This window comes from Bombina bombina, chromosome 7, assembly GCF_027579735.1.
Source record: "Bombina bombina isolate aBomBom1 chromosome 7, aBomBom1.pri, whole genome shotgun sequence".
NCBI lineage: Eukaryota > Metazoa > Chordata > Amphibia > Anura > Bombinatoridae > Bombina > Bombina bombina.
In genome coordinates this window covers 431,394,012-431,466,100 of record NC_069505.1, presented here as the reverse complement: position 1 = coordinate 431,466,100, position 72,089 = coordinate 431,394,012, and the positions used below count along the sequence as shown (strand labels likewise).

General features: G+C 43.5%; 1 protein-coding gene across 1 annotated transcript; it reads left to right on the top strand.

Annotated features, from left to right (window-relative positions):
- Positions 1-53,696: 53,696 nt before the first annotated feature.
- On the top strand, positions 53,697-68,860 carry TOMM22 (translocase of outer mitochondrial membrane 22). Its single transcript, XM_053721329.1, has 4 exons — positions 53,697-53,842; positions 56,815-56,933; positions 62,919-63,036; positions 67,275-68,860. The coding sequence occupies exons 1-4, from the start codon at positions 53,765-53,767 to the stop codon at positions 67,335-67,337; spliced, it is 378 nt and encodes a 125-aa protein (XP_053577304.1). The 5' UTR covers positions 53,697-53,764; the 3' UTR covers positions 67,338-68,860.
- Positions 68,861-72,089: the final 3,229 nt, after the last annotated feature.

Genomic DNA, 72,089 nt, shown 5'->3' with positions numbered 1-72,089 from the left:
AGTTTAACGAATAGCCAAGAAGTGGGGTGATAAGAAAAAAAGTGCGAAGCATATAAAATAAGGAATTGGAATAATTGTGCTTTATACAAAAAAATCATAACCACCCCAAAAAAGGGTGGGCCTCATGGACTCTTGTTAATATGAAAGAAATGAATTTATCAGGTAAGTTCTTACATAAATTATGTTTTCTTTCATGTAATTAACAAGAGTCCATGAGCTAGTGACGTATGGGATAATGACTACCCAAGATGTGGATCTTTCCACACAAGAGTCACTAGAGAGGGAGGGATAAAATAAAGACAGCCAATTCCTGCTGAAAATAATCCACACCCAAAATAAAGTTTAACAAAAAACATAAGCAGAAGATTCAAACTGAAACCGCTGCCTGAAGAACTTTTCTACCAAAAACTGCTTCAGAAGAAGAAAATACATCAAAATGGTAGAATTTAGTAAAAGTATGCAAAGAGGACCAAGTTGCTGCTTTGCAGATCTGGTCAACCGAAGCTTCATTCCTAAACGCCCAGGAAGTAGATACTGACCTAGTAGAATGAGCTGTAATTCTCTGAGGCGGAATTTTACCCGACTCAACATAGGCAAGATGAATTAAAGATTTCAACCAAGATGCCAAAGAAATGGCAGAAGCTTTCTGGCCTTTCCTAGAACCGGAAAAGATAACAAATAGACTAGAAGTCTTACAGAAAGATTTCGTAGCTTCAACATAATATTTCAAAGCTCTAACAACATCCAAAGAATGCAACGATTTCTCCTTAGAATTCTTAGGATTAGGACATAATGAAGGAACCACAATTTCTCTACTAATGTTGTTGGAATTCACAACTTTAGGTAAAAATTCAAAAGAAGTTCGCAACACCGCCTTATCCTGATGAAGAATCAGAAAAGGAGACTCATAAGAAAGAGCAGATAATTCAGAAACTCTTCTGGCAGAAGAGATGGCCAAAAGGAACAAAACTTTCCAAGAAAGTAATTAATATCCAATGAATGCATAGGTTCAAATGGAGGAGCTTGAAGAGCCCCCAGAACCAAATTCAAACTCCAAGGAGGAGAAATTGACTTAATGACAGGCTTTATACAAACCAAAGCTTGTACAAAACAATGAATATCAGGAAGAATAGCAATCTTTCTGTGAAAAAGAACAGAAAGAGCAGAGATTTGACCTTTCAAGGAACTTGCGGACAAACCCTTATCTAAACCATCCTGAAGAAATTGTAATATTCTCGGTATTCTAAAAGAATGCCAAGAAAAGTGATGAGAAAGACACCAAGAAATATAAGTCTTCCAGACTCTATAATATATCTCTCTGGATACAGATGTACGAGCCTGTAACATAGTATTAATCACAGAGTCAGAGAAACCTCTTTGACCAAGAATCAAGCGTTCAATCTCCATACCTTTAAATTTAAGGATTTCAGATCCTGATGGAAAAAAGGACCTTGAGACAAAAGGTCTGGTCTTAACGGAAGAGTCCACGGTTGGCAAGAGGCCATCCGGACAAGATCCGCATACCAAAACCTGTGAGGCCATGCCGGAGCTACCAGCAGAACAAACGAGCATTCGTTCAGAATCTTGGAGATTACTCTTGGAAGAAGAACTAGAGGCGGAAAGATATAGGCAGGATGATACTTCCAAGGAAGTGAAAATGCATCCACTGCCTCCGCCTGAGGATCCCGGGATCTGGACAGATACCTGGGAAGTTTCTTGTTTAGATGAGAAGCCATCAGAACTATTTCTGGAAGTTCCCACATTTGAACAATCTGAAGAAATACCTCTGGGTGAAGAGACCATTCGCCCGGATGCAACGTTTGGCGACTGAGATAATCCGCTTTCCAATTGTCCATACCTGGGATATAAACCGCAGAGATTAGACAGGAGCTGGATTCCGCCCAAACCAAAATTCGAGATACTTCTTTCATAGCCAGAGGACTGTGAGTCCCTCCTTGATGATTGATGTATGCCACAGTTGTGACAATGTCTTATCTGAAAACAATGAACAACTCTCTCTTCAGAAGAGGCCAAGACTGAAGAGCTCTGAAAATTGCACGGGGTTCCAAAATATTGATCGGAAATCTCACCTCCTGAGATTCCCAAACCCCTTGTGCCGTCAGATACCCCCACACAGCTCCCCAACCTGTAAGACTCGTATCTGTTGAGATTATAGTCCAGGTCGGAAGAACAAAGAAGCCCCCTGAACTAAACGATGGTGATCTGTCCACCATGTCAGAGAGTGTCGTAAAATCGGTTTAAAGATATTAATTGAGATATCTTTGAGTAATCCCTGCACCATTGGTTCAGCATACAGAGCTGAAGAGGTCGCATGTGAAAACGAGCAAAGGAGATCGCATCTGATGCGGCAGTCCTAAGATCCAACATTTCCATGCATAAGGCTACCAAAGGGAATGATTGTGACTGAAGGTTTTGACAAGCTGATATCAATGTTAAACTTCTCTTGTCTGACAAGGACAGAGTCATAGACACTGAATTTATCTAGAAACCTAAAAAGGTTACCCTTGTCTGAGGAATCAATAAACTGATTGGTAAATTGATCCTCCAACCATGAACTTGAAGAAACAACACAAGTCGATTCATATGAGATTCTTCGAAAATGAGAAGACTGAGCAAGTACCAAGATATCGTCCAAATAAGGAAATACCAAAACCCTATTCTCTGATTACAGAAAGAAGGGCACCGAGAACCTTTGAAAAAAATTCTTGGAACTGAGGCTAGGCCAAATAGTAGAGCCACAAAACTGGTAATGCTTGTCTAAAAAGAGAATCTCAGACAATAAAAGTGATCTGGATGAATCGGAATATGCAGATACACATCCTGTAAATCTATTGTAGACATATAATGCCCTTGCTAAACAAAAGGCAAGATAGTCCTACAGTAACCATCTTGAATGTTGGTATCCTAACATAACGATTCAATAATGATAGATCCAGAACTGGTCTGAAGGAATTGACCTTCTTTGGTACAATGAAGAGATAAAATAAAACCCCAGCCCCTGTTCCAGAACTGGAACTGGCATAAATACTCCAGCCAACTCTAGATCTGAAACACATTTCAGAAATGCTGAGCCTTGCTGTGTCAATTGGGACACGGGAAAGAAAAGAATCTCTTAGCAGGAGGCCTTAACTTGAAGCCAATTCTGTACCTTTCTGAAACAATGTTTCTGAAACCAGAGATTAAGAACGGAATTGATCCAAATTTCTTTGAAGAAAACGTAATCTGCCCCATACCAGCTGAGCTGGAATAAGGGCCGCACCTTCATAGGTACTTAGGAGCTGGCTATAGGTTTCTATAAGGCTTGGATATATTCCAAACTGGAAATAGTTTCCAAACTGATACCGCTCCTGAGGATGAAGGATCAGGCTTTTGTTCCTTGTTGTGAGGAAAGGAACGAAATGATTATTTACCCTGGAAAGAAAGGGAAAGCAAAGTTGACTTAGAAGACATGTCAGCATTCCAAGTTTAATCCATAAAGCTTTTCTAGCTAAAATAGCTAGAGACATATACCTGACATCAACTCTAATGATATCAAAAGATGGTATCACCAATAAAATTATTAGCATGTTATAGAATAATAATAATGCTATAAAATTATGATCTGTTACTTGTTGCGCTAAAGCTTCTAACCAAAAAAGTTGAAGCTGCAGCAACATCCGCTAAAAATATAGCAGGTCTAAGAAGATTACCTGAACATAAGTAAGCTTTTCTTAGAAAGGATTCAAATTTCATATCTAAAGGATCCTTAAATGAAGTACTATCTGCCATAGGAATAGTAGTACATTAGCAGGAGTAGAGACAGCCCCATAACCTTAGGGATTTTTGTCCCAACAAACTCTAATCTGTCAGATGGCACAGGATATAATTTGCTTAAACGTCTAGAAGGAGTAAATAAATTACCCAAATTATTCCATTCCCTGGAATTACTTCAGAAATAGCATCAGGGAGATAAAAAACTTCTGGAATAACTACAGAAGATTTAAAAACCTTATTTAAACGTTTACATTTAGTATCAAGAGGACCAGAATCCTCTATTTCTAATGCAAATAACACTTCTTTAAGTAAAGAACGAATAAATTCCATCTTGAACAAATACAAAGATTTATCAGCATCAACCTCTGAGACAGAAACCTCTGAACCAGAAGAACCATTATCAGTATCAGAATGATGATGTTCATTTAAAAATTCATCTGAAAAAAAGAGAAGTTTTAAAAGACTTTTATGTATACTAGAAGGAGAAATAACAGACATAGCCTTCTTAATGGATTTAAAAAATAAAATCTCTTATGTTATCAGGAACACTCTGAAAATTGGATGTTGACGGACAGCAACAGGTAATGTAACAGTACTAAAGGAAATTTTATCTGCATTAATAAGTTTGACATGACATGCAATACAAATAACAGCTGGAGAAACAGATACCAAAAGTTTATAGCAGACTTAGCTTGGTAGCTCCAGCACTGTGCAGTGATTTTCCTGTAGTAACTTCTGACTCAGTTGCAACGTGGAACATCTTGCAATATGTAAAAGAAAAAAACAACATATAAAGCAAAATTGATCAAATTCCTTAAATGACAGTTTCAGGAATGGGAAAAAAATGCCAGTGAACAAGCTTCTAGCAACCAGAAGCAATAAATAATGAGACTTAAATAATGTGGAGACAAAAATGACGCCCATATTTTTTAGCGCCAAAAAAGACGCCCACATTATTTGGCGCCTAAATGCTTTTGGCGCCAAAAATGACGCCACATCCGGAACGCCGACATTTTTGACGCAAAATAACGTCAAAAAATGACGCAACTTCCGGCGACACGTATGACGCCGGAAACGGAAAAGAATTTTTGCGCCAAAAAAGTCCGCGCCAAGAATGACGCAATAAAATGAAGCATTTTCAGCCCCCGCGAGCCTAACAGCCCACAGGGAAAAAAGTCAAATTTTTGAGGTAAGAAAAAATATGATAATTCAATGCATAATCCCAAATATGAAACTGACTGTCTGGAAATAAGGAATGTTGAACATTCTGAGTCAAGGCAAATAAATGTTTGAATACATATATTTAGAACTTTATAAATAAAGTGCCCAACCATAGCTTAGAGTGTCACAGAAAATAAGACTTACTTACCCCAGGACACTCATCTACATGTTTGTAGAAAGCCAAACCAGTACTGAAACGAGAATCAGTAGAGGAAATGGTAAATATAAGAGTATATCGTCGATCTGAAAAGGGAGGTAAGAGATGAATCTCTACGACCGATAACAGAGAACCTTATGAAATAGACCCCGTAGAAGGAGATCACTGCATTCAATAGGCAATACTCTCTTCACATCCCTCTGACATTCACTGCACGCTGAGAGGAAAACCGGGCTCCAACTTGCTGCGGAGCGCATATCAACGTAGAATCTAGCACAAACTTACTTCACCACCTCCCTTGGAGGCAAAGTTTGTAAAACTGATTTGTGGGTGTGGTGAGGGGTGTATTTATAGGCATTTTAAGGTTTGGGAAACTTTGCCCCTCCTGGTAGGAATGTATATCCCATACGTCACTAGCTCATGGACTCTTGTTAATTACATGAAAGAAAAGAGTGCTATATGAGAGTGTGTGTGTTGAGTGTATATGTATACACAGTGTATGTGTGTGTGTGTGTTGTATGAGAGTGTGGTTTGTGTTGTATGAGAGTGTGTGGTGTGTGTTGTATGAGAGTGTGGTGGGTGGGTGTTGTATGAGAGTGTGTGTTTTGTATTAGAGTGTGTGTGTTATATAAGAGTGTGTGGTGTGTGTTATTTGAGAGTGTGTGTGTGTTGTATGTGAGTGTGTGTTTTGTATTAGAGTGTGTGTGTTGTATAAGAGTGTGTGGTGTGTGTTGTATGAGAGAGAGTGTGTGTGTGTTGTATGAGAGTATGTGGTATGTGTTTTGTATTAAAGTGTGTGTGTTGTATGAGTGTGTGTGTGTTGTATGAGAGAGTGTATGTGTGTGTTGTATGAGAGAGTGTATGTGTAAAGTTTAAGAAGCCCTGATCTATAGCACATATAAGCTGGACATAGCACCTAATAATAAATAGCACTGATAGAAGAGTCCAAGCCCCGGTGTTCCTGGGAGCTCAGTTACCAACTACCATACCCCCAATGGCAGCCTGTAGATGAACTTGCATAAACAAACATATGATTTGTGAAATGGAAAATGTGATCTTTAAGCGGCACTGAAAGCTACAGTTTCCCTGAAGTACACAGAGCTAAATTACTTTTGATTTGCTCATAGGGGTCAGCAATACATAAAATCAATCTGCTTGCTAATTGCTGTCACAAATAGAACATTAGTTGTTGCATTCTGATACATTTAACACATTTGCTAAACATTTCACTAAAGCTGCTATATTTGATGATTTTTTAATTTAAATATTTTTTTCCCCTTTCATGGGCATAGAAAAAAACATTTCAAAAAATGATAGTTCAGGCACATCAATTAAATCAATTAAATGAGGTCTATTTATCAAGCTTTGTATGGACCTTGATGCCCCTTGTTTCCAAAGACCGCTGCTCCATAACTTGTCCGTCTGCTCTGAGGCCGCGGAGAGAAATCAACCCGATCAAATATGATTGGGTTAATTGACACCCCCTGCTAGCGGCCAATTGGCCGCAAATCTGCAGGGGGCGGCATTGCACCAGCAGTTTACAAGAACTGCTTGTGCAATGATAAATGCCGACAGCGTATGCTACATCATATCATGTCCGTCTGCACTATAATAAATAGACCCCAATGTCCACAACAACAAACCTTAAATAGAAAGCTATGCAGTATAGGAGACTAGTATCAATATTCTCTAGCAGTGGATAACAATGCTCTCACCGTTAGGTGGCGCTGTTAAAAATGTATAAAACTGCCCAGAAGTGACATAATAAAGAAACAATCACCTAGATTACGAGTTTTGCGTTAGGCTTAAAAAGCAGCGTTGGCCGGTCCTAACGCTGCTTTTTAACGCCCGCTGGTATTACGAGTCTTGCAGGTACAGGTGTACCGCTCACTTTTTTGGACAGACTCGGAAATACCGCAAATCCACTTACCTAAATTGCGTATCCTCTTTTTTCAATGGGACTTGCATAGCGCCGGTATTATGAGTCTGCCAAAAAGTGAGCGGCAGACCCTCTCCTGTCAAGACTGGTACCGCATTTTAAAGTCAGTAGTTAAGAGTTTTACACTACAAAGCCGTAGCATAAAACTCTTAACTAAAGTGCTAAAGAAAATATCTGCCGAACCGGACATCGCCGCCACTATAATAAACATATTAACCCCTAAACCGCCGCACACACACCTCGCAAATATTAGGTAAATATTATTAACCCCTAATCTGATGTCCCTAACATCGCCGACACCTACCTACATTTATTAACCCCTAATCTGCCGCCCCCAGCGTCCCCGCCACTATACTAAAGTTATTAACCCCAAATCTAAGTCTAACCCTAACCCCCCCCTAACTTAAATATAATTAAAAGAAATCTAAATAAAAATTACTATCATTAACTAAATTATTCATATTTAAAACTAAATACTTACCTGTAAAATAAACCCTAAAATAGCTACAATATAACTAATAGTTACATTGTAGCTAGCTTAGGGTTTATTTTTATTTTACAGGCAAGTTTGTATTTAGTGTAACAAGGTAGAATAGTTACTAAATAGTTATTAACTATTTAATAAACTACCTAGCTAAAATAAAGACAAATTGACCTGTAAAATAAAACCTAACCTAAGTTACACTAACACCTAACACACACTATAATTAAATTATTTCCCTAAATTAAATACAATTAACTACAATTAAATTAAATTATCTAAAGTACAAAAAAACCCCCACTAAATTACAGAAAATAATAAACAAATTACAAGATTACAGCTAATCTAATCCCCCTAACAGAATAAAAAAGCCCCCCAAAATAAAAAAGCCCTACCCTACACTAAATTACAAATAGCCCTTAAAAGGGCCTTTTGCTGGGCATTGCCCCAAAGTAATCAGCTCTTTTACCTGTAAAAAAAATTACAATTCCCCCCCCAACTTTAAAACCCACCACCCACACAACCAACCCTACTCTAAAACCCACCCAATACCCCCTTAAAAAAACCTAACACTAACCCCTTGAAGATTACCTTACCGGGAGAAGTCTTCATCCAAGCCAGGCGAAGTGGTCCTCCAGACGGGCAGAAGTCTTCATCCAGACGGCATCTTCTATCTTCATCCATCCGGCGCGGAGCAGGTCCATCTTCAAGACATCCGACATGGAGCATCCTCTTCATCCGACGGCTAACACTGAATGAAGGTTCCTTTAAATTACGTCATCCCAGATGGCGTCCCTTCAATTCCAATTGGCTGATAGAATTCTATCAGCCAATCGGAATTAAGGTAGAAAAAATCCTATTGGATAGGTAGAAAAAATCCTTATTGATTGGAACAGCCAATTGAATGCGAGCTCAATCCTATTGATTTTTTCTACCTTAATTCCGATTGGCTGATAGATGTCTATCAGCCAATCGGAATCTAAGGGAAGCCATCTTGGATGATGTCACTTAAAGATACCTTCATTCAGTAAGAAGACTCCGGATGAAGAGGATGCTCCGCGTCGGATGTCTTGAAAATGGACCCGCTCCACGACGGATGGATGAAGATAGAAGATGCCGCCTGGATGAAGACTTCGGCCCAGTTGGATGAAGACTTCTCCCGGTAGGTTTTTTTAAGGGGGTATTGGGTGGGTTTTAGAGTAGGGTTGGTTGTGTGGGTGGTGGGTTTTAATGTTGGGGGGGATTTGAAAAATTTTTTACAGGTAAAAGAGCTGATTACTTTGGGGCAATGCCCTGCAAAAGGCCCTTTTAAGGGCTATTTGTAATTTAGTGTAGGGTAGGGCTTTTTATTTTATTTTGGGGGGGGCTTTTTTTATTTTTTTAGGGGGATTAGATTAGATGTAATTAGTTTAAAAATCTTGTAATTTGTTTATTATTTTCTGTAATTTAGTGTTTGTTTGTTTTTGTACTTTAGATAATTTAATTTAATTGTATTTAATTGTATTTAATTTAGGGAAATAATTTAATTATAGTGTAGTGTTAGGTGTTAGTGTAACTTAGGTTAGGTTTTATTTTACAGGTCAATTTGTCTATATTTTAGCTAGGTAAGCTATTAAATAGTTAATAACTATTTAGTAACTATTCTACCTAGTTAAAATAAATACAAACTTGCCTGTAAAATAAAAATAAAACCTAAGCTAACTACAATGTAACTATTAGTTATATTGTAGCTATCACACGGCTAGATTTGGAGTTTTGTTGGTAACAACCCGAAAATCTAACGCCGGCTTTTTTCTGGCCGCACCATAAAAATAACTCTGGTATTGAGAGTCCACATAAAGGCTGCGTTAGGCTCCAAAAAAGGAGCGTAGAGCATTTTTAACGCAGCTTCAACTCTCGATACCAGAGTTGCTTACGCAAGCGGCCAGCCTCAAAAACGTGCTCATGCACGATTCCCCCATAGGATACAATGGGGCTGTTTGAGCTGAAAAAAAACCTAACACCTGCAAAAAAGCCGCGTTCAGCTCTTAACGCAGCCCCATTGTTTGCTATGCGGAAACACCTCCTAAGTCTGCACCTAACACCCTAACATGTACCCAGAGTCTAAAGACCCCTAACCTTACACTTATTAACCCCTAATCTGCCGCCCCCGCTATCGCTGACACCTGCATTTTATTTTTAACCCCTAATCTGCCGCTCCGTAAACCGCCGCTAGTTACATTATCCTTATGTACCCCTAATCTGCTGCCCCTAACACCGCCGACCCCTATATTATATTTATTAACCCCTAATCTGCCGCCCACAACGTCGCCCCCACCTGCCTACACTTATTAACCCCTAATCAGCCGAGCGGACCGCACCGCTACTATAATAAAGTTATTAACCCCTAATCCACCTCACTAACCCTATAATAAATAGTATTAACCCCTAATCTGCCCTCCCTAACATCGCCGACACCTAACTTCAATTATTAACCCCTAATCTGACGACCGGAGCTCACCGCTATTCTAATAAATGTATTAACCCCTAAAGCTAAGTCTAACCCTAACACTAACAACCCCCTAAGTTAAATATAATTTAAATCTAACGAAATAAATTAACTCTTATTAAATAAATTATTCCTATTTAAAGCTAAATACTTACCTGTAAAATAAATCCTAATATAGCTACAATATAAATTATAATTAAATTATAGCTATTTTAGGATTAATATTTATTTTACAGGTAACTTTGTATTTATTTTAACCAGGTACAATAGCTATTAAATAGTTAAGAACTATTTAATAGCTAAAATAGTTAAAATAATTACAAAATTACCTGTAAAATAAATCCTAACCTAAGTTACAATTAAACCTAACACTACACTATCAATAAATTAATCAAATAAACTACTTTCAATTACCTACAATTAACCTAACACTACACTATCAATAAATTAATTAAATACAATTCCTACAAATAAATACAATTAAATAAGCTAGCTAAAGTACAAAAAATAAAAAATAACTAAGTTACAAAAAATAAAAAAATATTTACAAACATAAGAAAAATATTACAACCATTTTAAACTAATTACACCTACTCTAAGCCCCCTAATAAAATAACAAAGCCCCCCAAAATAAAAAAATGCCCTACCCTATTCTAAATTACTAAAGTTCAAAGCTCTTTTACCTTACCAGCCCTGAACAGGGCCCTTTGCGGGGCATGCCCCAAGAAGTTCAGCTCTTTTGCCTGTAAAAAAAACATACAATACCCCCCCCCAACATTACAACCCACCACCCACATACCCCTAATCTTACCCAAACCCCCCTTAAATAAACCTAACACTAAGTCCCTGAAGATCATCCTACCTTGTCTTCACCTCACCAGGTATCACCAATCCGTCCTGGCTCCAAAATCTTCATCCAACCCAAGCGGGGGCTGGCGATCCATCATCCGGTGGCTGAAGAGGTCCAGAAGAGGCTCCAAAGTCTTCATCCTATCCGGGAAGAAGAGTAGATCCGGACCGGCAACCATCATCTTCCAAGCGGCATCTTCTATCTTCATCCGATGAGGACCGGCTCCATCCTGAAGACCTCCGACGCGTACCCATCTTCATCCGGCGACGTCCAACTGAAGAATGAAGGTTCCTTTAAGGGACGTCATCCAAGATGGCGTCCCTCGAATTCCAATTGGCTGATAGGATTCTATCAGCCAATCGGAATTAAGGTAGGAATATTCTGATTGGCTGATGGAATCAGCCAATCAGAATCAAGTTCAATCCGATTGGCTGATCCAATCAGCCATTCAGATTGATCTCGCATTCTATTGGCTGATCGGAACAGCCAATAGTATGCAAGCTCAATCTGATTGGCTGATTGGATCAGCCAATCGGATTGAACTTGATTCTGATTGGCTGATTCCATCAGCCAATCAGAATATTCCTACCTTAATTCCGATTGGCTGTTAGAATCCTATCAGCCAATCGGAATTCGAGGGACGCCATCTTGGATGACGTCCCTTAAAGGAACCTTCATTCTTCAGTTGGACGTCGCTGGATAAAGATGGGTCCGCGTCGGAGGTCTTCAGGATGGAGCCGGTCCTCATCGGATGAAGATAGAAGATGCCGCTTGGAAGATGATGGTTGCCGGTCCGGATCTACTCTTCTTCCCGGATAGGATGAAGACTTTGGAGCCTCTTCTGGACCTCTTCAGCCACCGGATGATGGATCGCCAGCCCCCGCTTGGGTTGGATGAAGATTTTGGAGCCAGGACGGATCGGTGATACCTGGTGAGGTGAAGACAAGGTAGGATGATCTTCAGGGGCTTAGTGTTAGGTTTATTTAAGGGGGTTTGGGTTAGATTAGGGGTATGTGGGTGGTAATGTTGGGGGGGGGTATTGTATGTTTTTTTTACAGGCAAAAGAGCTGAACTTCTTGGGGCATGCCCCGCAAAGGGCCCTGTTCAGGGCTGGTAAGGTAAAAGAGCTTTGAACTTTAGTAATTTAGAATAGGGTAGGGCATTTTTTATTTTGGGGGGCTTTGTTATTTTATTAGGGGGCTTAGAGTAGGTGTAATTAGTTTAAAATTGTTGTAATATTTTTCTTATGTTTGTAAATATTTTTTTATTTTTTTTAACTTAGTTATTTTTTATTTTTTGTACTTTAGCTAGTTTATTTAATTGTATTTATTATTTGTAGGAATTGTATTTAATTAATTTATTGATAGTGTAGTGTTAGGTTAATTGTAGGTAATTGTAGGTAGTTTATTTGATTAATTTATTGATAGTGTAGTGTTAGGTTTAATTGTAACTTAGGTTATGATTTATTTTACAGGTAATTTTGTAATTATTTTAACTATTTTAGCTATTAAATAGTTCTTAACTATTTAATAGCTATTGTACCTGGTTAAAATAAATACAAAGTTACCTGTAAAATAAATATTAATCCTAAAATAGCTATAATATAATTATAATTTATATTGTAGCTATATTAGGATTTATTTTACAGGTAAGTATTTAGCTTTAAATAGGAATAATTTATTTAATAAGAGTTAATTTATTTCGTTAGATTTAAATTATATTTAACTTAGGGGGGTGTTAGTGTAAGGGTTAGACTTAGCTTTAGGGGTTAATACATTTATTAGAATAGCGGTGAGCTCCGGTCGTCAGATTAGGGGTTAATAATTGAAGTTAGGTGTCGGCGATGTTAGGGAGGGCAGATTAGGGGTTAATACTATTTATTATAGGGTTAGTGAGGCGGATTAGGGGTTAATAACTTTATTATAATAGCGGTGCGGTCCGCTCGGCAGATTAGGGGTTAATAAGTGTAGGCAGGTGGAGGCGACGTTGAGGGGGGCAGATTAGGGGTTAATAAATATAATATAGGGGTCGGCGGTGTTAGGGGCAGCAGATTAGGGGTACATAAGTATAACGTAGGTGGCGGCGCTTTGCGGTCGGCAGATTAGGGGTTAATTATTGTAGGTAGCTGGCGGCGACGTTGTGGGGGGCAGGTTAGGGGTTAATAAATATAACATAGGGGTCGGCGGTGTTAGGGGCAGCAGATTAGGGGTACATAAGTATAACGTAGGTGGCGGTCGGCAGATTAGGGGTTAAAAAAATTTAATCGAGTGTCGGCGATGTGGGGGGGCCTCGGTTTAGGGGTACATAGGTAGTTTATGGGTGTTAGTGTACAGTAGTTAAGAGCTTTATAAACCGGCGTTAGCCCAGAAAGCTCTTAACTACTGACTTTTTTCCTGCGGCTGGAGTTTTGTCGTTAGATGTCTAACGCTCACTTCAGACACGACTCTAAATACCGGAGTTAGGAAGATCCCATTGAAAAGATAGGATACGCAATTGACGTAAGGGGATCTGCGGTATGGAAAAGTCGCTGCTGAAAAGTGAGCGTTAGACCCTTTTTTGAGTGACTCCAAATACCGGAGGTAGCCTAAAACCAGCGTTAGGAGCCTCTAACGCTGGTTTTCACGGCTAACGCCAAACTCCAAATCTAGGCTTTAGGGTTTATTTTATAGGTAAGTATATAGTTTTAAATAGGAATAATTTAGTTAATGATATGAATTTTATTTAGATTTATTTAAATTATATTTAAATTAGGGGGGGTTAGGGTTAGGGTTATACTTAGGTTTAGGGGTTAATAAATTTAGAATAGTGGCCGCGATTTTGGGGGCAGCAGAGTAGGGGTTAATAAATATAATGTAGATGTCGGGGACGGCAGATTAGGGGATAATAAGTATAATGTAGGTGTCGGCAATGTCGGGGGCGGCAGATTAGGGGTTAATAAGTATAATGTAGGTGTCTGCGATGTTGGGGGCAGCAGATTAGGGGTTAATAAGTTTAACCCCTTAACGACACATGTCGTACAGGGTACGTCGCACACAACCTGGTCTTTAAAGACCAGCGACGTACCCTGTACGACATCAGGGTTTAAAGCGGCTGGAAGCGATCCTGATCGCTTCCAGCCGCTTTCAAGGTATTGCTGTGATGCCTCAACATTGAGGCATCACTGCAATACCTTTTTTCCCAAACCGATGCAGAGAGAGCCACTCTGTGGCCCTCTCTGCACCGGTTGCGATGGGCCCGATCGTTGGTGGGTGGGAGCAGCTTCAGGGAGGCGGGTGGGCGGCCCATCGCTACCCGGCATCCGGTTCCTGAATGTGCAATGTGCACGCCGGGTGCCGGGAGCGTGCGGGGGCCTGCAGGGAGCGCGCGTGCGCGCGCATATGTGCGCGCGATCGCGTAACAGCCACTGCCACCAATGAATTTATGAATGGGAGAGAGGGAGAGGGAGGGGGGGAGAGAGGGAGAGGGAGGGGGGGAAATAATTTTCAAAAGGATCTGGGAGGGGGAGAGGGAGGAGGGTATTAGGGGGGGCAGCTACACTACAGAAAACATTTAATTACATGAAAAAAAATAAAAATAAACATTTTTTGGAGGCAAATTGGGTACTGGCAGACAGCTGCCAGTACCCAAGATGGCAGCAAATAGGATGTGGGCAAGTGTTATAGAGCTGTTTGGGGGGGATCAGAGAGGTTAGGGGCTAAGGGGGGGGTCCATCACAGCTAAACATATATTTTTTTTTAAAAAAAAAATTCATAAAAAAAAAAAAAGCCTTTTATTTTAGTACTGGCAGAGTTTCTGCCAGTACTTAAGATGGCGGGGACAATTGTGGGGTGGGGGAGGGAAGAGAGATGTTTGGGAGGGATCAGGGGGTGGGATCTTTCAGGTGGGAGGCTGATCTCTACACTAAAGCTAAAATTAACCCTGCAAGCTCCCTACAAGCTATCTAATTAACCCCTGCACTGCTGGGCATAATACACGTGTGATGCGCAGCAGCATTTAGCAGCCTTCTAATTACCAAAAAGCAACACAAAAGCCATATATGTCTGCTATTTCTGAACAAAGGGGATCCCAGAGAAGCATTTACAACCATTTATGTCATAATTGCACAAGTTGTTTGTAAATAATTTCAGTGAGAAACCTAAAATTGTAAAAAAATTTAACATTTTTTTTTATTTGATCGCATTTGGCGGTGACATGGTGGCATGAAATATACCAAGATGGGCCTAGATCAATACTTGGGGTTGTCTACTACACTACACTAAAGCTAAAATTAACCCTAGAAGCTCCCTACATGCTCCCTAATTAACCCCTTCACTGCTGGGCATAATACATGTGTGGTGCGCAGAGGCATTTAGCGGCCTTCTAATTACCAAAAAGCAATGCCAAAGCCATATATGTCTGCTATTTATGAACAAAGGGGATCCCAGAGAAGCGTTTACAACCATTTATGCCATAATTGCACAAGTTGTTTGCAAATAATTTCAGTGAGAAACCTAAAGTTTGTGAAAAAAAATTATGAAAAAGTGAATTTTTTCTTTATTTGATCTCATTTGGCGGTGAAATGGTGGCATGAAATATACCAAAATGGGCCTAGATCATTACTTTGGGATGTCTTCTAAAAAAATATATATACATGTCAAGGGATATTCAGGGATTCCTGAAAAATATCAGTGTCCCAATGTAACTAGCGCTAATTTTGAAAAAAAGTGGTTTGGAAATAGCAAAGTGCTACTTGTACTTATTGCCCTATAACTTGCGAAAAACGCAAAGAACATGTAAATATTGGGTATTTCTAAACTCAGGACAAAATTTAGAAACTATTTAGCATGGGTGTTTTTTGGTGGTTGTAGATGTGTAACAGATTTTGGGGGTCAAAGTTAGAAAAAGTGTGTTTTTTTCCATTTTTTCCTCATATTTTATAAATTTTTTTATAGTAAATTATAAGATATGATGAAAATAATGGTATCTTTAGAAAGTCCATTTAATGGCGAGAAAAACGGTATATAATATGTGTGGGTACAGTAAATGAGTAAGAGGAAAATTACAGCTAAACACAAACACCGCAGAAATGTAAAAATAGCCCTGGTCCTTAAGGGAAAGAAATTGAAAAATGGCTGTGTCCTTAAGGGGATAATGTAGGTGGCGGCAATGTCGGGGGCAGCAGATTAGGGGTTAATACGTGTAAGATTAGGGGTGTTTAGACTTGGGGTTCATGTTAGGGTGTTAGGTGTAGACATAAATTTTATTTCCCCATAGGAATCAATGGGGCTGCGTTAGGAGCTAAACGCTGCTTTTTTGCAGGTGTTAGACTTTTTTTCAGCCGGCTCTCCCCGTTGATTCCTATGGGGAAATCGTGCACGAGCACCCACAACCAGCTCACCGCTAACGTAAGCAGCGCTGGTATTGGAGTGAGATGTGGAGCAAAATTTTGCTCAACGCTCACTTTTTGTCTGTTAACGCCGGGTTTGTAAAAACCCATAATACCAGCGCTGTCTGTAAGTGAGCGGTGAGCAAAAACTGCTCGTTAGCACCGCACAGCCTCTAACGCAAAACTCGTAATCTGGGCCTTATAGTCCACTCCTCAGTACCAAGGAAGATATTTGCAATCCAGTTAATACAGTATATGAGCATATTCAAAATTAAAGCAAATAAATAAATCTAGCACTGATATTCCAGCATGTCCTTTCTTTCTCTGTCAAGTGGCAGTATATACTGTATATATATTTTTATTTTTTTTGCTTTACTTTTAACCCTCATCTGTAAAGTGTACCAAGTGAGCGTGTTTTTAGTGAAATGGCAGCAATATATGAAAAAAACAGAAGCCGTTTAACAGGAGAACATGCTTAAATGTTATGCTTTCTGTACTATAATGTTTTGCTACTTAACTGGGAGCACTGAAGAAATCATGTAGTGTCTAGCTTTGCAGTAGTGACTTAAATTTAATTTTATATCAGTGTGCAGTTTAAAAGGGATTTATGCCATTTTTCTATGCTTTGGGAAGCAATTTAACAAGTTAATTTTCAATCACTTTATTTTTCCCAGTTGTTTTCTTTTAATGTTTAAAATGTTAATAAGCATGTTCAGTTTTTACCAGATTTGTGTAGAAATTGTTTTGATTTTTAAAAACTTTAAATGTACAGAATATCGGCCCCTGTTATTGGTTATCGGCCTGAAAGATCGGTATTGGCCCTGAAAAAAACAATATCGCTCTATCCCTAGTATATAATTCTGTTTAACCATGGACTTGCAATTTGTGTGCTAATTTTAACATGGACAAATGATATTAATAGTACACCCTGTACTATTTATACTATTACAGGTAGAGAGGTAAAGTGCCACCGTGCAGCAGGTAGAGGTAAAGTGCCACCCTGCAGCAGGTAGAGAGGTAAAGTGCCACCCTGCAGCAGGTAGAGGTAAAGTGCAACCGTGCAGCAGGTAGAGGTAAAGTGCAACCGTGCAGCAGGTAGAGAGGTAAAGTGCCACCCTGCAGCAGGTAGAGGTAAAGTGCCACCCTGCAGCAGGTAGAGGTAAAGTGCAACCATGCAGCAGGTAGAGAGGTAAAGTGCCACCCTGCAACAGGTAGAGGTAAAGTGCCACCCTGCAGCAGGTAGAGGTAAAGTGCCACCGTGCAGCAGGTAGAGGTAAAGTGCCACCGTGCAGCAGGTAGAAAGGTAAAGTGCCATCCTGCAGCAGGTAGAGGTAAAGTGCCACCCTGCAGCAGGTAGAGGTAAAGTGCCACCCTGCAGCTGGTAGAGGAAAAGTGCCACCGTGCAGCAGGTAGAGAGGTAAAGTGCCATCCTGCAGCAGGTAGTGGTAAAGTGCCACCCTGCAGCAGGTAGAGGTAAAGTGCCACCCTGCAGCTGGTAGAGGAAAAGTGCCACCGTGCAGCAGGTAGAGAGGTAAAGTGCCATCCTGCAGCAGGTAGTGGTAAAGTGCCACCCTGCAGCAGGTAGAGGTAAAGTGCCACCGTGCAGCAGGTAGAGAGGTAAAGTGCCACCCTGCAGCAGGTAGAGAGGTAAAGTGTCACCCTGCAGCAGGTAGAGGTAAAGTGCCACCATGCAGCAGGTAGAGGTAAAGTGCCACTGTGCAGCAGGTAGAGAGGTAAAGTGCCACCCTGCAGCAGGTAAAAGTAAAGTGCCACCCTGCAGTAGACAGACGTGAAGTGCCACCCTGCAGTAGACAGAGGTAAAGTGCCACCATGCAGCAGGTAGAGGTAAAGTGCCACCCTGCAGCAGGTAGAGAGGTAAAGTGTCACCCTGCAGCAGGTAGAGGTAAAGTGCCACCATGCAGCAGGTAGAGGTAAAGTGCCACCGTGCAGCAGGTAGAGAGGTAAAGTGCCACCCTGCAGCAGGTAAAAGTAAAGTGCCACCCTGCAGTAGACAGAGGTAAAGTGCCACCCTGCAGCAGGTAGAGAGGTAAAGTGCCACCCTGCAGCAGGTAAAAGTAAAGTGCCACCCTGCAGTAGACAGAGGTAAAGTGTCACCCTGCAACAGGTAGAGAGGTAAGGTGCCACCCTGCAGCAGGTAAAAGTAAAGTGCCACCCTGCAGTAGACAGAGGTAAAGTGCCACCCTGCAGTAAACAGAGGTAAAGTGCCACCCTGCAGCAGGTAGAGAGGTAAGGAGCCACCCTGCAGCAGGTAAAAGTAAAGTTCCACCCTGCAGTAGACAGAGGTAAAGTGCCACCCTGCAGCAGGTAGAGAGGTAAAGTGCCACCCTGCAGCAGGTAGGAAGGTAAAATGCCACTGTGCAGAAGGTAGAGGTAAAGTCCCACACTGCAGCAGGTAGAGAGGTAAAGTGCCACCCTGCAGCAGGTAGGAAGGTAAAATGCCACCCTGCAGAAGGTAGAGGTAAAGTCCCACACTGCAGCAGGTAGAGAGGTAAAGTGCCACCCTGCAGCAGGTAGGAAGGTAAAGTGCCACCCTGCAGCAGGTAGAGAGGTAAAGTGCCACCCTGCAGCAGGTAGAGGTAAAGTGCCACCCTGCAGCAGGTAGAGGTAAAGTGCCACCCTGCAGCAGTTAGAGAGGTAAAGTGCCACTCTGCAGCAGGTAGGAAGGTAAAATGCCACCCTGCAGAAGGTAGAGGTAAAGTGCCACCCTGCAGCAGGTAGAGAGGTAAAGTCCCACCCTGCAGCAGGTAGGAAGGTAAAATGCCACCCCGCAGCAGGTAGAGGTAAAGTGCTACCCTGCAGCAGGTAGAGGTAAAGTGTCACCCTGCAGCAGGTAGAGAGGTAAAGTGCCACCCTGCAGCAGGTAGAGAAGTAAAGTGCCACCCTGCAGCAGGTAGAGGTAAAGTGTCACCCTGCAGCAGGTAGGAAGGTAAAATACCACCCTGCAGCAGGTAGGAAGGTAAAATGCCACCCTGCAGAAAGTAGAGGTAAAGTGCCACCCTGCAGCAGGTAGGAAGGTAAAGTGCCACAGTGCAGCAGTTAGAAAGGTAAAGTGCCACCCTGCAGCAGGTAGAGAGGTAAAGTGCCACCCTGCAGCAGGTAGGAAGGTAAAATGCCACTGTGCAGAAGGTAGAGGTAAAGTCCCACACTGCAGCAGGTAGAGAGGTAAAGTGCCACCCTGCAGCAGGTAGGAAGGTAAAATGCCACCCTGCAGAAGGTAGAGGTAAAGTCCCACACTGCAGCAGGTAGAGAGGTAAAGTGCCACCCTGCCACAGGTAGAGAGGTAAACTGCCATCCTGCAGCAGGTAGAGGTAAAGTGCCACCCTGCAGCAGGTAGAGGTAAAGTGCCACCCTGCAGCAGTTAGAGAGGTAAAGTGCCACTCTGCAGCAGGTAGGAAGGTAAAGTGCCACCCTGCAGCAGGTAGGAAGGTAAAATGCCACTGTGCAGAAGGTAGAGGTAAAGTCCCACACTGCAGCAGGTAGGAAGGTAAAATGCCACCCTGCAGAAGGTAGAGGTAAAGTCCCACACTGCAGCAGGTAGAGAGGTAAAGTGCCACCCTGCAGCAGGTAGGAAGGTAAAGTGCCACCCTGCAGCAGGTAGAGAGGTAAAGTGCCACCCTGCAGCAGGTAGAGGTAAAGTGCCACCCTGCAGCAGGTAGAGGTAAAGTGCCACCCTGCAGCAGTTAGAGAGGTAAAGTGCCACTCTGCAGCAGGTAGGAAGGTAAAATGCCACCCTGCAGAAGGTAGAGGTAAAGTGCCACCCTGCAGCAGGTAGAGAGGTAAAGTCCCACCCTGCAGCAGGTAGGAAGGTAAAATGCCACCCCGCAGCAGGTAGAGGTAAAGTGCTACCCTGCAGCAGGTAGAGGTAAAGTGTCACCCTGCAGCAGGTAGAGAGGTAAAGTGCCACCCTGCAGCAGGTAGAGATGTAAAGTGCCACCCTGCAGCAGGTAGAGGTAAAGTGTCACCCTGCAGCAGGTAGGAAGGTAAAATGCCACCCTGCAGAAAGTAGAGGTAAAGTGCCACCCTGCAGCAGGTAGGAAGGTAAAGTGCCACAGTGCAGCAGTTAGAAAGGTAAAGTGCCACCCTGCAGCAGGTAGAGAGGTAAAGTGCCACCCTGCAGCAGGTAGGAAGGTAAAATGCCACTGTGCAGAAGGTAGAGGTAAAGTCCCACACTGCAGCAGGTAGAGAGGTAAAGTGCCACCCTGCAGCAGGTAGGAAGGTAAAATGCCACCCTGCAGAAGGTAGAGGTAAAGTCCCACACTGCAGCAGGTAGAGAGGTAAAGTGCCACCCTGCCGCAGGTAGAGAGGTAAAGTGCCATCCTGCAGCAGGTAGAGGTAAAGTGCCACCCTGCAGCAGTTAGAGAGGTAAAGTGCCACTCTGCAGCAGGTAGGAAGGTAAAATGCCACCCTGCAGAAGGTAGAGATAAAGTGCCACCCTGCAGCAGGTAGAGAGGTAAAGTCCCACCCTGCAGCAGGTAGGAAGGTAAAATGCCACCCCACAGCAGGTAGAGGTAAAGTGCTACCCTGCAGCAGGTAGAGGTAAAGTGTCACCCTGCAGCAGGTAGAGAGGTAAAGTGCCACCCTGCAGCAGGTAGAGAAGTAAAGTGCCACCCTGCAGCAGGTAGAGGTAAAGTGTCACCCTGCAGCAGGTAGGAAGGTAAAATACCACCCTGCAGCAGGTAGGAAGGTAAAATGCCACCCTGCAGAAGGTAGAGGTAAAGTGCCACCCTGCAGCAGGTAGAGAGGTAAAGTCCCACCCTGCAGCAGGTAGGAAGGTAAAATGCCACCCCGCAGCAGGTAGAGGTAAAGTGCTACCCTGCAGCAGGTAGAGGTAAAGTGTCACCCTGCAGCAGGTAGAGAGGTAAAGTGCCACCCTGCAGCAGGTAGAGAAGTAAAGTGCCACCCTGCAGCAGGTAGAGGTAAAGTGTCACCCTGCAGCAGGTAGGAAGGTAAAATGCCACCCTGCAGAAAGTAGAGGTAAAGTGCCACCCTGCAGCAGGTAGGAAGGTAAAGTGCCACAGTGCAGCAGTTAGAAAGGTAAAGTGCCACCCTGCAGCAGGTAGAGAGGTAAAGTGCCACCCTGCAGCAGGTAGGAAGGTAAAATGCCACTGTGCAGAAGGTAGAGGTAAAGTCCCACACTGCAGCAGGTAGAGAGGTAAAGTGCCACCCTGCAGCAGGTAGGAAGGTAAAATGCCACCCTGCAGAAGGTAGAGGTAAAGTCCCACACTGCAGCAGGTAGAGAGGTAAAGTGCCACCCTGCCGCAGGTAGAGAGGTAAAGTGCCATCCTGCAGCAGGTAGAGGTAAAGTGCCACCCTGCAGCAGGTAGAGGTAAAGTGCCACCCTGCAGCAGTTAGAGAGGTAAAGTGCCACTCTGCAGCAGGTAGGAAGGTAAAATGCCACCCTGCAGAAGGTAGAGATAAAGTGCCACCCTGCAGCAGGTAGAGGGGTAAAGTCCCACCCTGCAGCAGGTAGGAAGGTAAAATGCCACCCCGCAGCAGGTAGAGGTAAAGTGCTACCCTGCAGCAGGTAGAGGTAAAGTGTCACCCTGCAGCAGGTAGAGAGGTAAAGTGCCACCCTGCAGCAGGTAGAGAAGTAAAGTGCCACCCTGCAGCAGGTAGAGGTAAAGTGTCACCCTGCAGCAGGTAGGAAGGTAAAATACCACCCTGCAGCAGGTAGGAAGGTAAAATGCCACCCTGCAGAAAGTAGAGGTAAAGTGCCACCCTGCAGCAGGTAGGAAGGTAAAGTGCCACTGTGCAGCAGGTAGAAAGGTAAAGTGCCACCCTGCAGCAGGTAGAGAGGTAAAGTGCCACCCTGCAGCAGGTAGGAAGGTGTTGGTGATATTCACCCTGGACTGAATAACTCTTCAGACCACAACAGGTTAAAGAGGGTTCGTTTATTGAAAAACACACTGCAGTGAGGAGAGAATGAATACAAAGTTTTCTCTGGGGGGGTCAGTCCCCTTCCCAAACATTTATACACAGGAGACAGGGCATTACTCCATATCTATGCTAATACAGTTTATGATTGGCTAGCTAAAATGCAAGGGTTTTTACCAAATATGGTATAACATAAGTAAAAAAATACAGTTTAGACACAATTCCATTCACTAAGTTCTATTCCTTAAAGGAGCTGGTTTAACTGTCTGACCGTTTATCAAAAAAGGGCAAAGGTCAGGGATGAACTAATGTCTGATCTTATGTTAACAAAGAGAGCTGTGTAAGAAGCATATAATTCTACAAGCTTACTAATTTATGGTATACATCCATCCATATACTCACATATGTTTGGCCTACCAGGACAACAAGGGAATTGAAAGCTCAGATACAAGGATAGGAAAGGATTAGATTTAGAAAGAATAAACAGACATACACTAGCTACCATAAAACAATGCCCCCTTAAGCAAGACAGGCCCCTCCTGACTAACAATGCCCGCATAAAATTAACCCATTCAGACCTCACAAAGCACTGCAGAAATAACAGTTACAAATATTGCTTATTATTTTCAACAGTCCCTCCTCTGATGCTGTTAAACTCTGACAATAGCATCAAACAGCAATATGACTTCGGGTGAATTCCATTTCAAACTGCAGCAGGTAGAGAGGTAAAGTGCCATCCTGCAGCAGGTTGAGAGGTAAAGTGCCACCCTGCAGCAGGTAAAAGTAAAGTGCTACCCTGCAGCAGGTAGAGAGGTAAAGTGCCACCCTGCAGCAGGTAGAGAGGTAAAGTGCCACCCTGCAGCAGGTAGAGAGGTTAAGTGCCACCCTGCAGTAGGTAGAGGTAAATTGCCACCCTGCAGCAGGTAGGAAGGTAAAGTGCCATCCTGCAGCAGGTAGAGAGGTAAAGTGCCACCCTGCAACAGGTAAAAGTAAAGTGCTACCCTGCAGCAGGTAGAGAGGTAAAGTGCCACCCTGCCGCAGGTAGAGAGGTAAAGTGCCATCCTGCAGTAGGTAGAGGTAAAGTGCCACCCTGCAGCAGGTAGGAAGGTAAAGTGCCACCCTGCAGCAGGTAGAGAGGTAAAGTGCTACCCTGCAGCAGGTAGAGAGGTAAAGTGCCACCCTGCAGCAGGTAGAGGTAAAGTGCCACCCTGCAGCAAGTAGAGGTAAAGTGCCACACTGCAGCAGGTAGAGAGGAAAAGTGCAACCCTGCAGCAGGTAAGAAGGTAAAGTGCCACCCCGCAGCAGATAGAGAGGTAAAGTGCTACCCTGCAGCAGGTAGAGAGGTAAAGTGCCACCCTGCAGCAGGTAGAGAGGTAAAGTGCCACCCTTCAGCAGGTAGAGGTAAAGTTCCACCCTGCAGCAGGTAGAGAGGTAAAGTGCCACCCTGCAGCAGGTAGTAAGGTAAAGTGCCACCCCGGAGCAGGTAGAGAGGTAAAGTGCTACCCTGCAGCAGGTAGAGAGGTAAAGTGCTACCCTGCAGCAGGTAGAGAGGTAAAGTGCCACCCTGCGGTAGACAGAGGTAAAGTGCCACCCTGCAGCAGGTAGAGAGGTAAAGTGCCACCCTGCAGCAGGTAAAAGTAAAGTGCCACTCTGCAGTAGACAGAGGTAAAGTGCCACCCTGCAGCAGGTAGGAAGGTAAAATACCACCCTGCAGAAGGTAGAGGTAAAGTCCCACACTGCAGCAGGTAGAGAGGTAAAGTGCCACCCTGCAGCAGGTAGGAAGGTAAAGTGCCACCCTGCAGCAGGTAGAGAGAAAAAACAGAAATAACAGTTACAAATATTGCTTATTATTTTCAACAGTCCCTCCTTTGATGCTGTTAAACTCTGACAATAGCATCAAACAGCAATATGACTTCGGGTGAATTCCATTTCAAACTGCAGCAGGTAGAGAGGTAAAGTGCCACCCTGCAGCAGGTAAAAGTAAAGTGCTACCCTGCAGCAGGTAGAGAGGTAAAGTGCCACCCTGCAGCAGGTAGAGAGGTAAAGTGCCACCCTGCAGCAGGTATAGAGGTTAAGTGCCACCCTGCAGTAGGTAGAGGTAAATTGCCACCCTGCAGCAGGTAGGAAGGTAAAGTGCCATCCTGCAGCAGGTAGAGAGGTAAAGTGCCACCCTGCAACAGGTAAAAGTAAAGTGCTACCCTGCAGCAGGTAGAGAGGTAAAGTGCCACCCTGCCGCAGGTAGAGAGGTAAAGTGCCATCCTGCAGTAGGTAGAGGTAAAGTGCCACCCTGCAGCATGTAGGAAGGTAAAGTGCCACCCTGCAGCAGGTAGAGAGGTAAAGTGCTACCCTGCAGCAGGTAGAGAGGTAAAGTGCCACCCTGCAGCAGGTAGAGGTAAAGTGCCACCCTGCAGCAAGTAGAGGTAAAGTGCCACACTGCAGCAGGTAGAGAGGAAAAGTGCAACCCTGCAGCAGGTAGGAAGGTAAAGTGCCACCCCGCAGCAGGTAGAGAGGTAAAGTGCTACCCTGCAGCAGGTAGAGAGGTAAAGTGCCACCCTGCAGCAGGTAGAGAGGTAAAGTGCCACCCTTCAGCAGGTAGAGGTAAAGTTCCACCCTGCAGCAGGTAGAGAGGTAAAGTGCCACCCTGCAGCAGGTAGGAAGGTAAAGTGCCACCCCGGAGCAGGTAGAGAGGTAAAGTGCTACCCTGCAGCAGGTAGAGAGGTAAAGTGCTACCCTGCAGCAGGTAGAGAGGTAAAGTGCCACCCTGCAGCAGGTAGAGAGCTAAAGTGCCACCCTGCAGTAGACAGAGGTAAAGTGCCACCCTGCAGCAGGTAGAGAGGTAAAGTGCCACCCTGCAGCAGGTAAAAGTAAAGTGCCACTCTGCAGTAGACAGAGGTAAAGTGCCACCCTGCAGCAGGTAGGAAGGTAAAATACCACCCTGCAGAAGGTAGAGGTAAAGTGCCCTCCTACAGCAGGTAGAGAGGTAAAGTGCCACCCTGCAGCAGGTAGGAAGGTAAAGTGCCACCCTGCAGCAGGTAGAGAGAAAAAAACAGAAATAACAGTTACAAATATTGCTTATTATTTTCAACAGTCCCTCCTTTGATGCTGTTAAACTCTGACAATAGCATCAAACAGCAATATGACTTCGGGTGAATTCCATTTCAAACTGCAGCAGGTAGAGAGGTAAAGTGCCATCCTGCAGCAGGTTGAGAGGTAAAGTGCCACCCTGCAGCAGGTAAAAGTAAAGTGCTACCCTGCAGCAGGTAGAGAGGTAAAGTGCCACCCTGCAGCAGGTATAGAGGTTAAGTGCCACCCTGCAGCAGGTAGGAAGGTAAAATACCACCCTGCAGAAGGTAGAGGTAAAGTCCCACACTGCAGCAGGTAGAGAGGTAAAGTGCCACCCTGCAGCAGGTAGGAAGGTAAAGTGCCACCCTGCAGCAGGTAGAGAGAAAAAACAGAAATAACAGTTACAGATATTGCTTATTATTTTCAACAGTCCCTCCTTTGATGCTGTTAAACTCTGACAATAGCATCAAACAGCAATATGACTTCGGGTGAATTCCATTTCAAACTGCAGCAGGTAGAGAGGTAAAGTGCCATCCTGCAGCAGGTTGAGAGGTAAAGTGCCACCCTGCAGCAGGTAAAAGTAAAGTGCTACCCTGCAGCAGGTAGAGAGGTAAAGTGCCACCCTGCAGCAGGTATAGAGGTTAAGTGCCACCCTGCAGTAGGTAGAGGTAAATTGCCACCCTGCAGCAGGTAGGAAGGTAAAGTGCCATCCTGCAGCAGGTAGAGAGGTAAAGTGCCACCCTGCAACAGGTAAAAGTAAAGTGCTACCCTGCAGCAGGTAGAGAGGTAAAGTGCCACCCTGCCGCAGGTAGAGAGGTAAAGTGCCATCCTGCAGTAGGTAGAGGTAAAGTGCCACCCTGCAGCATGTAGGAAGGTAAAGTGCCACCCTGCAGCAGGTAGAGAGGTAAAGTGCTACCCTGCAGCAGGTAGAGAGGTAAAGTGCCACCCTGCAGCAGGTAGAGGTAAAGTGCCACCCTGCAGCAAGTAGAGGTAAAGTGCCACACTGCAGCAGGTAGAGAGGAAAAGTGCAACCCTGCAGCAGGTAGGAAGGTAAAGTGCCACCCCGCAGCAGGTAGAGAGGTAAAGTGCTACCCTGCAGCAGGTAGAGAGGTAAAGTGCCACCCTGCAGCAGGTAGAGAGGTAAAGTGCCACCCTTCAGCAGGTAGAGGTAAAGTTCCACCCTGCAGCAGGTAGAGAGGTAAAGTGCCACCCTGCAGCAGGTAGGAAGGTAAAGTGCCACCCCGGAGCAGGTAGAGAGGTAAAGTGCTACCCTGCAGCAGGTAGAGAGGTAAAGTGCTACCCTGCAGCAGGTAGAGAGGTAAAGTGCCACCCTGCAGCAGGTAGAGAGCTAAAGTGCCACCCTGCAGTAGACAGAGGTAAAGTGCCACCCTGCAGCAGGTAGAGAGGTAAAGTGCCACCCTGCAGCAGGTAAAAGTAAAGTGCCACTCTGCAGTAGACAGAGGTAAAGTGCCACCCTGCAGCAGGTAGGAAGGTAAAATACCACCCTGCAGAAAGTAGAGAGGTAAAGTGCCCTCCTACAGCAGGTAGAGAGGTAAAGTGCCACCCTGCAGTAGGTAGGAAGGTAAAATGCCACCCTGCAGCAGGTAGAGAGGTAAAGTGCCACCCTGCAGCAGGTATAGGTAATCTATCAGCCAATCGGAATCTAAGGGACGCCATCTTGGATGACGTCATTTAAAGGAACCTTCATTGTAGAAGAAGATGTCGATGGAAGAGGATGCTCCCCGCCGGATTTCTTGAAGATGGAGCCGCTCCACGCCGGATGGATGAAGATAGAAGATGCCGTCTGGATGAAGACTTCTGCCCGGTTGGATGAAGACGTCGGCCTGCTTGGATGAAGACTTCTGCCGGCTTCGATGAAGACTTCTGCTGCTTCGTTGAGGATGGATGTCCGGTCTTCAGAAACTGTAAGTGGATCTTCGGGGGTTAGTGTTAGGATTTTTTAAGGCTTTATTGGGTGGGTTTTAATTTTAGATTAGGGTTTGGGCTTTTGAAAAAGAGCTAAATGCCCTTTTAAGGGCAATGCCCATACAAATGCCCTTTTCAGGGCAATTGGGAACTTACTGCTAGATTACGAGTTTTGCGTTAGAGGCTGTGCGGTGCTAACGAGCAGTTTATGCTCACCGCTCACTTACAGACACCGCTGGTATTACGGGTTTTTACAAACCCGGCGTTAACCGCAACAAAAGTGATCGTAGAGCAAAATTTTGCTCCACATCTCACCTCAATACCAGCGCTGCTTACGTTAGCGGTGAGCTGGCTGAACGTGCTCGTGCACAATTTCCCCATAGGAATCAATGGGGGAGAGCCGGCTGAAAAAAACCTAACACCTGCAAAAAAGCTGCGTAAAGCTCTTAACGCAGCCCCATTGACAAAAGTTATGTCTACACCTAACACCCTAACATGAACCCCGAGTCTAAACACCCCTAATCTTACACTTATTAACCCCTAATCTGCTGCCCCCGACATCGCCGACACCTACATTATATTATAAATCCCTAATCTGCCGCTCCAGACACCGCCACTACCTACATTATACTTATGAACCCCTAATCTGCTGCCCCAACATCGCCGACACCTACATTATATTTATTAACCCCTAATCTGCTGTCCCCAATGTTGCTGCAACCTACCTACACTTATTAACCCCTAATCTGCCGCCCCAACTTCTAACCCTAACCCCCCTAACTTAAATATTTAAATAAATATAAATAAAATAACTATCATTAACTACATTATTCCTATTTAAAACTAAATACTTTCCTATAAAATAAACCCTAAGCTAGCTACAATATAACTAATAGTTACATTGTAGCTAGCTTAGGGTTTATTTTTATTTTACAGGCAAGTTTGTATTTATTTTAACTAGGTAGAAAAGTTATTAAATAGTTGTTAAATATTTAATAACTACCTAGCTAAAATAAAGACAAAAGTACTTGTAAAATAAAACCTAACCTAAGTTACAATTACACCTAACACTACACTATAATTAAATAAATTAACTAAATAAAATAAAATTATCTAAAGTACAAAAAAACCAAACACTAAATTACCGAAAATAACAAACAAAATAAAACCTAACCTAAGTTACACTAACACCTAACACTACACTATAATTAAATTATTTCCCTAAATTAAATACAATTAAATACAATTAAATTAAATTATCTAAAGTACAAAAACAAACACTAAATTACAGAAAATAATAAACAAATTACAAGATTTTTAAACTAATTACACCTAATCTAATCCCCCTAACAAAATAAAAAAGCCCCCCCAAAATAAAAAATCCCTACCCTACACTAAATTAAAAATAGCCCTTAAAAGGCCCTTTTGCAGGGCATTGCCCCAAAGTAATCAGCTCTTTTACCTGTAAAAAAAAATACAAATCCCCCCAACATTAAAACCCACCACCCAGACAACCAACCCTACTCTAAAACCCACCCAAACACCCCCTTAAAAAAACCTAACACTAACACCCTGAAGATTGGAACAGCCAATAGAATGCCAGCTCAATCCTATTGGCTGATTGCATCAGCCAATAGGATTTTTTCTACCTTAATTCCGATTGGCTGATAGAATTCCATCAGCCAATCGGAATTGAAGGGACACCATCTTGGATGACATCACTTAAAGGTACTGTCATTTAGTAAGAAGACTCCGGATGAAGAGGATGCTCCACGTCGAATGTCTTGAAGATGGACCCGCTCCGCACCGGATGGATGAAGATAGAATATGCCGTCTGGATGAAGACTTCTGCCCGTCTGGAGGACCACTTCTGCCCGGCTTGGATGAAGACTTCTGCCAGTCTGGAGGACCACTTCTGCCTGGTTGGATGAAGACGTCTCCCGGTAGGGTGATCTTCAGGGGGTAGTGTTAGGTTTGTTTTTTTAAGGGGGTATTGGGTGGTTTTAGAGTAGGGTTGATTGTGTGGGTGGTGGGTTTTAATGTTGGGGGGGATCTGTAATTTTTGTTACAGGTAAAAGGCATTGCCCCGCAAAAGGCCCTTTTAAGGGCTATTTGTAATTTAGCGTAGGGTAGGGCTTTTTTTTATTTTGGGGGGCTTTTTTATTTTGTTAGGGGGACTAGATTAGGTGTAATTAGTTTAAAAATCTTGTAATTTTTTTTATTATTTTCTGAAATTTAGTGTTTGTTTTTTTGTACTTTCGATAATTTTATTTAATTTAGGGAATTAATTTAATTATTGTGGTAGTGTTAGGTGTAATTGTAACTTAGGTTAGGTTTTATTTTTTAGGTACTTTTGTCTTTATTTTAGCTAGGTAGTTATTAAATAGTTAATAACTATTTAATAACTATTCTACCTAGTTAAAATAAATACAAACTTGCCTGTAAAATAAAAATAAACCCTAAGCTAGATACAATGTAACTATTAGTTATATTGTAGCTATCTTAGAGTTTATTTTATAGGTAAGTATTTAGTTTTAAATAGGAATAATTTAGTTAATGATAGTTATTTTATTTATATTTAGTTAAATTATATTTAAGTTAGGGGGGGGTTAGGGTTAGACTTAGATTTAGGGGTTAATAACTTTAATATAGTGGCGGCGACGTTGGGGGCGGCAGATTAGGGGTTAATAAATGTAGGTAGGCAGATTAGAGGTTAATAAAATTTAACTAGTGTTTGCGAGGCGGTAGTGCGGCAGTTTAGGGGTTAATATATTTATTATAGTGGCGACAATGTCCGATTCGGCAGATTAGGGGTTAAAACATTTTTAAAGTGTTTGCGATATGGGGGGGCCTCGGTTTAGGGGTTAATAGGTAGTTTATGGGTGTTAGTGTACGTTTTAGCACTTTAGTTAAGAGTTTTATGCTACGACTTTGTAGTATAAAACTCTTAAATACTGACTTTTAAATGCGGTACCAGTCTTGACAGGAGAGGGTGCATTGCTCACTTTTTGTCAGAGTCATAATACCGGCACTATGCAAGTCCCATTGAAAAAATAGGATACGCAATTTACGTAAGTGGATTTGCGGTATTTCCGAGTCTGGCCAAAAAAGTGAGCGGTACACCTGTACCTGCAAGACTCGTAATACCAGCGGGCGTTAAAAAGCAGCGTTGGGACCGGCCAACACTGCTTTTTAAGCCTAACGCAAGACTCGTAATCTAGCCATTAGGTTTTTTAGATTAGGTTTTTATTTGGGGGGTTGGTTGTGTGCGTGGTGGGTTTTACTGTTGGGGGGTTGTTTGTATTTTTCATTTACAGGTAAAAGAACTGATTTCTTTGGGGCAATGCCCCACAAAAGGCCAATTTAAGGGCTATTTGTAGTTTATTGTAGGATAGGGGGTTTTTTTTATTTGGGGGGGGCTTTTTTATTTTCATAGGGCTCTTAGATTAGGTGTGTGATGAGAGTGGGAAGTGACGTCACCAGATTGGGGCGGGGCTTAGGTCCGTTTGTTTGTGTCACAGTTACTTAGTGAGATCAATGCTACCAGATGTATATTTCTATGCTCTACAATAAAATAGAGTTGTACCATCTTTGCTGTGTCCTGCATGTGTCCTGCATCTCATGACATGGTGTCAGAAGTTCTTGCCTGCGCTTCTGTTTCCTGATCAATGACGATGTCAAGTTTACCCCACCTGAGCCTTTTGATTTCTCTCAGCCTGCAGCTTGGCTCACATGGCGTCAGCGGTTTCAGCGCTTTAGGATTGCTTCCAAGCTGGACAAGGAGAGTGTTGAAGTACAAGTTAATTCTCTTTTATACTCTATGGGGAAAGATGTGGAGCCAGTGTTCAATGCTTTTACTTTCCAAGAAGGGGAAGAATTTGACTTTGAAATAGTTATGAATAAACCCAGTGCCCACTTTGTGACCAAAAGAAATGTGATTCATGAGAGGGCTTGTTTTCACAAACGTGCCCAGCGTGTGGAAGAATCTGTGGAGTCATTTGTGCACAGACTGTATGAACTAGCTGAATTCTGTGAGTTTGGTGTTGTTAAAGAAGAGCAAATCAGAGACAGAATAGTCATAGGAATTGCAGATGCGGAAGTCTCACTGAAGCTACAGTTAGAGTCCAGGGCCGGACTGGGAAATCAGACCGGCCCTCGAAATATGTATAGACCGCCCAGCCCCGCCCCCTCCAGTCAAGCCCCGCCCCCTTAAAAACATACCCATATATAAAATTATTACTTACAAAATGTATATTGTTTTAGGCGATGTACCATATGTATGTATATATATATATATATATATATATATATATATATATACACTGTGTGCAAAATTATTAGGCAAATGAGTATTTTGACCACATCATCCTCTTTATGCATGTTGTCTTACTCCAAGCTGTATAGGCTCGAAAGCCTACTACCAATTAAGCATATTAGGTGTGCATCTCTGTAATGAGAAGGGGTGTGGTCTAATGACATCAACACCCTATATCAGGTGTGCATAATTATTAGGCAACTTCCTTTCCTTTGGCAAAATGGGTCAAAAGAAGGACTTGACAGGCTCAGAAAAGTCAAAAATAGTGAGATATCTTGCAGAGGGATGCAGCACTCTTAAAATTGCAAAGCTTCTGAAGCGTGATCATCGAACAATCAAGCGTTTCATTCAAAATAGTCAACAGGGTCGCAAGAAGCGTGTGGAAAAACCAAGGCGCAAAATAACTGCCCATGAACTGAGAAAAGTCAAGCGTGCAGCTGCCAAGATGCCACTTGCCACCAGTTTGGCCATATTTCAGATTTCAGATTTCTGCAACATCACTGGAGTGCCCAAAAACACAAGGTGTGCAATACTCAGAGACATGGCCAAGGTAAGAAAGGCTGAAAGACGAACACCACTGAACAAGACACACAAGCTGAAACATCAAGACTGGGCCAAGAAATATCTCAAGACTGATTTTTCTAAGGTTTTATGGACTGATGAAATGAGAGTGAGACTTGATGGGCCAGATGGATGGGCCCGTGGCTGGATTGGTAAAGGGCAGAGAGCTCCAGTCCGACTCAGACGCCAGCAAGGTGGAGGTGGAGTACTGGTTTGGGCTGGTATCATCAAAGATGAGCTTGTGGGGCCTTTTCAGGGTTGAGGATGGAGTCAAGCTCAACTCCCAGTCCTACTGCCAGTTTCTGGAAGACACCTTCTTCAAGCAGTGGTACAGGAAGAAGTCTGCATCCTTCAAGAAAAACATGATTTTCATGCAGGACAATGCTCCATCACACGCGTCCAAGTACTCCAGAGCGTGGCTGGCAATTTTCACAAATCAACCCAACCCCTTCTTGCAATTCAAATATTAAGTTTTCATCTGGTAAAACAATTGTCCAGCTCTCATCCTTCTTAGAGTCCTTACAGTCTTCCCTGGTCACTGCAGTAGAACAAAAATCTTTAGTTACACAATGTACAGTGAAGGAAGGGATGTCACAGGTAATTGTCTCTTCTTCTGATAGTTCAAATACCACCGTTTCTCGCTTGGTAAGGAGCATCCAATTTCCATATTCATTTTTGGTCAAACAGGTTACGTCGTCATCAAAGGTAAATGGGATGGAGCAGGATGCCCATGTTGTGCAATACGGAACGGTCATGCTTCCCTCATAGAAGGTGTGATAGCTGGCACCGGACACCTCACGTTTCATCCTCTGGCTCATCAGTGCTCGGTTTACGCATGCGGCCAAAAGGAGTCCCAACAGAGCACCGGTTACAATAACAGCCCTGTCAACAAGAATCTAGGAAGGAAACATACTTCAAATTAATTCCGTAAATAGCACTTGCCCGCAGGCACATGCAGCCAATCATTGCTTCCCTATCCTTGACTACATTCACTACATTGTAACTTCCCTTTTAATACATCTATGCTAATTAAATACTCTGGGATGGGTACAATTAAAACAAAACATCACTGCTTAAGGAGACTTCCTACTTCCAATGCCACCCCTGCTTGTTTTACTTCTATAGTCTCACCCCCCCCCCCTAATAAATCTAAGTTGCCTCCACTCCAGTATCAATCAAAACCTGCTTAAAATAGACCATACTGATACTGGAAGCTTGGCCTATTTCGTATGGGCCCTGGAAATATTACTCCAGGTCCTCCAACGAAAGCAAGTCCAACCCTGGCCCTGGGGCTTCAGGGGCACTGGCCCTTTTTGTCCCATCCAGGTATTGATATCCTTTTCCAGTGGACTTTGTTTGGGAATCAACTAGGGCCATTTTCCCCTCAGGGCTAGTTTCCCAACACGTTACCACAGAATGTTGAGCATGATGCTCAATGTACTCCTGTGTGCCTATCATTCTGGACAGTGAGATTTCACTGTCAGTGATAGATCTGTCATTCAGTACATTTACTGCTTTTCCCAAATGGACCTTCCATTTCTGCAAAGTCTCATCCCACCCCCCAGGGTCCCATCTGGCCCTGCTCTGTAATACTGATTGTAACTTACTTTTGCTCAACCTACCACCCTTCCACTTTACTTTGGCCCTGGCTACCTTAACCACAGCCTGTTGAGCTACATCTTCATAACACTGGCTCTTTTTTAATAGCAATTTATTCTGACTCTGCAGGCACACCGTCTGCTCTACAGCTTCCTCTAACTGCTCGTGTGTCTTTCTGTATGCCTGTAATAACACCCATAATTTCTTATGTAACCTTTCTGTGTCTGAATTTGTCTTAATTTTTACATTCTGTAATTTATTCAACAACTCACAAGGTTCTATTTTGTCAAAAAATTCAGCGTTATCTGGGAGGTCAGTCCCAGACAAGACTTCCCCTGCTAGTTCCTGATATGGGGTCCCCTCCCAAGCCACAATATTTTGAGGCCGTGAAGGGGTGACCGTTGGTGCTTTCTTCCTAAACATTTTCATAATACCTTCAATTATTGCTGACATCAATCAATAAATTCACAGTAACAATAACAATATACGTTAATATGTATATACCTGTGCAATATCAATTAATTTCATTCCAAGGTGACAATTGTGACTATGTCCATGAAATATCTGTTTATTTACATAGCTTTCATGGCTCATTTGAGGAATTAACAATTCAATTCTAACTAATCCAGAAACATATATATTTATACTCCTGACCATGCAAGATACAACTATATATTTTTCTGGCTTATTACTTTATCTACAAAGGGGTTTCACTTTCGCTCGGAGCTGCGTCTATCAGCTCTGCACATTCAGTAAGAAAACTGTCAGTTTCTTTGCTCAAGTGATAAACAATTATGTATCCTGCCGACCGACTACGCCAATAATGTTATGTGATTCTTTTTTCAGGATATGATGTTATCATATATCACTTTTCAGCAAGGAAATGACTGACACATTACACAGGTTTTCACAATCTTATAATAACAGTGATGGTTTATTCTGCAACATAATCATGGAAACAAAATACCACAAACCACTATTTCATACTTATAACACTCTATGCAATTGCAATGCTTATATAAACAATTCTAGATACAATTATCTATACAGTTTTCAGTTACATTTAGTTGCCTGCGCAACGACTGATAACAATCTTATGTTGTATTACCACTAAAACAAGTCTAGCTAGTTTTAAACAAACAAATTAATACATCACCGTGATCTCTGGTTACATCATCCTATCCTGCCGCTTCTGGGGCGCAATGGGAGGGGACATCTGGGCAATCTTTGGACCAGGAGACAAACAGGCGATCAGCGGGAAACAACACTGAGGATGCGTCCATCCACAGGCCCCAAAAATACACTCAATACACACACCAAAAATACACAGACGCTCAGACACTCAGACTCTCAGACTCAGACATCAGACATGACACGAGACATCAGACATCAGACATGAGACTCCAGATTGCCTAGATGTACCCCTCTTTATACTGTTCACTTGTGTAACAGTTTTGGCGCAACTCCACAGATCCTGAGACCGCTCCCTTTGAGATTGGCCGTGGCCCAAGACATCTGGCCAGTCTGTCTTAGCCTCAACCAAGCTTATCAGGGCATGCCCAGGTACTATCTCTGACGTATTACTAAACTGCGATGCCGTCATCTTTAGTTTCAAACAAACATGTTTTTCTGCTTAACATTATATATCTGATTATGTGGTCTTATGCAGTTACTTCTGTCAAGTTTTAACAATCTTTCCATAGATATAATTAATAGCTAAACATCATAATGGCTTTATTACTTAGCCTATTGCAATTGATATTACTTAGCCTATTGCAATTAATAATAATTCATCGTTTAACAATATTACTAGGCATTAGCCCCTATACCAATGTGTTATCAAGATGTTCCTGAATGTCAGTAAGTAACCCCTGCCAAGGTTACACCCTTGTTCTGTCTGGGTTTTGACTTCTTATCATCAGCCTCCACAGGTTGTTTACCACTTGTAGCATGACTTAGCGAAATTCACTGTCATCTACTTGAAGTTAATTAATGTCTTTTACTCTGTTAAAGGCACACTCTCTTAAAGGCAAAGTCACACAAGTTAGTGCAAGTGTCTTATGCTTTCACTCTCTTAAAGGCAAAGTCACACAAGTTTAAGCAAGTGTTATATGAGCAATTACTGCAACCACTTTCCTTACATTATGTCACAACAATAAATAACATTTTTGGGGCAAAGTAACGGCCACTGCGCTCCTACTCCTTCACACTGTGCTTCGGCGCTGCCTGTGCTTCTCTCCACACCACACACTATGTGCAGCTGCCGGGCCGGACCACCAGCCGCTGGCCCACCGGGATTTTTCCCGGTATCCTGGCGGCCCAATCCGACCCTGTTAGAGTCTGATTTAACATTAGATGGGGCTATTAGATGGGCCCGCCAGAGTGAACTAGTGAAATAGCAAAGTGCTGATCTGAGGTCTGAGAGTATTGTGGATGAAGTGCAGCAGTTCAGGAGAACTGCTAGTGAAAGGCACAGTGTGAGTGGTAGACCTAAGACAACAGATAGGCCTAGAAGTGGATGGGTGCAGCATGCCCGATGCACACGGTGCAACCGTGCCCATGATCAGAGTGTCATATGCCCTGCTAAAGACAAAAGATGTAGAAAATGTAACAGGATGGGCCATTTTGAAGTGGTGTGTAAGACTGAATATATTAAGGAGATTAGGTGGATAGCGACCAGGAGGGTCAAGAAGTGTCCTTTGTGGGGGTCTGTTGTTGAACGGCCGGGTTCAGAAGATGATTGGAGGGTTACCCTTACTGTAATAGGAGCCAAGGTTGCCTTTAAGATTGACACAGGAGCAGACATCACTGTAATGTCCCTTGCAGCATTCATAAAACTGCCTCGACAGCCCCAGCTGGCAAAAGTTAAAACAAAAGTTCATAGTCCTGGTGGCCGCATTGATTATGCGGGAAAATTTCTTGCCATCTGCGTGTACAAGCAAAGGAAATTCACCATGTGGGTGCACGTGATTAGAGGTCAGTGTGTTAACAATTTATTGAGCAGAAAAGCAGCCTGTGGTTTGGGCCTAGTAGCCAGAGTGAATCAAATCTCAGAAGATATGTTTGGGGAATTGGGCCTACTGAATTGCAACCCAGTCCGCATATCACTTAGAGGTGACGCAGTCCCATACAGCATTACCACTCCCTGTAGAATTCCATTCCCGCTCATGCCTCAAGTGGAGAAGGAGCTTCTGCGTAAGAAGAATATGGGGGTTATTGAGGAGGTTGTTGAAGCAACTGACTAATGTGCCCCCATTGTGCCCAATGCGAAGAAAAACGGGAAAGTACGCATCTTCGTAGACTTGAAAAGGCTGAATGAGGCGGTGAAGAGAGAGAGATATGTGCTGCCAACACTTGAAGATATAGCTCCGAAATTGGCTGGGGCGAAGTTCTTCTCTACATTGGATGCTTCTAGCGGCTTCTGGCAGATCCCTCTAGATCCAAAGTACCGCAAACTGACTACCTTCATCACACCAGTAGGTTGGTTTTGCTTCTGCAGACTCCCCTTCAGGATATCCTCTGCTCCTGAAATCTTTCAAAGAGAAATGAGTTCTCTCCTAAGAGACCACGTGGGAACGGGAGTCATGATGGACGACATCTTAGTGTATGGGTCTACATTGGAGGAACATGATCAGCGACTGAGCTGCGTGCTGCAGACTATCAGAGAGTCCAGGCTGAAGCTAAACAAAGAGAAATGCCATTTTAGGAAAGCTGAGTTATGTTAATTTGGGCATATCATCAATGGGGATGGCATCAAGCCAGACCCCGAGAAAATTTGTGCTATTAAACAGATGAAAAGTCCTTCTGATGTACATGAGCTGAGACAAATATTGGGCCTTGTAAATTATGTGAGCAGGTTCCTCCCAGATTTATCCACTATACTACACCTTATCACAGAGTTGCTAAAGAAAGGTGTTGCCTGGGTCTGGGGACCTTCACAGGAAAAATCTTTTGTGCAGGTCAAGTCCCTGCTGGGGTCTGCCCTAGTGTTGGGGTTCTACGACCCTTCCAAAAACACTGTGGTTAGTGCTGATGCAAGCAGTTATGGGTTAAGGACCGCCCTCTTGCAGTTGAATGAAAACAAACTACAGCCCATCGCCTACTGTTCCCGTACACTGACGGCTGCTGAGTCAAAATACGCCCAAATTGAGAAAGAGAGTCTGGAGGCAGTTTGGGCCTGTTAGCACTTTCAGCGTTACCTAGTGGGTTTAGAGAAATTTAGTCTGGAGACTGACCATAAACCGCTAGTCCCTCTAATCAACTCCTATGATATTGACAAAACACACCTAAGATGGCAGAGACTTCTAATGAGGCTGCTCAGGTTCAACGTTCAGGCAGTGCATGTGCCGGGGAAACAACTGGTTGTGGCGGATACACTGTCCAGGCTCCCGCTGGCTGCTGCTGAAGAGTCTTCAACAGAATTGGATGTGAAAGTGTATGTAGATTCAGTTCTGGCTTCCAAGTCCATCTCTTCAGGGAAGCTGGAACAAATAAAGAAAGAGACACGTTTAGATACATACCTTCAAGAAGTTATAAAGTACATAAAAGAAGGTTGGCCTGAGAGTCGGGCAGCCTGGATGTCTTTAAATTCTCACCAGTCAGAGAGGTCGCAGCTCACGGAGCTGGATGGGTTGGTGCTGTTCCAGGACCGCATTGTTATTCCTGTTAGCATGCGGCAGGAGATGTTAAACAGTATTCATGATGGCCACTTAGGCATTACAAAGTGCAGAGAAAAGGCAGCTACGGCAGTATGGTGGCCTGGGATCAGTTCCGACATTGCAAGCCATGTGTCTAAATGTGCCTTTTGCCGGGAACGCCAGCCTATTCAGAGAAGGGAGCCCTTGATTTCTACTCCGCAGCCTGCAGGCCCGTGGCAGAAAATAGCTGCTGATTTGTGTAAACTGCACGGGAAAAAGTTCCTAGTCATGATTGACTACTATTCCAGGTATTTGGAAATTGCACCTTTGAATGAAATCACAAGTCAAGCCGTTATCACTCGTCTCAAGAGCTTGTTCGCCCTGTGGGGCATACCAATGGAGCTGGTGAGTGTTAACAGAATGCAGTTCGCTTCCACAGAGTTCAGTTCTTTCAGCAGAGAATATGATTTTGTACATTCCACATCAAGTCCACATTACCCGCAGGCCAACGGAATGGCTGAAAGGGCAGTTCAAACAACAAAATTCATTTTGAAGCAATCTGAGCCGTACCTGGCCCTCTTGTCCTATAGGGCGACTCCCATTCAAGCCACAGAGTTTAGCCTGGCACAGCTGATGCTAGGATGCCAGTTTCGCACCACCTTACCCTCTGTGGGTGTCTTCCAGCCAACTAGCTCTGTTCCTCGGGACGAGGTCCTTAAGAGGGATGAAGAGGCAAAAAGGGGCTATCGATTCTTCTACAACAGGAGACATTCTGTGAGGCCCTTGCAGGAGCTGAATGCGGGGCAAAGTGTCAGAATTAAACTGGATGATGAGAAGAAATGAAAGACGCCTGCTAAGGTAATTGGACGCTCTCCGGAACCAAGGACTTATGTAGTCCTTACTGATGGAGGGACAGTTACACGCCGTAATCGAAAACATCTTCAGCCTGTTCCTGAGAGTTTGGAACTGGATGCCTCAGTACCACCACCAGTGGGATCCCCTGTTTTAAAAGGGGTGCCTTCCCCTCAGCAAGATCACAGCGGGAATATGTCTTTGCTTCCAGCAGACTCTCAATCACCTTCTTCTGTATCAGAGGACAGTTCATGTATAGTTACATCAAGTGGAAGAGTGGTGAAACTTCCGGCCCGATATCGGGATTAACTTTAGTTAGAACAGTGACTGGAAGTATGGGCAGAATAATCCCATGGTCACTGTGGACTAGGGTAGTCTACCCGGATGTTCAAGTCAGGATGTAATTCATGTTTATATTTTCTGTAACTTCTTATTTGTTATATACTATACAAAACTGTTGTTGAATACCTTGTTATTTGTTATATTAAAATGGAAAAAAATGTATGTTTTGTCCTTTGAAAAGGGGGAAGGTGTGATGAGAGTGGGAAGCGGCGTCACCAGATTGGGGGCGGGGCTTAGGTCCGTTTGTCTGTGTCGCAGTTACTTAGTGAGATCAATGCTACCAGATGTATATTCCATGCTCTACAATAAAATAGAGTTGTACCATATTTGCTGTGTCCTGCATGTGTCCTGCATCTCATGACAAGGTGTAATTAGTTTAAATATTTGATAATTTATTTATTTATTTTTGTAACTTAGTGTTTATTTTTTTTGCAACTTAGTGTTTGTTATTTTTTTGTAACTTAGTTGTTATTTTTTTGTAACTTTGTAATTTGTAATAGTAGATTTAAATCATTTGAGTAGGGTTAGGTTTTTAAATATATAATATAGTTAATTTAATTGGTAGTTTAATGTAATTTTAGTATAACAGTTAGGATAGATTAATTATTAGTTTAATATAGTTTAATGTAATTTTTTTTATGGTAAATAAATCAACTTTATTATTATTTATTTATTTTAAGTTTTCAAAAAGCTTTATTGAAATTGTCATTAATACAAATGAGAAAAAGCGAGTAAATATAAATTAACAGTGTGAGGGCACAGGCTGCCCTCAAAACAGTATAATATTACATAGTTAAAATAGATAAAACTCTGTTCTAAACGATACCAAAAACTCAGTAGTTAGTCATAAACCATGATGGTACCTTATATCTTGTATGAAGGAGACTCCAAGGTCTCTCAGCTCAGGGATAGAGGGGAAAGGGAATGAGTCTAGAAGTTAGGTAGGGGGAGGAAAGAGAGGAGGAGGGGGGGATGTAGTTAGTCATGAGCGGGTGTATCGCGTAAGCCATCCAATATCATGCATACTAAGCCAAAAGTAAGGCCTTATGTCACCAGTGGGAAGCTAACTGGGGGACAAAACATTAGGTTTCCAGGTTGTGTCATATGAATCTTTCCAGTCAGCCCATGTAAGCTCAAAAAGGTCGGCATTACCTAATTTATAAAATATGTCTTTTTCCATGGTATATAGGTAGGCCATATAAGAGCAGACTCTTGTCCAGCTAGGTGGGGACTCTTTTTTCCAATCACAAGCTATTAGATGTTTTTTTTTTTAATTTTCAAAAGAGCTTTATTTAAGTTATATGCAAATACACTTCATAAAATGCATGTACCAGTTATACGTCAGAAAAAATGTCAAGCCAAGTATCACTAATACAGCACATTGTTCATATTCTGAAAAAAAACATGACATATACATATATATATATATATATATATATATATATATATATTCATCATAAATTTAACATACTAGATCACATTTTTTATTTTTTATTTTTAAATCAGTGTACCTCTCTACTGATCCCATTGTTAACCCTGCAGACCACTCTTGGGTCTTATTGATAAAACTGGTAAAAGTAGTGATGGGAGCTCAAAAAACAGATAAGCAAAACAAAACAAAATACAAACATCAGGAGAAACTAAAGGGAGAAAAGATAGGGAATTAAAACCATGTGAGTGATATGAGATGACTTAATTTATAACTGCATAGGCCTCCCATAGGCCTATGGCACACTCACCCGTAATGTATGTAAAGAGCATATAGGGGGAAAGATTTAAGTTTTAAAGGGGGGCTACTGAAAGTTAAAATTGTAACCGGGAGTTAGCGAATTGTATGTAACACCTTGTGTTATTAGGTTGAAGATATCTGTGGAAGACAAAAACTAAGTGGGTATATAAACTTGGGGCTATATGTTATCCTCTGACGCCATATTACAGTGGTATGGTTGTCAGGCGGTTTCTAAAGAATTATCTTCCCTAGGCATGTGGGTTTAATTGATATTGTGCCGTCCACACTGCTAATAGATACGTAAGTTCAAACAAGTGGACAGAAGGGTTTATAGTCTACAGTTGTTGCCCTAAGGTATTTAGACCCATTCACCCACCACGGGCCCCGACCGTAAGCCACGCGGAAGGGGGGGGGGTCCCTCAATGATCGCTCTCTTAATGCTAGACTGCCTGTTGTAAAGCAGCGAGCTTCAAAAATAACTCCATTAGAGAAATTCTTTAAAAGTGTGTAAGAGGGCTCTAACTGGGCAACTAAGGGGAGTATGTATGCGAACACCCATACAACAAATTAAAACTCAAACAAACGCAAGAAAGGGTATAGTACACACATTCCAGAGCCTCCAGACACATTCGCATGTTTTAACTTATATGTAGAGCCGTGCAGACTACTCTGATGCGCCATCCCGCCTACCCCCATTAGAATACAGTGAAAACCAATTTAGAACTTTAGAGTGTACAGATTAAACTATCTATAGACTTAGCAACAATATCTAATGTACACCTGTAGGACCAGACAAATCAGGGTTGTAAAGTCCGAAAGGGGCATCTGCAGCCTACCCCTCTCCTGTTTTTGGATAGCGATCGCTCGCTTGAAAGTTAATAATGTCCCCATAAGAGTCAATTGTATATTTCCAGCGTCTGATCTCAGTTGAGCCATTATGCCAATGATCTGAAAGCAGTACAGAGAGTCTTTCTGGCACCCTCAGAGCCTGCTGTGAAACCGCAAGTCCCATATTTATGCAAGGATTATCCGTCTCATCTCCCCGCATACACTCGAGACCCTTGACCAAGGCATTCTGCTGTTTAGCGGTTTCTATCACTGTGCTATGCTGTGACTCCATGCGGCCATCCGGTTGTAAGCCCACGCCTGACTCCCCCAGAGGCACAACACAACTTCGACTTGCATATTCTTGTTGAGGCCAACTCAGCCGTCTAGCAGGTGTTAACGTATGAGGTAGAACAAGTGTCGAATGGTGGGCTTCAATTTGAGTAAGATCTCGGCTCGCTACTGTAATGAACATGCAGTCTGGACTGTGACCTAGATCCATTATTGGCTGCAGTATTCCGTAGCTAGGTGTTATGCCTTGATATTCTGTGCATGTTTTGCCATTAAATGTATTAGGTATAGCGGAATCCATTAGGTCGGCTCCATTTTGGCTGTTGAAGTCAGAGGTTCTCTCTGTTTGATCTTCCGGTGCACTATCGAAGCAGATTTTATTCATCAGATATTCATATGGCGCCTTGGCCATTAGCAGTTCAAAGATTTTCTCCAATCTTTCCATAGATGATGGAAGGCAATGTTTTTTCTCCGGTTCTATCATACAGATCATTTTTAATGAGGGAGAGTAAAATTAAGCTTCCGCACAATACCTCCCAGTGTCTATCTCCTGTGGTGTTGTAAAAGAGTTAGTGTCCCGTAAGCTATAGATGTTGAAGAGGTTCAGTAAGCTAGACTTATCTAGCAGCACCGATAACCCGGCTCTTCCCGGGGGGGAGGTGGATACCTGTCAGCAGGCCGCCGCCTAAGGCCTTTCTCCGATCTGAGTCTCCACTGTCATATAAACAGCAAAATAAAAGGATTTTGGGTCCTGGATACCTGATCCATGGAGTTGTCATGTAATATGCTTTGGTTCTTGCTGTTAGCCACCAATAATCGGCGGATTATTGAGAGATCTTTTGGAGCCTACAGAAAATGTGTCCTGTTCTGAACGCTGCACGGACACGCCCCCAAGCTATTAGATGTTTAATGGACATAAAAAGGTAAATGCTTATGTAAGCATGATGCTTAGGGATAGCGTGAACACCTATGTGTAGTAGGGCTACTGCTGGTGAGCTACGTAATGATACTGCCAATTTGGGAAGAACCCTAAAGCATCTTATCCATAAGGGGCGAATTTTGGGGCATTCCCACCAGATGTGTAGAGAGTCCCCTCTCTGACCACATCCTCTCCAACAGTAAGGGGACGTACTAGTAAATATTTTAGCCAACCTGGTAGGTACATAGTACCAATGAGCCAACAGTTTGTAATAAGTCTCAAATAAGGTTGTGAAATGTATTGCCTTTTTGGTACGCTCAAGAGTGTGTCCCCAAACCTCTTTTGTAAATGATTTATCAAGTAGGGATTCCCACTTTGAAAGGTGGGGAGTTGTTTCCGAATTTAGGTTAGGGTCTAAGAGGGTATAGTGTCTGGAGAGAGGTCGACAAGCCTGTTTCCCTGACTCCAAGTGGTCTCCCAAGGGGTCAATGGGCGGGCAAACTGAGGCTTGAAGCCCCAAGTGGTCAAGAAGCTTTTGATTCTGTGGTGTTCGAATTTTAGAATATAGGGTAAGGCCACATCCGCCCCTAACTGAGAGACGGATCTGAATCCACTTTCCGGTGGTGGAAGCCAGAGGTCTGAGACCACATTAACTCCAAGTTGAGCCCATTTCAGTGGATGGGTATGCTGTAAGCCTGCAAGTAGGCCAGGCATAGAGGTAATGGGAGATGGGTGAGGGGCAATATGTCTAGAATGGCGGATTTTGTCCCAGAAGTGCAGGCATTCCTGAATAATAGGGTTTGTCAAGGTTAGATCTCTACGGCAATGTGTGGGCGTCCAGATCAGATCTCGTAAGGTTAGGTTGTAGGGCAGCGAGGCCTGTTCAATGTAGCGCCATTTGCAGGTAGACTGTCTGACTCCCCACTTTGAGACATGGGTGAACATCGCCCCCTCATAGTATCTTACTATAGAGGGAGAGCCTAGTCCCCCGTTTATCCTGGGCAATTGCAGAACTTTCTGCGCCACTCTTGGAGGTTTGCCCTGCCAAATATGCTTAGTGAATTCACTTTGAAACTGTAAGAGAATTTGTCTAGGGACTCTGATTGGAAGGCAACGAAATAAGTATGTGATTCGGGATAGGAAAGACATCTTTAGAGCTGCGATCCGCCCCATCCACAAGACTTGTGAGAGATTCCAACTCTTACTAAGGGAGCGAAGCACCGATAGCAAAGGAAGGTAATTATCCCTGACAATCCGGGGGAGATCATTAGAGAGTTTGACTCCTAGATGTGACACCGACGTTTCCGACCACTGGAAAGGGTATTTGGCTTTTAGAGGAGCCAGAGACGAGTGCTGGAAGCCTTGGGTATAAATCTCTGTTTTAGATATGTTTAGTTTGTAATAAGAATGGGCATTAAATTCCCTGACTATTTGTAGGAGTCTGGGGAGAGGGGTTGAGAGATCTGATGAAAAAAGGGTAATGTCGTCAGCGAACAAGGCAATATTATGCTTGGTGCCACATAGGGTGATCCCACCCATGTGTGGGTCCAATCTGATTTGCTCTGCCAGCGGCTCAATGGCCAGCGCAAAAAGCAGGGGCGATAGGGGACATCCCTGTCTAGTCCCGTTGGAAATATAGAATGGGGGAGTTTGGAAGCCAAGACCCCTTACCGAGGCGGAAGGAGTGGAATATAAGGCCTTTATTGCTCCCACAAGGGAACTTGGGAATTGGAAGGTTTCAAGCACTTCCCACAGAAACCTCCATCTCACCCGATCAAAGGCCTTTTCAGCGTCCAATGAGATAATCGCCATAGGTTTGTTGAGGCTGGACGACAGGCTCATCACATTTAAAAGTATTCTAGTATTATATGGCCCTTCTCTTTTGGGGATAAACCCCACTTGGTCTGGATTGACCAGGTGGGGTAAAATGTTGGCAATACGATTGGCTAAAAGTTTTGAGAAGAATTTTATGTCAGTGTTGATTAATGAGATTGGCCTGTAGCTGGCACAAAGAGTAGGGTCCTTATTAGGTTTCAAAATAGTTATGATAGTGGCTTCCAGGAATTCTCTCTTGAATTTACCTTCATCTTTGGCTAAGTTATAGAGTCTAAGAAGCAAGGGGGAAAGTTCTTGAATGTAAGTTTTATAGAAATGCACTGGGAAACTGTCTGGGCCTGGCGATTTAAATGATTTAGAATTCCTGATTACTTGTTGTACTTCTCTGACAGAGAATGGCAAGTTTAGAGAATCCTTTTGATCGGGTGAGAGGGACGGGAGATTCAAGGCTTTTAAGTACTCGCGTATTGTGTCTGTTGGGGTCGCAGGGGGATTCTCAGACTTTTCTATATTATAGAGGTTAGAATAATACTCAGCAAAAGCCTCCCCTATCTGTGAAGGGATTTTAAGGAGGGAGTTCGCTTTAACAATGCTATGTATACGCAAGACACTAGTTCTGTTTCTGATTTTGTTGGCCAGGAGGGTGTCCGCCTTATTACCCTTATAGAAGTACAGTTGTTTTAGTTTAGTTAGGTTATCTTGGGTTCTCCTAAACTCTAGCTGCGAAATGTGATTTTTAAGATCAGTTATTTGGGCTGCTAAAGAGTTAACAGGCTTTACTCTGTTTTGGGATTCTAAGTTTCTTAGTTTAATGTGGGCCTGGGATAACGAGAGTCCAGCCTGCTTTCAAAGTTTAGCCTGTTCCGAGATCATTATGCCTCTAATGGTTGCTTTAGCAGCTCCCCAGAGAGTGTCATCTCTGACTTGGGCATTGTCATTAGTTTCCAGAAAGTGTTTAATTTCTGTGCGCAATTTTTTTCTAAGGGCGATATCTTGTAGGAGGTTGTGGGGCATGTGCCAGGAGGCCCTAGAGCGAGTAGTGTTTGTGGAGATGAGGTCGGCAGTGACACAGTCATGGTCAGACCAGGGGCAGATAGAAATGGCTGAGTTAGTAACCAGGTCTAGTGAGTCTGCCATAGAGAACATGTAGTCAAGTCTGGCGTATTGTCAATGTGGTTGTGAATAGTGTGTATAGTCTCGGTCCTTAGTGTGGATAGCCCTCCATACATCAAAGTAACCTGAGCCAGTCACGAGAGTACGGAATTTCGCAGCAAGTCGTTCTGTAGAAGGAGGAGTCCTGGTCGAGTCAGAGGATTTTCTATCTACTTTCGGGTCCCAGGTCATGTTAAAGTCTCCCGAAACAATAACTCTACCCTGTTTTTACTGGGAAATGACATGAAGTATGTGTTTGAGGCACTTAGGTTGGTGTGTGTTGGGCAAGTAGACTGACACGAGAGTATATAGCACGTGATTGATGTTACAAATCAGGATGACATATCTGGCCTGTGGGTCTCTAATGATCAGGACTGGTTCAACTGCTAGCCTCTTGTGTAGTAGAATAGCTGTGCCTCTGGCTTTTTTTGTGAAGGGTGCATATTCTATATGCGTGTATTCCCTAGAGGAGAGTCTAATCGGCTCGTCATTTAGCCAATGCGTCTCTTGGAGGAACACTACGTCGGGGTTGTGATGTTTCAGTGAGCGTAGTAAGAGACTTCTCTTAAAGGGAGTGTTAAGTCCCCTAACGTTTTGGGTGAGAAACCTTAAAGGGGAACTAGTCATACCTAGGAGTAATTAGGAATTGGGTGTTAAAGGTCCAAGTACCAATGTCTGGGAAACAGAGTGGGGGAAAAGGTAAGGGGAGGAGAGGTAAGGAGTAAGAGGAGACACTTAATAGTGCCTCTGGAGCGGTGGAAGTAGTCCACCTCAAGGGAGCCCTAACGTGGGCTTCAGTGTGGGGGTGAGCATACAGCTCAGGAGCTAGTGCAGTGGGGCAAAAACGTCAGCCCTGCTCTAAGAACATAATCGTCTTAACATGAAGTGCTTAAACTTAAGTGGTTACAAAACAGCAGATAACATATCTAACCAAGAGAGATAACATAAAACTTATTAAATGAACAAACAAGGAGCCTATACACGTTCAGACCAGGGCCAGTGGCTCCTGAAGGAACCTATGAAGTAGGCTCAGAGTGTTCTTGGGATTCTTGGGATTGTTGTATCTTAGGTCTCTTTGCCCTCTGATCCTTTGTCGACCATTCAGGAGCTGAGGCTCTTAAGGCAGGTTGGGGTTGGACCCGTGTGTTCAGGGGGCACGACAATAATCCCCATGAGGCAAGAAGAGTCATACCCTGAGAAGGTGTGGTGATAGTTATGGTCTGGTTATCTTTAGTTACCAGGAGCCTAGTAGGGAACCTCCAGCGATACCGAAAATTGGCCTTACGCAAAGCAGTGGTAACTGGCTGAAAGTGGCGACGCTGTTGGAGGGTGTGTGCTGATAAGTCAGGTAATAGCTGGACTCCCTCAAATCTACCACTAAGATTTGTTTTTTTGTAGGCAGCTTGAAGAAGGCGGTCCTTATATAAGAAGCTATGAAAACACGCTATGATGTCTCTCGGCCTGTCAGAGCTCACTGTCCTGGGGTGCAATGCCCTGTGAGCCCTCTCCATTGTGCTAGTGAGGCCATCAGGGGTGCCTATAAGTTCTCTGAAAAGATCTTGAAGATAGCCTTGAATGTCTGCCGGAGCTACGGACTCTGGGACTCCTCTGAATCTTATATTACTGCGTCTTGATCTGTCCTCCATATCAGCCAGTTTAGATTCCAATTGTGAAATCTGCTCAGCCAGATTTTCGGCATAGGCCAGAATATTGGATTGATCTGCAGCCTGATCATCCTGCTTGCGCTCCAGCGCGTCAACTCTGTCACCAATTTCTGATATCTCCTTCTTATGTTCTGCAGAGCTGCGCTGGATTTCTTGGGTGATGGACTTAGTCTGAATGGCTAAGAGCTTCTTGAGTGATGATTCTGTAATATAGAGTTGGGAGGCGGTTGCAGAGTGTAGGCTGGATTGAGACTCCTCATCTTGAGAGTCAGGTTCACTCATTTCAACACCTGGGTGGGACAGAGACTCCTTAGAAGAGTACACAAAATGGTCAAACACTGTCTTCTTAGGTTTGGGGTTTGACTTTGAGTGTTTCTTCATCATGTGAGGCATTTTATGGGCTAGCAACTAGATCCCAGAGAAACAGAGTGAAGGGTCACTGAGGGCTCATAGGCAATATGCTGCTGTGCTGGTAGAAAATCAAGGGTTATGCATGGCACATTCAAATATACAGTTTAAGGACAACCTATCTCATGGTTAGAGCGGGGCTGAGTTACACTTCATAGGAAAAACTACATCATTAGCATAAAATAAACCTGCTACAGAAGTGTAGGGCACTCGTGCTAGCCCCTCACCTTGGGGAACCTAGGGATATGACCCGAAGGAAGGGGAAAGGGAATTGGAGGTGACCCACCCAGACAAGCTGGGCAGGAGCGGAAAGGTGAGGGACCCACGTATAAGATTTCTCAAGCAAAGAGTAGTAACTTGGTATGAAGTCAAAATTTTTGTGAATATAGAGTAGACCTACTGCAGACATGCTGGGCACTAATTCTAGCCCCTCACCTTGGGGAGCCTAGGGATACGACCCGAAGGAAGGAGAAAGGGAATAGGAAGTGACCCACCCAGACAAGCTGGGTGGGAGCGGGAAGGTGAGGGACAAACGTGTAAGATTTCTCAGACAAATAACAACAATTTACAATGTGGGGATGCCAGATACACAGATAAATGACAAGTATTTAATATATGTAGAGTATAAAAGATAACACTGCTAAATGGCCCTCCTCTGATCTTACAAAAGGAGCTGAGAGGTGAGGGATGAGCACACAGGGGTTACACCTAGAGGCCTACTATCACAAGAAGGTCAAGTAATTAACCTGGAAATACAGTAAATACCAATACAATGTTGTACAGGGTTAGTCTCTAAAATTATATTCTTTGTAGTTTACTATTGTCTGAATACGAGCTTAACTCAGTATGTTCTCATGAATGTGTAGTGAAGAATGTATGTTAGGTCTAATCTAACCAAGCAGCGTTGTCTAGTTATGCGGTGGGCTAGTGTGAAGCGTGCACACTATTGTCTGGGTGTGGACTTGGGTCAATTTGCTCAGATATATTAATAGTGAGGGGTGTGTATCAGGGCTAAACTGAACCAGTGGTGTTGTGTAGTTGTGTGCTGGGCTAGTGTGATTTGTGCACCATAAGAATACTACCCATCATCTGTATGTATTGTGGGCCCAGCGCCTGGCTGCAAAATAAGTTAGTAACCTACTCCTTAATATAGACAACCTGAAAAGGAAGAAATGGTAAAACAGGAGCAGAACATAAAAAAGCAAAACAATACACTTGGGTAAAAAAGGCCCAAGAACAATTTAGCTGTCGCAGCAGCTCTCAGTGGGACTAGTGTCTTGCAGGGAGTCCCTTCACAAGTTAGGTTTGAATGCACAATATAAAGTATGCAGAGAACCAGTTAATGTGGGTTTGACAAATTAAAAGAGCAACAGACCCCTATAGGCTAGTGTACAGTTATGTAAGTGACTGTAGAAAGGCCTGCAAAAAATGAGAATTGTTAGGTAAACAGTAAAATTTTACAACACTCCACCTTGGGCTCAGGGCCCAAAGACACATAAGCTGACGCAGCAGCAATATTTGGAATATTAGAGAAACAGTTTGGTTTTATACTGCAGGGAGAAGGTCCTGAACAGTCCAACTACCAAAAGACAGTCTCACAACACCCTGCTTGGGCCTGGTTTGGGTTGATATAGTAGGTACAGCTCTGGCCTCTAGTGATCGGACACGTGGCCCCTATGTGAAAAACAGTGTTAGCAAGTAATGAGTGCCCTATTGGGGCCTTATAAACCCACTATAGGTATCTTGAGTCCAGTTCAACTGTTTTGAGGAGGGTTTGGGAAGGATATATGTATCAGTGGTTTTGGATCAGGCACCAGTTGGTATGGAAAGGCTCGTCCCACTTTTTAACGTTCAGTTCACCCAGTATTTGGTGTGTGTAACCTTAGGGACCTAAGTTAGGGCCAGTGAAAAAACTTTATTGTGTGAGCTGTCCCACTACAGTGCTGATGTGAGGCAGTACTTAACAGCCTTGATACAAGCTGTGAGTGACACCTTAAAAGTAAAAAGCAATGGTCTCACCCAATTAGGATCCGTTGGCAACGACCCCAGCTCAGCAGGTTGCGTTATGAGAATGGCCGGTGTAGGCCCCACCAGAGACACTTGGGAGTAGGTATCATCAAACCCCGCAACTTCCACCACGACAGCTCCCTGGGTGACACTGGGACAGGTAGCTGTCGAGTGAATGTAGGATTACAAAGTTGAGGAGCCCACTGCCCCCACTTCGGCTCCCTGTGATCTCCGGCTCTGATCTCCTTCTTCCTTACGAGGCTCCAAGATGGCGGTTCGCGCCAAACTAGCCGACAACTAGAGGGAAGGCTCTTGACCACTGGTAGGACTCTCTGCCTCCTATGTCTGCTCTCGAGGGTCAGCTGCTGTTCCTCTAAAGCTCCCGGTAGGGTGAAATGGTCGCTATAAGTTCCGGTAAGGGCCGGTTTCGGGACTGTCCCGCAGGGTAAAGCTTGGCTTCTGCAGACTTACCGGGAACACAGTCAGCTTCGCTCCCGCCGGGAGTAATAGCGGTGCACAGATGGGCTTAGACTTCAGCTCCGGAGCGGATCCCGACCCTCCGGAGCCTGGAGGATGTTATCTCCTTAGTTTGCACAGCTAGACACCCGTTCCTGTGGCCGTCAGGCTCTGTATCCGCGGGGTATGTTATCAGTGCCAGGTATCTTGTTAGGCAACGTCTGTCAGAGTGCTTAGACTAAATATATAGGGTATACTGCTATTTTCAATAGAAATTTGCTCAGTTTAGGGTACTTATTTTTTATACAGTTTAGAGCTCAGAGCTCCACAAGTGTGCTTCTGCTAGCCCCGCCCCCAGTTTATTGTAATTTTAGTATAACAGTTAGGGTAGATTAATTATTAGTTTAATATAGTTTAATGTAATTTTAGTATAATAGATAGGGTAGGTAATTATTAGTTTAATATAGTTTAATTTAAATCTAAAGGTAAGTTTAAATTTATTATAAGATAGGGATGAGTTAATATTTAATATAAAGTTAGCAGGTTGTTAGCTTTAGGGTTTAATAGCTTAATTTAGTTTATGGCGATGTGGGGGGCTGGTGGTTTAGGGGTTAATAGTAGGGTTGCACCGATACTAGTATCGGTATCGGTACCGATACCAAGTATTTGCATGAGTACTTGTACTCGTGCAAATGCACCGATACTTAAACCGATACCTCCACTTCCTACCCATATGCTATCTTGTGGTGTTTTTTCAAACTGCATGTTCCCATTTCATTTTAAGCTGAAGTGGAGACTCAACTAAAAATTGTTTACTACTGTTCTGCCAATACAAATTGCTGTTATTTGTATTATTGTAGGAGAGATCACTGTACCTCGTTCAGACAAACCGCTGAAGTACTGGGCAGTTAATAAACAGATTTCCAGCTCTGGCTAAAATGGCCCAAAATATATTTCTGCCCCATGCAGTAGTGTGGAAAGTGAAAGACTGTTCAACTTAGAGCCGAACCTCCATACAAATGTCAGATTGATGTTATATAACAGCCCTACAACCCAATTGCATCACCCCTTTAAATTTAATATCTTATTGTAATATTTTTTATTTATAAACGTGTTCAGTGAACTTTGTGACAAATAAAACTGTTTTATTATTTCATAATGTGTTTTGAATTACAGTCCTTTATAATTATTAAATAATTAGTCTGTATTGTGCTTGGTAAACTGTCACATGACATTAAAAAAAAAAAGTATCTGTAATTGGTATCGGCGAGTATTTGAAAACAAGTATCGGTACTTGTACTCAGTCATAAAAAATGGTATCTGTGCAACCCTAGTTAATAGGTTTAGTAAGTGGTACTGATGTGGGAGGCCAGGGGTTTAGGGGGTTTAGGGGTTAATAACATAATAGAAAAGGGGGGTTCTCTGATGGTAAGATCAGGGAGGTGGGGGTGGTGGATGTTTTTTTTTTAACACCCCCTTATTTTAATACAGTTTTAACATTAAAAGTTAAGTTTTAATTATCCCACTCTCCACTCATTCTTTACTTATTTGTTTGGATAAATTACCCTCCTATAGTATTTGTGTGCCAATATAGTGTTTCTTTTCTTTCTTTTGTTTGCTTAATAACATAATGTAGGTGGCGGCTGTGTAGGGGGCGGAAGATTAGGGGTAGGTGGCGGCGTTGTAGGGGGCGGAAGATTAGGGGTTAATAACATAGTGTAGGTGGCGGTGGTTTCCGGGAGCGGCGGGATAGGGGTTAATAACTTTATTTATTTGCGGCGGGGTCCGGTTCACCAAAAATGGGCCGGCATCTAAACTTACATTCTTGCTTTTCAAATAAAGATACCAAGAGAATGAAGAGAATTTGATAATAGGAGTAAATTAGAAAGTTGCTTAAAATTGCTGCTCTGTCTGAATCACGAAAGAAACAAATTGGGTTCAGTGTCCCTTTAAGTCCTTTTAATAGAATTATTAAAAATATATACATTTTCTGGTCATTTTGCACAGTATAGACAGCATTTATCGCCCTCCCTACTTGCCCTAGTTAAATTTCTACTCGCCCAGGGCGAGTGGAAATGTTGTGCCCTGATTATATACTATGTAGCTTGTGATAAAATCCCGGTAATGGGCTGTGTGCGTCTATGGAAGGGCAGCAACAAAGAAATGAATTATCAGTAATTAGATTTTGTTTCTCTGAACACTGAAACCCATCATTCAGAGGAGCCCTACATAAAAATGTTATAAATATTTATTATACAAAAAGGTGAACAACTTCTGTGGACACCTCCCTCAGCTACATTGGTGACACACCCCACGCAGACAAAAAGAAAATGTATTTATGCATTTAGCATGAACTACAATACAGAATAAAATCCTCTCTTGTATGATTTTATTTAACCTCTATTAATAAATGAATTAGAAATAAATATCTTTTTGTCACATTACTGTAAATTATTAGATTTTTACATTTTACTGTTAGTTGTGTATTGTTTGAAAAGGAACCACTGATACTATTATATGTGAATTACATATCAGCACTAATAACACTGTTATTATTATTATTTTATGAGGACTTAAGTCACAGTTTTAAGAGTACATACAAAATATCACTGTATTATTAAAATTCTTATTATTAATAATAATAATTTTAAGAATACATAATAATAATAATAATAATTTTAAGAATACATAATAATAATAATACATAATAATAATAATAATAATAATAATTGTAATAATAATTTTAATAATACTGATGAGAGTGAATACAGTGATATTATGTATGTAATCTTAAAACTGGGACTAAAGTTCACATAAAATAAAATAAAATAATAAATCACAGTTTCTCTAGTTTTTCAGTTGTAATGTAGGTGCAGTTCGCCCTTCAGCCCCTAGGCGCATGCAGTTACACACTTTATGGTTAGTCCTCTCTATGGTACTTGGAAGGACGTTTCCTGTGTGGGACTTCCGCCCGGCTGACCCCTGTGTGTGCCTGCACGTTGAGAAGACATCATGTCGTCCCTGCAGGAGCTGCCGCTGGAGACTTCGCTGAGCCGTGAGGCCGAGATTGAGGACGATGACGACGAAGAGGTGAATGTCATGGAGGGTGTTTAACGCCTGGGTTCCAGAGGAATCCCCTCCTCTTATCAGGCATTGAGTGTTGGTAACATGGAACTGGCAGCCAAGGGGTTATCTATCACCCAGTGACAGAAGAGGACATCTCTCTCTCCCATATGTCTGGATAGGGGGCTCGTTGCATGATGGGAGAGGAGGCTCAGGGGGTCATATAGACAGGGAAGGGAAAGCTGCCCGGTGCATGATGGGAGAGGAGAAGGGCCCTTTTCAGGGGGTCATACATATAGACAGGGATAGGTGCCCCAGTGCATGATGAGAGGAGAGGGGCCCTTTTCAGGGGGTCATACATATAGACAGGGATAGGTGCCCCAGTGCATGATGAGAGGAGAGGGACTCTTCAGGGGGTCATACATATAGACAGGGATAGGTGCCCCAGTGCATGATGAGAGGAGAGGGACTCTTCAGGGGGCCATACATATAGACAGGGATAGGTGCCCCAGTGCATGATGAGAGGAGAGGGACTCTTTAGGGGGTCATACATATAGACAGGGATAGGTGCCCCAGTGTATGAGGAGAGGGACTCTTCAGGGGGTCATACATATAGACAGGGATAGGTGCCCCAGTGCATAATGGGAGAGGAGAGGGACTCTTCATGGGGTCATACATATAGACAGGGATAGGTGCCCCAGTGCATAATGGGAGAGGAGAGGGACTCTTCAGGGGGTCATACATATAGACAGGGATAGGTGTCCCAGTGCATGATGAGAGGAGAGAGACCCTTTAGGGGGTCATACATATAGACAGGGATAGGTGCCCCAGTGCATGATGAGAGGAGAGGGACTCTTCAGGGGGTCATACATATAGACAGGGATAGGTGCCTCAGTGCATGATGAGAGGAGAGGACTCTTCAGGGGGTCATACATATAGACAGGGATAGGTGTCCTGGTGCATGATGAGAGGAGAGTGACTCTTCAGGGGGTGCCCTGGTGCATGATGAGGGGAGAGAGGGATAGTTAGGGTGTTTTTGACAGATATAGAGAGGCATAGGTGTCCCAGTGCATGATAGAAGGGGAGATGGGCTCCTCAAGGTGTCATTCGTGTATGTATGTATGTGTATATATACAGTGGATATAAAAAGTCTACACAGCCCTGTTAAAATGTCAGGTTTCTGTGATGTAAAAAAATGAGACAAAGATAAATCATTTCAGAACTTTTTCCACCTTTAATGTGACCTATAAACTGTACAACTCAATTGAAAAACAAACTGAAATGTTTTAGGTAGAGGGAAAATATAAAAATAAAATATGGTTGGTAAACTAATTGTTTGTTGAAGCATCTTTTGATTTTATTACAGCACTCAGTCTTTTTGGGTATGAGTCTATCAGCATGGCGCATTTTGACTTGGCAAGATTTGCCCACTCTTCTTTGCAAAAACACTCCAAATCTGTCAGATTGCGAGGGCATCTCCTGTGCACAGCCCTCTTCAGATCACCCCACAGATTTTGAATTGGATTCAGGTCTGGGCTCTGGCTGGGCCATCCCAAAACTTTAATCTTCTTCTGGTGAAGCCATTCCTTTGTTGATTTGGATGTATGCTTTGGGTCGTTGTCATGCTGAAAGTTGAAGTTCCTCTTCATGTTCAGCTTTCTACCAGAAGCCTGAAGGTTTTGTGCCAATATTGTCTGGTATTTGGAACTGTTCATAATTCCCTCTAGCTTAACTAAGGCCCCAGTTCCAGCTGAAGAAAAACAGCCCTAAAGCATGATGCTGACACCACCATGCTTCACTGTGGGTAATGGTGTTCTTTTGGTGACGTGCAGTGTTGTTTTTGCGTCAAACATATCTTTTGGAATTATGGCCAAAAAGTTCAACCTTTGTTTCATCAGACCATAACACCTTTTCCCACATGCTTTTGGGAGACTTCGGATGTGTTTTTGCAAAATGTAGCCTGGCTTGGATGTTTTTCTTCGTAAGAAAAGGCTTTAGTCTTGCCACTCTACCCCATAGCCCAGACATATGAAGAATACGGGAGATTGTTGTCACAGCCAGTACTTGCCAGATATTCCTGCAGCTCCTTTAATGTTGCTGTAGGCCTCTTGGTGGCCTCCCAGACCAGTTTTCTTCTCGTCTTTTCATCAATTTTGGAGGGACATCCAGTTCTTGGTAATGTCACTGTTGAACCATATTTTCTCCACTTGATGATGACTGTGTTCCATGGTATATCTAATGCCTTGGAAATTCTTTTGTACTCTTCTCCTGACTGATACCTTTTAACAATGAGATCCCTCTGATGCTTTGGAAGCTCTCTGTGGACCATGGCTTTTGCTGTAGGATGCGACTAAGAAAATTTCAGGAAAGACCAGCTAGAACAGCTGAACTTTATTTGGGGTTAATAAGAGGCACTTTAAATGACAGGTGTGTACTGACTCCTATTTAACATGATTTTGAATGTGATTGCTTGATTCTGAACACAGCTACATCCCCAGTTATAAGAGGGTGTGCACACTTATGCAACCACATTATTTTTTTTTTATTTTTTTTTTCTTCCCTCCACCTAAAAGATTTCAGTTTGTTTTTCAATTGAGTTGTACAGTTTATAGGTAAAGGTGGAAAAAGTTCTGAAATGATTTATCTGTCATTTTTTTTACATCACTGAAACCTGACATTTTAACAGGGGTGTGTAGAATTTTTATTTATATATATATATATATATATATATATATATATATATATATATATATATATATATATATATATATATATATATATATATATATATATATATATATATATATATATATAAAAAAATACGATAGGGGTATGTACCCTAGTGCACGATGAGGGACCCCTCAGGGTGTCATAAATTAAGAAGACACGTGCCCCAGTGCATGATGGGATAGGGAAAGCCGCTCACCTGCAATTAACCCTTTGATACACTGATGACTGCAAGCATCTGATCCAGCCTTATCTCTTCTTATGTTTCCCAGCTGGATGAGACTCTATCAGAGAGGCTTTGGGGTCTGACAGAAATGTTCCCGGAAATGATGCGTGGTGTGGCTGGTGTCACCTTTGATTATTCTGTTTGTGCCGCCAAAAAGTTTTACAGGTATGTGGCTAGCGGAGCAGGACTGACAAACATAAGTCGCACTAATTTGTGAGTAGCCCTATAATCTTTCTAGGTCAGAGGGGGACACGTGGTGCCACGGCTTGCTTGGTCAGAGGGGGACACGTGGTGCCACGGCTTGCTTGGTCAGAGGGGGACACGTGGTGCCACGGCTTGCTTGGTCAGAGGGGGACACGTGGTGCCACGGCTTGCTTGGTCAGAGGGGGGCACGTGGTGCCACGGCTTGCTTGGTCAGAGGGGGGCACGTGGTGCCACTGCTTGCTTGGTCAGAGGGGGGCACGTGGTGCCACGGCTTGCTTGGTCAGAGGGGGGCACGTGGTGCCACGGCTTGCTTGGTCAGAGGGGGACACACTAATAGCCCAGTGAGACTACCTGCTTACTTGCAGTGTGGTTTATGGGTCATGAGTATAAATGGATAGGTGAGGGGAGAGAGCTCTGACAGTGTCTGGTCGTAGTGACACACTGATGCTCACCTTCATATAGGGGCGCAGCCATAAGCCCTCTCCTTTTTATAAGCACCCAGTATTAGTCAAGTAATGAAATAAATAGGTGTAAACAGCAGCATATAATAGCAGATGCATTGCTGAATATACAGTTTATAGAGAACAAAATAACGATAAAACAGCCCTTCCAGCATAGTGTGGTTAAGAGCTTGATATGTGAGCGTTAGTTACATACTGCCATTTAAATAACTGGCAGCAATCAGTAGGTTAAATAACTACAATGCATCATGACTACACTCTCAGGCTGGAGTTGGGTACACGCCCCACACCGCTGGCATAGCTCGCAGCTCTGGGTACACGCCCCACACCGCTGGCATAGCTCGCAGCTCTGGGTACACGCCCCCACACCGCTGGCATAGCTCGCAGCTCTGGGTACACGCCCCCACACCGCTGGCATAGCTCGCAGCTCTGGGTACACGCCCCCACACCGCTGGCATAGCTTGCAGCTCTGGGTACACGCCCCCACACCGCTGGCATAGCTTGCAGCTCTGGGTACACGCCCCCACACCGCTGGCATAGCTCGCAGCTCTGGGTACACGCCCCCACACCGCTGGCATAGCTCGCAGCTCTGGGTACACGCCCCCACACCGCTGGCATAGCTCGCAGCTCTGGGTACACGCCCCCACACCGCTGGCATAGCTCGCAGCTCTGGGTACACGCCCCCACACCGCTGGCATAGCTCGCAGCTCTGGGTACACGCCCCCACACCGCTGGCATAGCTCGCAGCTCTGGGTACACGCCCCCACACCGCTGGCATAGCTCGCAGCTCTGGGTACACGCCCCCACACCGCTGGCATAGCTCGCAGCTCTGGGTACACGCCCCCACACCGCTGGCATAGCTCACTGCTCTGGGTACACGCCCCCACACCACTGGCATAGCTCTGGGCACTCACTAGTCCGCTTTTGTGTATATGTAGGAGAATTACAAACTGTTTCATCATTCTTGTTTATATTTCAGCATTTTCGGTTTATACATTTATGGGTGTAGGTTAGGGACCTGGGTACAAAGAGTCCTTGACCTGGCACCTCTGCCTTTCATTGTAAGACTTATCGGCCCTGCACTACTATGTGTTTTAACCCCTGCAAAGGGAAACTAGTTACACAGCTGAGCCAGGACTAGCAGTCCTCTGCGGTTCTTCAATTGTGTGTTTAAATTCTTTGCACGGTTGATAGTCTTAAAATGACATAATTACAGAATAATTAGCTCATGTCATTTTTAATTATTCTGGCCCTTAAACTGCCGCCCGGCTATCTGTTAGTGCCAGGTGAGCACCCAGAGCTGTGAGTTTGTTCAGAAGCATGGGATGTGTAACCACTCTGGTGTGAGAGTGCAGTGCACATGTATATAATTAGTCATGAGGTTGTTACTTGGCATTCGGTGGTAAATATAGGAAAAAGTATATATATATGGTGTGTGTTAAATAATCTGTGTATATGTGTACTTGTATACAGTGTTGTTCACACACAATTTTGCCAGCAAGGTGACATTATAAGGTAGCCAGGTAGGGGCAGTGTAACATTTTCTAATATTATAACATTTGCTGCTATCGAAAACATAAAATAATTGCTTCAGTTACCATTTGTAACGGTACCAACCGGATACCAAGGGTTAACACCAGGGAACAATGTCCTGCATAGGGAATCAGCAATTCACAACCCAGCCAGTTTTCAGGTTTTAAACAGAATGACTTTTATTAAGGCTCATATGCCCAGTATTTATGCAGGTCTGACCCCCCCCAGAAGGGGGGTTGAAAGAATGTTGTACATTAGATGGAGGGAACACGCCCTTTTACATGATACAATAGAATACCTTGCTCAAGCTGATAACAATTTAAACACAGACACACACTTGGCTTTCCTTATCATCTAGGGTCTGCTCTCTGAGGTTGATTAAACAATGGACTGTGTATCAATAACATTAATGACAGTGCACAATAGCTGAGGCTAAAGCTGAACACAGTTAACTCTTTCAGTGCTGACAGAAGGGTCTGTCACATCTACATAGCACAATATACAGCCTATAGACAACCTTTCTTACGTTATAGTCCAGAAGTGGCTAGGTTTGCCACAATGCTCCCCCAGAACCAAGCCGGCATACACAGTCTGATCCCAACGGATCGGCTTGGGGATGTCCGGGGCAACAACTTTCGGCTCAAGTAAGCTACGGGGTGTTCTCCGCCATCTGCTCCAACTTGGCTCAGTACTGCCCCCACCCCAAACATGGAAGCGTCTCTTCCCGGAGGGACTGGGCTTGGGTAGTCACAGGGTTAACATCAGCGGGATCCATGGGAGCATAGGCAGAAACAAGGGGGGCCAAGTCATTTCCAAGGAGAACATCAGCAGGTAAGTCCTTCTTGACCCCCACATTCACAAGTCTAGCGCCCACTCCCCAATCCAAATGTACCCTGGCAACAGGTAGGCGGAACACAGTGCCCCCTGCTACCCTCACAGCCATAGTGTCTCCAGTGTGCTGTTTCTCAGACACCAAGTTCTCTTGAAGCAAGGTCATGGTAGCACCAGTATCCTGTAGACCACTGACCTCCTTCCCATTCACTTTAACCCGCTGCCGGTTATTCCGGTGGGCAGCTTGCACGGGGTCTGCTTCATGTAGGCTGCCCCAGCATTCTGGCGCCTCTACGTAGCGGGCCGCAGGCTGAGGATTATGTGGGATTCCGCCGGCGGGTCTTCTCCAGGACTGTGCTTGATTTGCTGCGTTTAGGGGACACTCTGGTCTTTTGTGCCCTAGTCGCTTACATCCAAAGCACCGAATAGGTTGTGAGTAGCCCCGCGAATTGAACCGGGCTCTCTGAGGGTAGTTCGTGGCCAGAGGCCGTGTGATATAGCGGTGCGCTGGGGGCTGGTAACTGGCCGCTGCTGGGGTGACTGGGGGTCTGTACTCCACTCTAGCAGTGGGCAATCGGTATACCGCTCCCCCTGCCCCTCGTACTGCCACGGATCCGCCCATGTGTACTGTATCCGGCACCAAATGGGGAGCTATCAGGGTTAAAGTAGCTCCCGAATCCCGAAGTCCCTGGACCTCCTTCCCCTCTACGGTCCCCAGCTGGCGGGGATGTTGCCAGTTATCGGCGGCCCGGACCGACATCACCTCATGCAGAATTCCCAGGGGTTCCTCGGCTTGGGTGCTCAACACCTCATGAGCGGCTGGCTCCGTTTGGTAATGGTGAGCAGCCGCCCTTGGGGCCAGGTTCTGTCTGACCTGGTTCCAAGCTTGTCTGCTCCGATTTTGGGTGCACTCACGTGCCATATGTCCCCACTGCTTGCAGGTGTGGCATTGTATATTAGCCCGTCCGTTGTTAGGCTGTAGTCCATGGTGCCTCCTGGCATCAAAATGCTGGTCTGCTAATCTGGCTGCTTCGGTTAAGGTGAGGGGTTTTCGATCTCTCACCCATTCTTGGGCTTCTGGGGACAAGCCGTTAAAGAATTGCTCCAACAGCATCAGTTGTCGCAATTCTTCCATGGTGGTAGCTTGGCTGGCCTGTATCCACCCTTGAGATGCTTGATCCAGCTTGTGGGCCCACTCTGCATGTGAATCTCTTTCTGGCTTGCGCAGGCCTCTAAACTTGCGCCGGTATGCCTCTGAGGTAATGGCATATCTTTCCAAGATCGCTCTCTTCACTTTAGCGTAATCCTTGCTGTCCTCCCTGGGTACAGCGCGATACGCTTCCGCTGCCCTACCGGCTAGCTTGCCTGCTAGCACCGGCACCCATACGGACTGCTCCAAATCATGTAACTCGCACAGTCTCTCAAAATCCTGTAAATACCCATCAATCTCATCCTTCTCCTCACAAAACATTTTAAATGCATGGTATGGGATTTTGGGTCTTACTGGGTTGCTGAGTGCGTCCAAAATGGATTCTGCTCGGGAGGATGCATTCCGCGGACTGTGTGCCATCACGTACTCCTGCACATCTGCCATTACCACGGATAGCATATCCCGTGGTACAGGTTGGGGTAAAAATTCCAGCCTGGTCCTCATTTCCCTCTGGTATAGGGTCTCCTCCATGGCTGCTGGAGGCGTAGCGCTGCGAGCTCTGTCTCCCTCCATCAGCTCAGCAATTAATATAGCCTTGGGTTTGCTGCTGCCTATCTTTCCCCTGGCTTCTAGCAGTTCCTTTTACGTTTGTCTCTTTAGCTTAGAATAATCCATCTCCATTCACTTCGGTCCCTGGTACACCTTCCATCTTAGTCAGTATTGTAGTAATCCCCCTCTTCCTGAGGTTACTGGCTTGTGTAGTTGCTCTTCTGGGCGATAAGGTTCATTCCGTCGCTTGCCACCAATTGTAACGGTACCAACCGGATACCAAGGGTTAACACCAGGGAACAATGTCCTGCATAGGGAATCAGCAATTCACAACCCAGCCAGTTTTCAGGTTTTAAACAGAATGACTTTTATTAAGGCTCATATGCCCAGTATTTATGCAGGTCTGACCCCCCCAGAAGGGGGGTTGAAAGAATGTTGTACATTAGATGGAGGGAACACGCCCTTTTACATGATACAATAGAATACCTTGCTCAAGCTGATAACAATTTAAACACAGACACACACTTGGCTTTCCTTATCATCTAGGGTCTGCTCTCTGAGGTTGATTAAACAATGGACTGTGTATCAATAACATTAATGACAGTGCACAATAGCTGAGGCTAAAGCTGAACACAGTTAACTCTTTCAGTGCTGACAGAAGGGTCTGTCACATCTACATAGCACAATATACAGCCTATAAACAACCTTTCTTACGTTATAGTCCAGAAGTGGCTAGGTTTGCCACACCATACATTTATATTTAATGATAATTTTTGCAACAAACTGAATTTTTTTTATTTTAGCTAATTGTAGCTTAAAGGGACATTATACACTAGATTTTTCTGTGCATACATGTTTTGTAGATGATCCATTTATATTGCCCATACAGGTTGTTTTTTTAAATATAAAGTTTAGCTTATTTGTAAATAACTTTGCGCTGATTTTCAGACTCCTAACCAAGCCCAAAGCTTTAGAAGAATACCGACGTATACCTACTCCAGCCTGTTTGTGCAAAGGGTCTTTTTATATGTAGGGGGAGGGTCTTATTTCCCACTTTCAGTGGGTGTTCCAGTAACCTTTTTAACAGAGCTAAACTGGGAGCTTCTAAGTAACTTTTAACGGTTTTATACTGGATTTTTAGATCAGTATCTGTGCATATTATTATTTATAGCCGTGTCTATTACACGCAGTTATATGAAAATTGGTTTATACTGTCCCTTTAATATTGGCTAAAATTTGGGACGGTCGGTAAAGTCAGCTGGTGGTGCACCCATTATAAAGATCCTGGGGAGAACACTGATACAGATAGCGATAGTTATATTTTGTATATATATGTGTGTGTGTGTGTGTGTGTGTGTGTGTGTATGTGTGTATATTCACACAAATAATATGAATCTGATGTTCACTAATTTCCTATTGTAGTTTCTCCCGTTCAGCGCTCTGGATAGGAACAACATCCTTTATGATCCTGGTTTTGCCAGTGGTGTTTGAAACGGAGAAGTTGCAGTTGGAGCAGCAGCAGCAGTTACAGAATAGACAGGTAAGGTTTGTGCAGTGCCGGCTCTGCTCTAGTACAGCTACTTGTTACATCTGTACATTTGTGTAGTGCAGCCTCTCCTCTAGTACAGCTACTTGTTACACCTGTACGTTTGTGTAGTGCAGCCTCTCCTCTAGTACAGCTACTTGTTACACCTGTACGTTTGTGCAGTGCTGCCTCTCCTCTAGTACAGCTACTTGTTACATCTGTACGTTTGTGTAGTGCCGGCTCTAATCTAGTACGGCTACTTGTTACATCTGTACGTTTGTGTAGTGCTGGCTCTCCTCTAGTACAGCTACTTGTTACATCTGTACGTTTGTGTAGTGCTGGCTCTCCTCTAGTACAGCTACTTGTTACATCTGTACGTTTGTGTAGTGCTGGCTCTCCTCTAGTACAGCTACTTGTTACATCTGTACGTTTGTGTAGTGCTGCCTCTCCTCTAGTACAGCTACTTGTTACATCTGTACGTTTGTGTAGTGCTGCCTCTCCTCTAGTACAGCTACTTGTTACACCTGTACGTTTGTGTAGTGCCGCCTCTCCTCTAGTACAGCTACTTGTTACATCTGTACGTTTGTGTAGTGCTGGCTCTCCTCTAGTACAGCTACTTGTTACATCTGTACGTTTGTGTAGTGCTGGCTCTCCTCTAGTACAGCTACTTGTTACATCTGTACGTTTGTGTAGTGCTGGCTCTCCTCTAGTACAGCTACTTGTTACATCTGTACATTTGTGTAGTGCAGCCTCTCCTCTAGTACAGCTACTTGTTACACCTGTACGTTTGTGTAGTGCTGCCTCTCCTCTAGTACAGCTACTTGTTACACCTGTACGTTTGTGTAGTGCCGCCTCTCCTCTAGTACAGCTACTTGTTACATCTGTACGTTTGTGTAGTGCTGCCTCTCCTCTAGTACAGCTACTTGTTACATCTGTACGTTTGTGTAGTGCTGCCTCTCCTCTAGTACAGCTACTTGTTACATCTGTACGTTTGTGTAGTGCTGCCTCTCCTCTAGTACAGCTACTTGTTACATCTGTACATTTGTGTAGTGCAGCCTCTCCTCTAGTACAGCTACTTGTTACACCTGTACGTTTGTGTAGTGCTGCCTCTCCTCTAGTACAGCTACTTGTTACATTTGTGTAGTGCAGCCTCTCCTCTAGTACAGCTACTTGTTACATCTGTACGTTTGTGTAGTGCTGCCTCTCCTCTAGTACAGCTACTTGTTACATCTGTACATTTGTGTAGTGCAGCCTCTCCTCTAGTACAGCTACTTGTTACACCTGTACGTTTGTGCAGTGCTGCCTCTCCTCTAGTACAGCTACTTGTTACATCTGTACGTTTGTGTAGTGCCGCCTCTCCTCTAGTACAGCTACTTGTTACATCTGTACGTTTGTGTAGTGCTGGCTCTCCTCTAGTACAGCTACTTGTTACATCTGTACGTTTGTGTAGTGCCGCCTCTCCTCTAGTACAGCTACTTGTTACATCTGTACGTTTGTGCAGTGCTGCCTCTCCTCTAGTACAGCTACTTGTTACATCTGTACGTTTGTGTAGTGCTGCCTCTCCTCTAGTACAGCTACTTGTTACATCTGTACGTTTGTGCAGTGCTGCCTCTCCTCTAGTACAGCTACTTGTTACATCTGTACGTTTGTGCAGTGCTGCCTCTCCTCTAGTACAGCTACTTGTTACATCTGTACGTTTGTGCAGTGCTGCCTCTCCTCTAGTACAGCTACTTGTTACATCTGTACGTTTGTGTAGTGCAGCCTCTCCTCTAGTACAGCTACTTGTTACACCTGTACGTTTGTATAGTGCCGGCTCTCCTCTAGTACAGCTACTTGTTATCCCTGTACGTTTGTGTAGTGCCGCCTCTCCTCTAGTACGGCTACTTGTTACATCTGTACGTTTGTGCAGTGCTGCCTCTCCTCTAGTACGGCTACTTGTTACATCTGTACGTTTGTGCAGTGCTGCCTCTCCTCTAGTACGGCTACTTGTTACATCTGTACGTTTGTGTAGTGCTGCCTCTCCTCTAGTACGGCTACTTGTTACATCTGTACGTTTGTGCAGTGCCGGCTCTGCTCTAGTACAGCTACTTGTTACATCTGTACGTTTGTGTAGTGCTGCCTCTCCTCTAGTACGGCTACTTGTTACACCTGTACGTTTGTGTAGTGCCGGCTCTGCTCTAGTACAGCTACTTGTTACATCTGTACGTTTGTGTAGTGCCGGCTCTCCTCTAGTACAGCTACTTGTTACACCTGTACGTTTGTGTAGTGCCGGCTCTCCTCTAGTACAGCTACTTGTTACATCTGTACGTTTGTGCAGTGCTGCCTCTCCTCTAGTACAGCTACTTGTTACATCTGTACGTTTGTGCAGTGCCGGCTCTCCTCTAGTACAGCTACTTGTTACATCTGTACGTTTGTGTAGTGCTGCCTCTCCTCTAGTACAGCTACTTGTTACACCTGTACGTTTGTGTAGTGCTGCCTCTCCTCTAGTACAGCTACTTGTTACATCTGTACGTTTGTGTAGTGCTGCCTCTCCTCTAGTACAGCTACTTGTTACATCTGTACGTTTGTGTAGTGCTGGCTCTCCTCTAGTACAGCTACTTGTTACATCTGTACGTTTGTGTAGTGCTGCCTCTCCTCTAGTACAGCTACTTGTTACATCTGTACGTTTGTGCAGTGCCGCCTCTCCTCTAGTATAGCTACTTGTTACATCTGTACGTTTGTGTAGTGCTGCCCCTCCTCTAGTACAGCTACTTGCTACATCTGTACGTTTGTGCAGTGCCGGCTCTCCTCTAGTACAGCTACTTGTTACACCTGTACGTTTGTGTAGTGCAGCCTCTCCTCTAGTACAGCTACTTGTTACATCTGTACGTTTGTGTAGTGCAGCCTCTCCTCTAGTACAGCTACTTGTTACATCTGTACGTTTGTGTAGTGCAGCCTCTCCTCTAGTACAGCTACTTGTTACACCTGTACGTTTGTGTAGTGCAGCCTCTCCTCTAGTACAGCTACTTGTTACACCTGTACGTTTGTGTAGTGCAGCCTCTCCTCTAGTACAGCTACTTGTTACACCTGTACGTTTGTGCAGTGCTGCCTCTCCTCTAGTACAGCTACTTGTTACATCTGTACGTTTGTGCAGTGCCGGTTCTCCTCTAGTACAGCTACTTGTTACATCTGTACGTTTGTGCAGTGCTGCCTCTCCTCTAGTACAGCTACTTGTTACATCTGTACGTTTGTGCAGTGCTGCCTCTCCTCTAGTACAGCTACTTGTTACATCTGTACGTTTGTGCAGTGCTGCCTCTCCTCTAGTACAGCTACTTGTTACATCTGTACGTTTGTGCAGTGCTGCCTCTCCTCTAGTACAGCTACTTGTTACATCTGTACGTTTGTGCAGTGCTGCCTCTCCTCTAGTACAGCTACTTGTTACATCTGTACGTTTGTGCAGTGCTGCCTCTCCTCTAGTACAGCTACTTGTTACATCTGTACGTTTGTGTAGTGCTGCCTCTCCTCTAGTACAGCTACTTGTTACATCTGTACGTTTGTGCAGTGCCGGCTCTAATCTAGTACGGCTACTTGTTACATCTGTACGTTTGTGCAGTGCTGCCTCTCCTCTAGTACAGCTACTTGTTACACCTGTACGTTTGTGCAGTGCCGGCTCTCCTCTAGTACAGCTACTTGTTACATCTGTACGTTTGTGTAGTGCTGCCTCTCCTCTAGTACAGCTACTTGTTACATCTGTACGTTTGTGTAGTGCTGGCTCTCCTCTAGTACAGCTACTTGTTACACCTGTACGTTTGTGTAGTGCCGCCTCTCCTCTAGTACAGCTACTTGTTACATCTGTACGTTTGTGTAGTGCCGGCTCTAATCTAGTACGGCTACTTGTTACATCTGTACATTTGTGTAGTGCCGGCTCTCCTCTAGTACAGCTACTTGTTACCCCTGTACGTTTGTGTAGTGCCGCCTCTCCTCTAGTACAGCTACTTGTTACACCTGTACGTTTGTGCAGTGCCGGCTCTCTTCTAGTACAGCTACTTGTTACATCTGTACATTTGTGCAGTGCCGGCTCTCTATCACAACTGATTTTATAAAATTGTATGCTGTTTCTGAATCACAAAAGAACATTTTTGGGTTTCATATGCTTTTGAAATACAAATAAATCCCCGCTGAGGAAATATAAATTAGAACGTTAACTCTGTGTGTAAAAACAATTCTTTATTTCTTTGACTTTTTCCCTCACTTTTTTTTTCTTTCTTAAACAGCTTCTTCTGGGACCCTCTGCAGCGATGTCCGGTTCTCTCCCCCCAATGCCGGGAAAAGTCTAATTTTCCATCATCTTCATACATTGAGATTTTTTTTTGCTGATTGGAAGTCTGTGTAGTCCTTAAGTGCTCTGCAAGGTGACAAGATTTTTTTTTTATTTTTGGAATGTCCAACCCATCAGAAGTGGTGTCCCTCACTGAATGTTGGGCAAACAGGAGCTTACTAGATAAAGATGCTGGTTTCCATTCATTCTATGCTGCTATCACCTCCAGTACTTTTCAGCAATACTGAAGAGCTTAATCCGTATGATAGAGCATCTGAGGATCAACCGCTGCAGAAGAAACAGTGATAAATGGTGTTTTGAGGTTTTCCAGTCACAGCTAAAGTCAACAAAGGTTAAATGCGGTTGATTTTGCACGTTGGCGGTTAGTGCCCACCGTTGCCCGTGACATCACTATTGGTGTCCAGTAATGTCCTCTAGTGTTACAGATCAAGCAATAAAGATTCAGCAGGTAAAGGTTAGTCTGATTATTCCACTGGACACCTCTGAGATGTGTGATGCTACAAGCGCTGATAAACCTCTTTAAATTCCATACTGTTCTCACTCTAGTCCCTGAGATACAAAATGAAGCCTGCCCTGTACCCTGGATATACTTGTAGTTTACTGGTGAAGCAGAATGAATATCTCCATATACAGGGGCCCAGATCCCCTTGCTTATATCAGACACTGCAGCCGCGTAGATGCTAAATAGCTCTGCTTGTCCCTTTCTGTGCTTAGAGGATCTGCCCTGGAAGAACAATTGCACCATAAAGACAAGTCGGTCAATCTTATGGTTTTATAAGTGAATAATGTTCATACTGCCGGACTTTTAATGAGATGATTTGGTTCAACTCGTCATACGTATATAATCCTTCTTTTTTTTTTTTTTTTTTTTTTTTTTTACTTATTAAAACAAATTATGGAAGTTTATTTTCCTTTATTGCTCTTTTATTGTTTAAATGCTGTCGGATACTATGCTGCTTTTTAATATGAATCTACAGCCCCAAGGTATCATTTAATTGGTGCCACACACCAGTGCTAATTGGTAGGTATGCTGTTTCCCTAGTGCACGGGGCACACTTATCAACACCAATTAGCCCAGGTGCTTGTATGTGAAGCTGAGCTGGGGATAAATACAGAGAGAGGGCACCAAAAAGTGTCTGACTTAGGTTAAAATCTTTAAGCTTTAGTATTTAAGGTGGGTTAGTGGTGTGGTGTTTATGCCTTGTGTGCTACAGGTTATTGGTTTGATCCCCAGTGCAGGTGCGTGTGGTTATTATATGTGTAGGTCAAAGGCGAGGGGATAATACATATATACACACTCGCACGCACATATATAAGGCATTTAATAAAGCTGACGGCTTTTGTCTCCAAAAAGACCAACTCAAGATGGCAGCTGGAGGCGCAGGTTCAGGGGTAATTTGGAGAAACCATTGATTTGTGGAACGGAGATGGTAAAACCAAAGACAGGAATATCTGATGTGAATAAGGCTGTACTGAGAATTACACAATAAACACAACTTGATATTAGTTGTAACTAGACAATGTGTTTGTTTACAATTTATAGGAAAAATAATCCAACCCGTTCTTTAAACTTTTTTCCCCCCAAGATCCAGTGCCACGATACCACAAACCTTCATGACCCTATTTCTTTTTAATGACACGATGAGTCCACGGATCATCTAATTACTATTGGGAATACCTCTTCTGCCCAGCAGGAGGCGGCAAAGAGCACCACAGCAAAGCCAACCCAGTCATTTTCTTTGCCTACGTTAAGTGCAAGGAAGTGGTAATTATTTTTAAAGTAGTACAGGATTGTGATGCTTTGTCCTAGGGTGTAGCTGTAGCCCATATCAGTCTCTTCAGTAGAGCAGTGGTGGCTTTAGAGCAATGGGAACTTGTGGGACACAATTCTCACTGCGCCTCCCATATATTTATGCTGCCCTAACCCTGAAAACCTGAGGGATATTTACTCAGGGCTTTCTATTATTCACAGGTCCATGTGAGGGAGAGGACCTCTCAAACCTGGGACTGCCTTGCTGTCAGGCAGAATATGAGGTAAGTGCTGGCTTTATTTCTGGAGTATAAGATGTTTAATGTGGGTTAGAATGGACCAAGAGGCCTTACAAAGTGTCACTTGCTCTTTATGTTTTGATGCCAATGTGGAACCACCAATCCCTTTCTGTTCCTCATGTATTGAGAGAACTTTAAGCTACATGGATAGACTTTTTTCTGAACCAACATTTTCTAAGGAGGATGCTTTTCAGGAATCTAATGTCCAATATATGCCCAGCTTTCTCCTCAAGCGTCCCAAATTTTACCGCCCTCACATGCAGTGCCCTGCGCTTCCTCTCTGGCTTCCACTGGAGTTACTTTAAAAGACATCGCTTCTCTCATAAAGGGAGAGCGTAAGAGGAAAAGCAGACATTCAGTAAGCGAGGCTTCTGACGCAGTTGTTGCTATTTCAGATGCCCCCTCCCAGAAGCCTGAGGAGGATAATGTAGTAGCATCTGAAGGTGAAATCTCAGATTTTGACAGTGTAATTCCTCTTGCTGATACTGAAGTTGTATCCTTCAGGTTTAAGCTAGAACACCTCCATCTGTTACTTAAAGGACCAGTCAACACAGTAGATTTGCATAATCAACAAATGCAAGATAACAAGACAATGCAATAGCACTTAGTCTGAACTTCAAATGAATAGTAGATTTTTTTTTCTTTTAAAAGTTATGTATTTTTCCACTCCCACTGTACCATGTGACAGCCATCAGCCAATCACAAATGCATACACATACCATGTGACAGCCATCAGCCATTCACAAATGCATACACACTTATTCTTGCACATGCTCAGTAGGAGCTGGTGACTCAAAAAGTTTAAATATAAGAAGACTGTGCACATTTAGTTAATGGAAGTAAATTGGAAAGTTGTTTAAAATGGCATGCTCTATCTGAATAATGAAAGTTTAATTTTGGTTGAGTGTCTCTTTAAGGAGGTTTTAGCTATATTAGACGACACCGACTCCACGGTCGTCGTTAATCCTAAGAAATCCAGTAAGCTGAACAAATATTTTGAGGTACCTTCTCCGATAGAGGTTTTTCCTAGTACCAGACCGAGCTTCTGAGATCATTGCTAAGGTGTGGGAGAGACCGGTTATCCCCATTTCTCCATCTCCTATATTTAAAAGATGTTTCCCATAGCCGACTCGGTTAAGGAGGCTTGGCAAACAGTCCCCAAGGTGGAAGGAGCTGTTTCCACCTTAGCTAAGAGAACTACTATACCTATAGAGGATAGTTGTGCTTTCAAAGATCCTATGGACAAAAAAAATAGAGGGGTTACTCTAAAAGATGTGAGTACACCAGGGCTTACAATGGTAGCCAGCTGTGTGCATTGCTACCGTCACTAGTGCGGCGGCATATTGGTTTGATGCTATTAGGACAAACTCCCCTGGATGAAATCCAGCATAGTATAAAAGCTCTTAAATTGGCTAATTCCTTTATTACGGATGCTTCCCTTCAAGTTATCAAAATGGGAACAAAGATTTCAGGTTTCTCTGTTCTAGCTCGCAGAGCCTTATGATTAAAGCCTTGGTCTGTGGATGTATCCTCTAACTCTAAGCTTTTAGCGATTCCTTGTCCGGGCTTGACGGAAATAATCTCTGATATTACGTGAGGTAAGGGGCATCTTCCTTTAAGATAAGAGAAACAAACAAAAGGGACGACAGAGTAATTTTCGTTCCTTTCGAAAAAAAATTTTTGTTTTTTTTTGTCAAAATAAACATTTGGTAATTGCCAATATACAATATAAAAGAAAACAGAAGAGTATTACAAAGTAAGCTGCAAACATATGACAAATAGGTAAACCAAATGATTGAAAGACAATTACTTTCTCATATAATACAGTAAGCACTATGGTAGCTGAAGACCTACTATATGAACCAAGCGGTCACTTTCAGGCTATATGGGGTTATCGTAAATAGAATATAGAGTAGGTGGACATAAATTGTAGAGGGCCACTCATGGACCCTTATTGAAAAACCTCATTTTTTATTTTCTAGGATAATATAATGTCAAACTGATAAATGGATTTATGATGAAACATTGGAACACCTCAATAAACTTACTAACAGCTGTGTTAAAATTGCATGCATAGGTGGCACGTATTAGTGATCAGTCCTGTTGATCTAGACAGGGTATATAAACGCATTCCTATTGTGTTATGAAGGGGTGGGTACTTAGGGAGCAATTAAGAGCTGTAATTCAGGTGCGGTATAGACGAGACAAACCGCCTTGTTTGTTCCCCTAAAGTAGGGGATACATTATTGTAGGGGGGGAAAGGAGGTAGTGTTTTTCATATTTTCAGAGTTATCTCACCGTTTAGGAGCATTAAAACATAATAGAATGCACTTAGAACTATTTTCGTCATATAAAACATCATCAGGAAGAGTTTAAACACGCAATAATAAGCTATGTAAATACAATATAAAGAAATATGATACGTTATATATGCTAATAGTGAAATAGCTATACTTAAAACTATGCAACAGGGCATATTAAGAAATGTGATGGGAAAGGAGGAATTAAATTTAAATAAGCAAAATCAGGGATGGGAATCCCCTTTTTATCTAACATTAGCAAGTAAGACCATTCATAAGTATATACATTGGTAGACCAGGTTTGATAAAGTCCCTATGTCACTGGGACGAAACGCGTGAGCCCCACCCCCTTTTACGTCAACCGCTTGATCCTGTGAGGCTGTCCCCAGTTCCAAGTCTGC

Excerpts from the sequence above, each read along its gene's own strand:
- TOMM22 (XM_053721329.1), top strand. The coding sequence starts at position 53,765 with ATGTCGTCCCTGCAGGAGCTGCCGCTGGAGACTTCGCTGAGCCGTGAG. Across the intron at positions 56,934-62,918 it reads GCCGCCAAAAAGTTTTACAG|TTTCTCCCGTTCAGCGCTCT; the intron begins GTATGTGGCTAG and ends TTCCTATTGTAG. Across the intron at positions 63,037-67,274 it reads AGCAGTTACAGAATAGACAG|CTTCTTCTGGGACCCTCTGC; the intron begins GTAAGGTTTGTG and ends TTTCTTAAACAG.